The sequence below is a fragment of the Tenrec ecaudatus genome, chromosome 5, assembly GCF_050624435.1.
Source record: "Tenrec ecaudatus isolate mTenEca1 chromosome 5, mTenEca1.hap1, whole genome shotgun sequence".
Taxonomy (NCBI): Eukaryota; Metazoa; Chordata; class Mammalia; order Afrosoricida; family Tenrecidae; genus Tenrec; species Tenrec ecaudatus.
Genome location: NC_134534.1, coordinates 176223282 through 176295370, shown reverse-complemented (window position 1 = coordinate 176295370; position 72089 = coordinate 176223282).

The window sequence follows — 72089 nt, the reverse complement described above, 5'->3', positions numbered from 1 at the left end:
TAGAATTGATGGAGTAGCTAATAAGCCCTTGTTGAATATGGAGTTTGTTTAGGTGTCAAATAGACAACGAACACACAGTGATTTTACACACAAATTTACACATCTTTTGGCAATGTTGGGAAGCCTCTGGCTGCTGCTACTTATTCATTTAATTATTTGTGGGTGACCAGGTCAAGATTTCTTGACAGTGTCCTTGGACGCTAAATGGTTGGGATGCTTGAAATTCAGTAGTCACTGCAAAACCAGTGCACTCCAAGTATTAAAGACAATGTTCCAGAATCATAGTGTCTTAATTGAAATGTAATATCTTATAGTGGGACAGTCCATTAGAGTATCTAATTTAGGACTATGTCAATAGAGCATACGGTAATGATAACGATGATGAACATGTGTGCGATAATTCCGGTTTATAGAGCGCTCCAATATTTCCAATAATTAGCTCTCACAGCAGTGCTGTGGGGTAGGTATGATGAGTCACGTTTTACAGATGTAGAAAATGGGTCTACGGGAATCCAAGTACAGATGGAACATGGTCGGGAACAAGATGCAAAACTGACCATTGAACTCCAGGTATTTCATACTTTTCCATCATATGACTCTGATGCAAGTTTGACAACTTTTTTCTCTCCTTTGGATTTAGGAAAGCTGAATGTAACAGGAGCCAAAGATAGTGTAGTAGTTATGATTTTTCCATGTAACAAGTATTTTAAAATGTTCACTCCTCTGATTTTGAGGTCAGATCGGTGGCTCAAATCGTTGCCAATCAAAGTCAGCATAGCTACAGCTTTCCTATCGCTGCTTGCAAACTGCAGGAATGAGGACTGAAAGGAGAGAAGCCCAAGTTGATCAGGAGCAAATTTCCTGTAATAAAGTGTTTTGTAAATAAATCATGATGTCCAGGACCTCAGCATTTCCAATTGTCTTGTAAATGTAAGTAGCTCCCAAGTAATGAAGGGTGACCTATTGAGGCTGGCAGGTTAGATATCAAGTAATTAGATTTGTTTATGCCCTTATCTAGCACTGTGGTAACAATGGAAAAGTTGACCCCCATCTGGCCTAAGTCCGGTTTGCTTTTTGTCTGATCATTTGGTAAGTCAAGGTCCCAGAATTCTTAGCTAAGGTTCTTTAGAATGCATCCACCTCGCAGAAAGCATCTTTAGGTCATGGCATAGAAACCAAACTATTCCTTTTTGGCACTGTGGGCATGAGCTACGCAGAGAGGGCATGCACACGCAGAGATGTGGTGGTCGACATGAAGTTGTCTTGATGTCGGAGATAATAGGACAATTACATAGTGCTGCAAATATGAAAGCAAGTTAAAAATATTGCTACAAAATCACAGATATCTTTCTTAGGCAGAAATGACAAAATGTAAAATTATTATATTTCGACATAGTCTTCACCTAGGTCTACTAATACTTTTGAAAGCAGTGTTTCCATTTCTCTCCTTCCTGAAGAACCTACTGGGTTCTCGATTTACATCATGACAAAATGGCAGTTTGGCATCCTCCACAAATTCAAGTTGTGTAACATTTAGATGCCCTTTGCATCTGGGAATCTGAAAGGCCAAGATCATGACTGTAGGGTCGGTGGGGTGTTTCCCAACAAAAATCTAATAAGGGTGCAGGATAGCACAGAGGAAACATACAACTTTCCTCGAGTTCTTTAATGCTTCCCCACCCCACCCCCCAGCCCACTATCATGACCCCAATTCTACCTCACAAATCCCTCTGGCTGGAGCATGAACATGGGTATAGATAAGAGCTGAAAACACAGGGAATCCAGGACAGATAAAACCCTCAGGCGGGGGGTGAGGGAAGAAGGGGGAACTGATCATAATGAACTATATTTAACTCCCTCATAGGGGGACAAAAAATGAAAAATGGGTGGAGACAGTGGCAGGTGTATAACATGAAACAAATAGTAATTTATAAATTATCAAGAGTTCATGAGGGAGGGGCGGGGGGTGAGCGGATTCCAAGGGCTCAAGTAGAAAGTAAATGGTTTGAGAATGATGATGACAACATATGCACAAATGTGCTTGACACAATGGACAGGTGGATTGTGATAAGAGTTGTACGAGCCCCCCCCAAAATGATTTCATAAAAATCTAGCAAGACAGTGTGATGGGTAGGGATTATGTTCACTAGACACTCCTGGGTAAAGGGAAGGAAGGAGCCTAATTTATTATTTGGGTCAAAGCCTACTGACACTTCCTTGATATCTTAATCCTTTTCCTGCATAAGAGAGAGAGAGAGACTGAGCAGAGTTGACTCCTCTTTGGCCCGTTGACTTCTGCTGGAACTGGGGTTAGGGTCTGGTTCCTTGATTTCCTGCTGTGTCACTTGCCCATTGCAGGAGCCATCAGCGGACTATGGATGGCGGCTTCATTCAGCTGACTCTGGACTCCTATTTGGACCTCTGCATTCGCCAGCCTGCACCCTGCTAGCTCTGCTTCATCATGCTGCTTTCTGTTCACATCGCTTTCAAGAGTCAGGAGAAGCCTGATTTGAACCAGACTGGACTTACCTGCTTCTACAATGCCATGAGCCATTTCTTGATCTAAATCTCTTCCTATCTGCGACACATACAGTTGTCACTGGTTTTGTGTCTCAAGAGAAGTCAGTCTAACACAGGCAGTCTTTGATGCCCTCAAAGAATGAGCAGTAGGGATATTATTGTAATGGGGGAAAAAAAGATTTTTCCACACAATGTTCATGGCCTTTTTCTAATCAAGACCACTTTCAATTTTCTTACCTAAAGAGCAATTGTTAGCCCTAAGACAATAAAGGCAGGGGAAATTGCCATGAGTCTGAGGGGTGCCCCTAATGAAAGAAAGGCAACAAAGGGGAAGATCTTTACCATCGAAGGCAGAATGAATGTAAAATAAAGTACATTGAACATTCAGTGACATAAAGGAGGCTCGAGAAAAAAAATGACACAGCACACGCAGTCATAGAGGAGAACCAATTAGAAACATTGACATGGAAAATATGGTTAAGATACGAGGTCTTGTAGATGGTTGAATGGCAGAACATATATATCTGAAGAATAAATAAGTGAGGTGTAATTTTAGATCAAAGAATACTCAGAAAAGAAGGGATACGAAGCTACAAAGGACGAGAGATGTGTGCTAGAAAGTACACGCAGATGGTCCATATAAAAGAGACTCCGAAGAGAAGAAAACCACATGGAGGAGATACCTATTTGAAGACATACTGACAAATATTTCTCAAAATTAAAATTTGGGGTGGAGTCGAGGTGGGCTAGGATTTGAACTCAGTTAACTTAGCTCCAGCACCTACATAGTTAACAGCTCTCTGCTTTGAGACTCACTGGGAAATAATAAAAAAAAATTTTTAACTTGTGAATTGGATGAAAGTTTACAGAGCAGATCAGTTTTCCCGAATTCAACAATTCATATACATTTTGTTTCATCTCATAGATTGAAATCCCCACAATCACCTCCTTGGGACCAGCAGGCACTGATTAACAGCAGGTTTCTAGTCACTGCGTCTTTTGATCTTCTTAGCTGTCTGGGCTGATTTCTTTCCCAGGGATAGAGTGTCAAGGTGGGAATAAACTTCACAGATCCTAGAACTTCCCCTTAATTTGATGGGTGAGAAAATCAGCCTAGAAATGCTACCTCACTTATCCAACAAGTTCAAGAAGGAAGGTGATGTTTGAGGCAGAATTCCAACCTAGATAACCAGTACCCACATCTTAGTATCTTTTGAGAGACAAGTCTTTTTGATTCTTAGCTGGGGGAGTGAGGGTGGATGGTCCAAAGGAGGCATCTGGGCCGAGGGAACATTTTCTCATTCATTCAGTGCAACAAACACTACCAGTTGTCACTGGGTTTGTTCTGACTCATGTCACCCCTGTGCGTATCAGAGTAGAACTGTCTGGAAGTCAATTGTCAGGAGTTCATTTCGAAGCACTCTAGGAGGATTTGAACCTCCAAACTTTCAGTTAACAGGCCCGTGTATTAACCACTTAGGAGCTCTGTAGCACACATGACGTTCATATGCAGAGCCCTGCCAAAGGTAAGAGAGCAGCACTGTACAGACTGAACACTTCTGTGACTGGTCCTGGGTGACTCGGAGCTCACACTTCACCAAAGCTTGCCTCGGCTGCCAAATATCCCTCCCTTGCCTCACAATGAAGATTTATTTACTGATGGAAAAATGGCACTCAGAGTTATGGCTAGAAAATGAAGGTTTATTTTTTGGTGTTGAAATTACAGGGATCCTTTCGCCAGGTGAACCCCTGGTAAAGAACAGATGACAGCTGGTGCTCTACAGGGGACGAGAGCTGGAGTCCAATCCTTGAGTTTTCAGTTTCCTGAGTGATGGGTGGGAGTTCAAGGTCATAGAAGAGCAGTACTTTACTGTACCTTCACAGTAACCATCCGTAACTGAGAAAGCCTGTGAAGAACTCCAGGCAGAGCTCCCCAGCCACAAAGCACACGGGCATCTGATCATCTCCTTTCCAATCTCAAGGATCCCTGCTAATGATGAGACCTTGTGCTCAACTCTGAATTGTTGTTGTTACTAACTACCACCGACTTCATTCTTGACTCAACAGTCTCATGCAAAAGGGAAGGAAGCAGTTCCTCGTCCTGTGTCACGCCCAGGATCAGATCAGTTGTGGATTCGACCCCTGTGATCCATAGGGTTCAGCTGACTGATTTTTGGAAGTCGACCCTAGGCCTTTCTTCCTAGTCCATCGGCATCTAGAAACTCCATTGAAACTTGCTCAACATCACAGCAAAATGCAGCATCCACGGATGGTATTGGCTCTGCCCATGAGGACCACTGGCTGGGAATGCAACCCAGGTTTAAGATGGACTTTCTACCGATGAAACCTTCAACCCACCCCAAGCTTCCTAGATGGAGGCTCTGACTTCAAGTTATCTCTTTAACTCTTCTGGATAGACTAGAATTCTCTTGGCACCACTGGAAACCAACCACGCAGGGCTGTGCATAACAATGAAAACCGCCGATGGCACTGGGAACAATCTATATACATGGTGGTGTGCCACTTCGTTCAGCACAGAGAAATCAACGTTTGCTTTTTAAATGCCCACGAACTATTCCCATGATCTATTTCTCCGACTGCAAAACCCCACACGTTGTTCAGGAATTGTAAACAGCATGAGAATCAATCTGCTGCATGGCCATCTTAAACAGGCTCTTTAAATCCTAGTACTGATTTAATATAAAAGCATTCACTGTGCACCTGCCTCAGTGAAATGCAATTATTTCCCCTGTTGAGTGGTGTGTGATTCCCTTCCTCTGCTTGTGCCGGGTTGGCCGGCTTCCTGTATCCCCCCTCACACCCCCATGTTACTGAGCCTACACTTCTTTCTGGTAGCTTATGTTTCTCTTGTGAATTAGAGATGCCTCCCCGTGAGTTCATCTTCTGCTCCCTTCACTGGGTAGTGGCTGGAAATGTGATTTAGGCCAAAGATGAGTGGCTGCATGGTGTCTTTCTTCCCTTCCCACTGCGCTGAAGGTGGAGGAATCTCGTGAGCATTCTCCCGGGAAAAGACCCAGAGTCAGTTTTGCTATTGAAGCAGAATTCAGGACAGAATTATGAAGAAATCATGTATGCCTGCTGAATGAATATCATGCCTGGATTAGACTTCTCAGTTGTTTTCGTGGCTTCCCCTCCCCCTCTGTTTCAGATTCTTGATATGAAAAGGCAGAAAACAGGGGGGGAAATCCCTTTACTGGTGCTTACTTGACAGATTTTCTTTAAAAAAGCTCTCCTTTTCTTTCCTATTTTTTGGGGGGGAGGGCGTGAGGGGTGGTGGGCAAGATAAAGGGAAAACCTGTTACCATGGATTCTCGACAAAGGGAACATCGGAGTCTTGGGGCAGCAAGCGCCCCGGAGCTCCAGGCTTGCGCAGTGGGTGGTCCTCTAGCTTTTGCAGATTCAACACTGCAGGCATGCCTCTGCTCTCAAACCTTGCCCTCTGAGATCATTGGTTTGGAAACCATGTTTTTTAAGGTTTTGCCTTGTTTATTATATATGTATATTGGCAACTTAAAAAAATTTATTGGGGCTCATACAACTCTTATTACACTCCATCCATCTATCCACCCGTTGTGTCAAGCACATTTGCACACTGGCTGCCACCATCATTCACAAAGCATTTTCTTTCTACTTGAACCCTTGGTATCAGCTCCTCATTTTGGCCCCCTCTATCCCCCACTCTTCCTCCCTCACAACCCTTGATAATTTATAAATTATTATTATTTTTCCATGTCTTACACTGTCTGATGTCTCCCTTTACCCACTTTTCTGTTGACTGTCCCCCAGGGAGGGGGTTATATGTAGATCATTGTGTTCAGTTCCCCCACTTCAACCCAGTGCTCCAAGATGTGAATGCAACATACTGGCATGAAGCAGGGAACCAATAGAGAGGTCTGACAGGCCGGCCTCAATCCCAACTCCGTGGACAGCCCTCCTTCCCCACAGAAGAATTCACTTTAGAGGACAGCACTGAAGCTACAGCTCAGAGAGAGGGACATGTCTGATCAGAGTACACAGGAGAAAATGAAGGGGGAGGAAGAGAGAGAAAAGCATATTTTGGAAACTATTTAAATCCGATCAACTGGGATAAGCTTGGTGAAGAGAATGATTCACGTGTAAATCAAATAGGTAGGCTCAGCAGTCTCGGGAGGAAGCATGTGGTACCGTTAGATTCCCTCTCTTATCCAAAGGACCTTGGCTGCCTGCCACATATTTAGGAAGAACCTTTACCCTTGGTGCTGTTTGATGGGTGCTCTTGAAGGGATCCTTTGGCTCTGGGGCATTCTCGTTTCGCCCAGTCAGTGTGGCACTGCGCCTACGGGAACTAGTCGGTGCTCTGGGCACAGTGATGCTTCACTGCCTCTGCCTCTACTGCTGTGGTTTGGGGAGATGGCCTTGTTTGTTCGTGGACTGCCCGTGGGACAGTCTATGGCAGCCCATGACGGTGAGCCCTGCTCGGCTAAAGGATGGAGCGAAATGGAAGGAATTACAACTCAGAAAGTACAAGGAAAGTTCTACCAGAAGGGGCTACAGAAGCCCTGGATGATGTACACTAAGAACACACTTGGCTGCTAACGGAAAGGTTGGGGCTTCTGCTCACCCATAGGTGCCTGGGAAGAAAGACCCTTCTACTCTGTTTATAGAAAGTCAGTCATTGAAAACCTTGTGGAACTCAGTTCGACCCTGACATGCACATAATGATGCCTTGTTTTGGGAGTAGATTCAATAACAACTTCTCGAAGTGGTTACTCTCAGACTCCCAACCCAGATTAGCCCTTGTGGTCTCTTAGAGCTCACTTACCCTCCTGGCTGTGGGACTGCTGCTGGAGGGGCTGGCTGCTCATCAAGTCCAGTCCTCTATGGTCTGCATCCTAGGGTCCACCCTTGCCATCACTGAGAAATGTTTTGCCTCGAGTCCCACGGCCAAGTCCTCCTTTCCCATGCAGAACTGACCTCTTCTTTCAATATCAGCTTCCTTCTGAGAGGGAGACCTGCCCCTCTACTCAGTGGCCTCCAAAAGAATAATTGCATCCAAAATCATGGCTTGATATCAGTTCACGCTGAGCTATTTATTATTTGATGACATCATTTATGAGGCTTGATACACGAGCCCGGGCCAGGTACTTTTCACAATCTCTGTTGGGTCAGGAGGTAAGGAGCGGAATCATGGGTTCTGTCTATCTCCTGCCGCATCTCCAGTCTAGACATTCTCCAAACCACTGGCCAAAGCTCAAGCAACAGTGTCTTCTAAATTCATTAAGGAACAAAACAAAACCCCAAACTCACTGCCACTGACTCAAAGCCGCCTCATTGAGACCCACAGGCTAGAACGGTCCTTGTGAGTTTCCCAGACTGTAAATACTTACAGGAGTAGTAAGCCCTCTATTTCTTTCATGGAGCGGCTGGTGGTTTTGAACTCTGGACTTTGTGGGTCAAAGCCCAACACATAGACGCTAGTATCCTATTTTCTCTCCTTGAACTTCTGCCTGCAAAAAGACAAACTCCAAAGTCTCCCTGGTGTGGAGTCAATATTCCGACTCTGGGGTTTTTCAGAGATTACTAATCTTTATGAGAGTAGAAAACTTCATCTTTCCCTCCAGGAAGAGCTAGTGGTTTTGAACTGCAGGAAATTCTTAAATGCAAAATCAAATCTAATCATGTTCCATTTTTTTATCTAGCAAATTTTCTTCCCAATGCAAAACACTGTATCAGGCCAATGGCTGTTACCTTGAAGGAGGCAAGAACCATAATAAGTACTTCCTCTTAGATCTCTACAACTGAAAGGCCACTGAGGGATTACCCTAAAACAAAGGCCGCCAAAGCAGAAGGACATACCCGTCTGCAACCTTTCTAAAGACAGAGGCGGACATTTAGGTTAGTCCCGTTCCTCACCCTACCCCCCAGGTCTCTAACACAAATTCTCATACAAATTGCGATTGAGAGGTTAGTGTGGAATATATTCAATAAAGAAAAAACGGTCTGTGCAAGTGGGATTCATACCAGGGATGCAGGGATGGTTCAACATACGAAAGACCATTAGTATTATTCATCACATTGACATGAAAAAGTATAAGAATTACATGATTATATCAATAGACGCAGAAAAAGCATTCGACAACATCCAACACCAATTCCTGTTTAAGACACTGGCGAAGATAGGAATGGAAGGAAAGTTCCTCAAGACAATACAAGCTATATATGAAAAACCAACAGCCAAAGTCATAGTCAATGGAGAAAAGACTAACACAATCCCACTGAAAAAGGGGACCAGACAAGGATGCCCCTTGTCCCCACTCCTATTTAATATCGTGCTGGAGGTTTTAGCTAACAGCATAAGGCAAAGAAGTGACATCAAAGGTATACGTCTGGGGAAGGAAGAGGTGAAACTATTGTTATTTGCAGATGATATGATTCTATATATGGAAAATCTCAAAAGTTCCACAAGGGGAGTACTGGACGCAATAGAGGGGTTTGGCAGAGTGGCAGGATACAAGATCAACAAACAGAAGTCCATCGGACTGTTATACACATCAGATAAGACCACAGAAGAAGAGATCAAAAAGGTGGTACCCTTCACAATAGCCAGACACAAATTGAAATATCTAGGGATACACCTGACTAAAAAAACAAAAGATCTATATAGGGAAATCTATAGAACACTATTACAAGAAACCAAGAGAGACCTCAACAAATGGAAGGATATTCCATGCTCTTGGATTGGGAGACTTAATATAGTCAAGATGTCAGTTCTGCCAAAAGCACTATATAAGTTTAATGTCATCCCGATACAATTACCATCATCTTTCTTCAAAGAAATGGAAAAACTGATTACCAACTTCATATGGAGAGGGAAGAAGCCCAGAATTAGCAGAGAACTCCTCAAGAAGAAGGACACCGCGGGAGGGCTTGCTTTACCTGACTTTGGCACATACTATGCAGCCACAGTTCTCAAAACTGCATGGTATTGGTACAATGACAGATACTCAGACCAATGGAAGAGAACTGAAAACCCAGAAATAAAAGCATCAGCATACACACAGCTGATCTTTGATAAGGGCCCCAAATATATCAAATGGGAAGCCAATGCCCTCTTTAACAAGTGGTGCTGGAAAAAATGGATATCCACATGCAGAAAAATGAAGCAAGACCCTTATCTCACTCCATGCACAAGAATAAACTCAAGGTGGATCACAGACCTTGAAGTTAAACCCCAAACTATTGGGGCCATCAATGAGGGAATTGGGACCAACTTGAGAACTTTGGTGCAGGGAATACACAGGCTATCAGAAATAGGGAAGGACACAAACACAGAGGAGGCACAAATCGACAAATGGGATATACTGAAGATAAAACACATGTGTACATCTAAAGAATTCACCAAGAGAGTAATAAGAGATTCCACAGACTGGGAAAACATCTTTAGCAATGACACATCAGACAAAGGTCTTATTACTAAAATCTACAATACTCTGATAGCTTCCAAAAAGAAAAAAAACCAATAGCCCACTTGAAAGGTGGGCAAAGGACTTGAACCGAAATTTTACAGGGACAGAAATCCGAATGGCCAACAAACATATGAGAAAATGTTCCCGATCTTTAGCCATAAGAGAAATGCAAATTAAAACAACAATGAGGTACCACCTGACACCCTCAAAGGTAGCCCAATTCAAAAAATCAGAAAGCAACAAGTGTTGGAGGGGCTGTGGGGAGACAGGAACTCTCATCCACTGCTGGTGGGACTGTAAGTATGTACAGCCACTATGGAAATCAATCTGGCGATACCTAAAACAGATGGAAATAGAGTTACCATATGACCCAGCAATTCCCCTACTGGGCATATACCCAGAAGAGGCAAGGAACAAACCAAGACTAGACATCTGTGCTCCAATGTTCATTGCGGCACAGTTCACAATTGCAAGGAGTTGGAAGCAACCCAAATTTCCATCAACTGACGATTGGATTAAAAAACTGTGGTATATACCTACAATGGAGTACTACGCATCACTAAAAAGCAGTGATGAACGTATGAGGCACATAGCGGCATGGGAAGAACTGGAGGAAATCATGCTAAGCGAAGTAAGTCAGGCACAAAAGGACAATTACAACATGAGCCCGCTGAGGTAAGTATTTAAAAAAAATTTAAATTAAAAAAAATTCTTTAAAAAGTTTTTTTAATGCAAAAGTGGCATAGGGGAAAAAGCTACTGTATATAAACATTTTTGGGGTGAGGACTGTGTAGTATGGCAGAGACCAGATCAAAACCAGGGATGCACATGGTAGACAACAATGGAGGAGGTGGGGAAAGGAAAATAAAAGGATGAATATAAGGAAGAAAAGGGAAGTGGGGGCATGGGGTACTAACCCACCCAAGGGGAGGGTATTGTTTATATCTCCACAGGGAAAGTGGGCCCAGACTTCAACCCAGTGCCGTAAGGTGTGAATGCAATATCCCGGCGTGGATTAGGGCCCAGTACCAAAAATTAAGTGGATTCCTGCCCCTCCCCCGAAAATAATTTGTTTCAAAGGATGACATTGATTCTGCAGCTCCGGGAGATGGACATATCTGATCAGAGCACACGGGAGCAGATGAAGGGGCAGGAGGAGACAGTGGAACACAGCCTGGCCCACGAGGCGGTGAGGATGACGTTCCTGAGTAGAGCAGCCAGTCCACAGAGAGAACAACATGGCTGGCCCTACTATGAGACATGATGCCCCTCAGTGACTAAGGGCGATACAGGGGACAGTACCGGAGACACAGTATGGGAATTGCACCTGACCTGATCCCACCACACCGAGGCAAAGCACTGGGGGAGTGCAGTGGAACAGCAAGGGAATGGAGTGGCAAGGTCCCCAGGGAATGCTGAAAGTGGACTTTGGGGCCAGGGTGTGGTGCCCCAACAGACTGGACTGGAAAACGCTCCTAAGGGCCAGCAAACGATCCTTGAAAACGAACTACAAGCCTTTCTTTTGTGAAGTGTTTTGTTTTGTTCTTTGTCAGTGGTTTGTTTTTGTTGTTTTATTGTCTGGTTGTATACTGTTGCTTTGTTTTCCTCTCTCTTTTTTTCGTGCATGTTAGTGTCTCCACAGGTCTGTCTGAATAGGACAGGCTGGATGAACTATCTGTATGAAAAACAATAGGACAGGCAGTTCCGGGGGGACAGACAGATCCGGGTGGGGGAGGGGGAGGAAGGTTAGGAAGTGGTGTTAATAAACACAGGGACAAGGGAACAACATGGGACCCAAAATGGTAGTGAGGGGGGAGTGACAGGCCTGATGGGGAACGATCAAGGGTAAGGTTGCGTAGAGAAGAGGTATAGCTGTAGCCCAGGTGGGGACTGAGCATGGTGGTGGGGCAGGAGGAAAGTCAAGGGAGAGGGAGGAAGGAGCTGGGAGTCAAGGGGCATTTATGGAGGTCTAGACAAAGACGTGTACAGGCTAACATATATATGAGGATGGGGAAATAGATCTAATTGTCTACATTTATAGGTTTAATATTAAAGTGGCGGAAGGACCTTGGAACTCTACTCAAGCACTCCCTCAATGCATGAATACTTTCGTTTATTAAATTGGTACCCTATGATGCTCACTCTCCCGACACAACTGCTGAAGCCAAAGTGGGTGAACAAGTAAATGTGGTGAAGAAAGCTGATGGTGCCCGGCTATCAAAAGAGATAGTGGCTGGGGTCTTAAAGGCTTGAAGATAAACAAGCGGCCATCTAGCTCAGAAGCAACAAAGCCCACATGGAAGAACACACCAGCCTGAGTGAGCGAGTGATCCCAAAGGGATCAGTTATCAGGCATCAAAGAACAAAAAAATCATCATCTCATTGGCTGCACACCTCCATGACAGGATCGCTGAAGACAAATGGGTGCATAAGCAAATGTGGCGAAGAAAGCTGATGGTGCCCGGCTATCAAAAGAGATAGTGTCTGGGGTCTTAAAGGCTTGAAGGTGAACAAGCGGCCATCTAGCTCAGAAGCAATAAAGCCAACATGTAAGAAGCACACCAGCCAGTGCGATCACGAGGTGCCAAAGGGACCAGGTATAAGGCATCATGCAAAAAAAAAAAAAAAGGAACATGTGTGTATATATATATATATATATGTATATATATATATATATACATACCACATTGAATGAAGGGGGAAGTGAAGAGTGGAGACCCAAGGCCCAAGTGTCGGCCAATGGAGATCCCCTCATAGAGGGGTTTAGGAGAGGAGATGGGTCAGTCAGGGTGCGAGGTAGTACCGACGAAGTGTACAGCTTGCCCCCAGATCCTGGATGCTTCCTCCCCCCAACTACCATGATCTGAATTCTACCTTGCAGGGCTGGATAGGGCAGAGGTTGTACACTGGTACATATGAGGGCTGGAGGCACAGGGAATCCAGGGTGGATGATACCTTCAGGACCAAGGGTGTGAGGGGCGATGCTGGGAGAGTGTAGGGTGAGTGGGTTGGAAAGGGGGAACTGATTACAGGGATCCACATGTGACCTCCTCCCTGGGAAAGGGACGGCAGAGAAGGGGGGGAAGGGAGACTCCGGATAGAGCAAGATATGACAAAATAACGATGTATAAATTACAAAGGGCACACGAGGGAGGGGGGAGCGGGAAGGGAGGGGAAAAAAAAAGAGGACCTGATGCAAAGGGCTTAAGTGGAGAACAAATGCTTTGAGAATGATTGGGGCAGGGAATGTATGGATGTGCTTTATACAATTGATGTATATATATGTATGGATTGTGATAAGAGTTGTATGAGTCCCTAATAAAATGTAAAAAAAGAAAAGGGAAAAAAAAAGAAAGAAAGAAAAGAAAATGATTAGGGCAAAGAATGTACAGATGTGCCTTATACAATTGATGTATGTATATGTATGGACTGTGATAAGAGTTGTATGAGCCCCTAATAAAACGTTAAAAAAAAACAATGGTCTGTGTATGTTAAACTTTTTTCCCTACTTGATTTACTTAGGGAGTCTGAATTCAACCAAAAGCAATCAGGGTGAAGGGGTTAGTTGGTAGGGATGATGTATAGGGAGGAAAACCTAAATATTCCTGAATATCTTCTCTGCTTAGTGCTACACTAGGTAACTGATGCGTGATCATTTATTCTACCCCTTAACCTGTCTGCTGTCACAGGCAGCTGATAGACACGAGTAAAGCTGGAAACCTTGGAGAGTCAGCATCCTGGTCAAGGTTGCATAGCTGGAGTGTACAAGTGGAGCTTGGATTCAAGCCAGGCTGGTAAGATTCCGAATCTCTTGTTCTTCCCATTATCCCAATTTTAGGGCAGGGCGACATTTTCCCCAAGCCATGGACGTCTAAGAGACCCACTTCTACCTCAGATCTCTGCAGACACGTTCCTGGGCACTAAAACAAATTACCACCTTGTTCCTTGGCCATTCAAGACTTTACTGCAAGCTTCCTTCCTTCCTTCAGTAGAGTCTGTATTTTGAGGCCTTTTAACACAAACCACACTCCACAGCTGACTGCCTAACCCGTAGTTCTGCCGTGACTTGTTGTTTGACCCTTGAATCTGTGAATATGACCTTGTTTAGGGAAATAGGACCTTTAATCACACTGGTGAGGTCCTATCTGAGTAGAGTGGGTCTGAATGGTCCATAGTTGGTGTCGTATACATCAGCAGCACACAAAGCCACAGGGAAGGCACCATGTGAAGATACATCTGTTCGCAGCAAAGGAACGCCAGCAATGGCTGCCACAGAAATCCGAAGCTAGGAGAGAGGTCTGATAAAGTTCCACTTGAAGTCCCTCAGAATGCGTTGATAGGAGTCTTCCCCCACTTACGCATCATTTAAATTTTAGCCTTTATACTAATACGATCCTATTCTTACCACCTTTAGTGTGATTTGGTTTGCACTGCTTTCTGTCGGGTTTCCCAGCTGTGAAGCACAGGAGGAGTGGACGTATGACGACAATAACTGATACATGGAGTTGTAGGGAATACGGGGAGTGGCAGGGCGGTGTGTGATGGGGAGGGAAGGGGGATTTCCAGAGAGAATAGTGAGAGCGGGAGCGGGGAAGAAGCACTAGAACTGATCTTAATTTCCCAGCTCGCTGGAAGGCACTCTGACTATGGGAGTGTTGATAGGGAAGGAAGACAGATGTGGTGGTGATCGTTCAACTCCCCATCCATGAGATTGAACGACTGAACTGTTCGACTGGGTGATATGTGAATTAGGTGCCAATAAAATGGTTGGGAAAAATAAGAAGAAAGCCCCCAGAAGGAGTATGCACTGTTACTTCCTGGTCTTCTAGCCATTAGGCAGTAGCCCGCTGCTGTTTCCAGGCACCGACTTTGTGGCATTTTGTTAGGGCAGTCCTGGGAAAGTAAAACGCACCCCCTGCCCTCAGACAAAGCAGTAGTCCTGAAAAAAGACATAGGGATGTAACCTCGGATTATTCAGGCCGTGAAGAGAAGTGAAAAGATCAGAAGATTCACTCCCATGATTATTTGCCTTCATTTTTCACCTAATTCTCATCATCTTTTTGTAACTCTCTGTAATTGAGTATAGATTTTTAATTGCAGGAGAGTACATTTTTAAGCAGGAGAAAATAGCTGTGGTTAAAAGTAGGTGAGGGAAAAGATTTATGAGGCATTTGGGAAACATCCCTCAAAAGTCATCATCGGTTAGCCTTGGTATTGACGTGTTGAAAGTGATCCTCGTTACCTTTGTTTTATTTGGCATCTTTATGGAATATGTTTATTTATTAATGGATTTTTCTAAAGCAAATGTAAGCCATGCAGAAGGGCAATCTCCTAATCACTTAGCTCTAGGGCTTTGGAGCTTCAGGACTGGTCTTGACAGGCTGTTCAGAAGGTGGAGTTCCAGGAAAAAAAGACAGCATTCCGTTCCTTCAAATGCCGCATTACATGAATCATTCATTCAAAGGATCAAGGAGCAAAGATATTTCTGAGTTTGTTTGTGATCAAAATAATCCTCCTCAGCGTTCTTCCCAGAATTGTTCATCGTAATTTTCATTTTCTTCAAATAGCAGGTGCGGCCGAGACTGGGATGGAAGCAGAAGCCCTTGTCAAGGGAGTCTTTTCTGTGGCCGCCAGATCTTGTGAAGGGAGCCTGTGAGGCATCCGATCCGGCTGGTTCCTTCCTTGGGCCTTTCCGCCCCTTGCTTCTCTCACTCTCGGCAGGGCCTCGTAGGCACCACTGAGGCTTGTAATGAACACCTGAAGGAACAGATGGCTTCCCCAAACGAGGGGAGTCACTTAATCAGACTGCCCTGGCAGGGTGGGACACACCACCATTAAGTGCATCCAACCCTTGTTCTACTGGTTTGGAAACGGAGACTCTCAAAGGGTCACTGAGAGTGTTAAGGGTTATTGTGCTAATCTGGCTGATAAACAAATGTGGGATTAATTGAAAGGCAGAGAGAGAAATGGCTCGGTGAGTCTCATCTTTCTAGTTCTTGAGTCTCTTGTTCTCTGATAGTCGGAGCAGGGTGCAGCTGCCTTAGCCAGTTCCCTGCTTCATCTGGCAAGGCTCACTTCCTGTGAGACATCCATGAGGAGAAGCCATGTGTACTTGCCCTGATGCAGCCCTGGGTGCTGCAGAAGCCGCGTGGAGACCCCTTCCAGCACTGAGATGCTTACACCACCACTGGATTCAGGGACTTTCCACCCACTGGCCTGTGATCCTCCTGCATTCAGCATCATTGCATGTATTTTGTAAGTTTGAGGAGGACTGTGTAGATCAGTGTCAGACATATGGGCTTGGACTGGACTGCATTGGGATGCTTTATATAAAACTCTCTCTTATACATATGAGTTTCTGTGGATTTGTTTCTCTAGTTTACCCAGACTAACATAGTCACTGACCTGTCCATGGTCAGCTAGAAGCTACCAGAAGAATTGGGTCTGGGCATCTTCCTTAGTTCACACTGAGATGTCACAGAGTTCCTCTGATCTTAACTCTCTATCACTTGAAGCCTGCACTGGAAAGAGCAGAAACTGCATGAAAAAAACCCAGAAAGTCGAAGAAAGACAAAACCCCAAATGAAACCTATTGCCATTGTGTTGATTCTGTCTCATAGCAACGCTATACCACAGAGGAGAGTGGCTCCTTAAGGGGTATGAGACTGTAATTCCTTACAGGAGCAGACGGTCTGCTCTTTGTTCTGTGGAGCAGTGGTGGGTGGATTTGAACCACCCAGCCTTGCAGTGAGCAACCCAATGCTTAACCCATTTTGCCATAAGGACTCCACAGCAAGCTCACTGCAATTACACCGAGCCTGACAATCTGAGCCTGCGTTCGATCCTTTGTTCGGGATGCAGAGGGAACACCTTGTCCTCAGAAATCCCAGGAAAGGGAAGAAAACCAGTAAAAATACGTTTCAGAGAAAGTTAGTACTCAGTTTAATCCTATTACGGAATTCCGGGAGATTATGGAGAATATGGTTGTATGACCGCAAGTCCATTCCAACTCACAGTGGCTCCTGCAGGACAGAGTACAACCACCTCAGGGCATTTCCAACATGGTCAGATCTATGAAAGTCATATCTTCCTCTCCACAAAGTGGCTAGTGGGTTCAAACCACCAGCCTTTGGGTTAACGGCTTACCAGCAAGAGAAGAACCTCAAAGAGCTGAATTGACACAGTGGCCACAACAATGGTCTCAAACACAACCACTGTGCCGTTGGTGCCGGACCTCACATTCTATTGTATATGGGCTCAGTGCGAGCCAGAACCAACTGTGCCCCCTAATGACAACCACGATAAAAGATGAGAGAAAGTGAATGCATCTTCCCCTTCTGGGCAGTCACTGGCCAAGCGCTCTTCTTGGAGGGATTAACTCCCTGGACTCTCTGGTTCTCCCTGTCAGCTCATGGCCAGAGAAAACCTTCAGACCCAAATCTCCTAGGGGTGCTTGCACTTGGAAGTTGGCTCATCCAGAGGTGAGTTTTGAGGAGCTATGGGGAGGACATGGATGCTTGCTAGAGCAGACTGTATTTTTTAAACTGCGTTTGGTTTGTTGCAGTTTATGTTTATAAATAGTTTCTATAATGCTCAAATTTTTACATAAACAGATATGTGTGAGACTGCATAAATATGTTAGTAATTACAGGTGAATTCTTTAGAATCTAAGTTTATGAGTAGGAATAGAAGACATCTAATTTTTATTAATAGTCGTAAGTGACTTAAAAACAACACACACACACACAAACCCCATTGCTAAGTCCTTGAAGTTGATTCTGACTCCTATGTGCCCTATATAGGTTTCTGAGGCTGTAAGTCTTTATAGGACAGAGTCTGTTCTTTTTCCCAAGGAGCTACTGGGGGATTTGAACCTCCAACCTCGAGGCTATCAGGCTATGGAGATGATATTGAGGTCACATCAGACCAGCTATGGATCTCAAAGCTGATTTCCTTGAGACAGAGTGAGACATGCCTCCACACTCCATCCCGTGAGACCTTCCTCAGAGCAGCTACTGCTCCTACAGCACCGCTTCGAAGTGTGTACTAGTGATCATTCATTGCAAGGGCCACGCAGAACTCAGGGGAGTTGCTCATGATTATTGGGTGCATTAGGGATGCTAACAGGTTATAACTCAAGCAGGACATGTTAGGGATACAATTGATTACACAGAACAGTTTCTCCTCTTACCTGCCTTCAGGCAAGTCTGTCTGGCTCCTGGTTCTGTTGCTGCTGCGTGTCTGGTGTCACAGATCGTCTTCTGGATTGAGGAAGTTCAATATTCAGGGAGCTCAGCATCCAAAAGATGGGTTCCACGCCTGGCTCTTTCCTTTTGCTGGTATGAGACCCGCCTCCCTGCTTCTGAGATGCTTCCTCTTATACCCAGTAAGATTTCAATCATAATGAGCTCCGTTAAAAACGACTCACAGCAGAATCATATAATTGAATCAGTATCTTCCCTCACCTTCTTACCCAGACCAATCAGCACAACAAAGGTTGTTTGGTGGGAGTAGCACAGGCTATGGCATGAAAGAGTCATAGTAGGTCATTTACTGCATTGCATCGTCAAACACGTACCCAGCAGGACCACCGGGGATACCTATGTTAGGTGCATGGTACCTAATTATTTTGGTATTATACCCACAGCATACTTGTCACTATTGAATTGATTCTGATTCATACTCACCCTGTAGGAGGGAGTAAACTGGCCCCGTAGGGCTTCCAGTGCTGTGATTTTTACATGAATAGATTGCCCTACCTTTCTCTTGGAGCTACTAAGAGATTCCAACCACCAACCTCGCAGTTAGCAGCTGAGTCCTTAACCTTGCAGCACCTGAACTCATTTTAGGTCTGTGAGCCTATAAAACAGAGCAAGATATGCCCCACACCCAACCTGTTTTTCAAAAGGCTAGAGTCCAGTTGGCAATTGAACCACATGAATATTTTCCACAACAGGTATAAAGTGCTGGTTTGCCACACAGAGAACGTGTTCATTGTTCATTAGGTATGCATTGTGGTAGTGCTGCTGTCAGGAAATGGAAACTTTCATGTCTCAATTCTTAGCATGACACTGAAATTCTTCCATCCGGTGCCTCTCCTGCCTCTATCCCTGCCACCTCCTTCAAGGACTAGTCTTAGCACCATTGACAAGTCATATGTTGTCTTGTCCAAACTTAGGGTTTGTGGATGGCAGAGTGGAGCTCAGACTAAGCTCTTGGGAGTGCTGGATCCTGTGAATGCTCTGCTCCCCCCCCCACCACCACCACATGGAGAGGTTGACAAGGTCGCCGAGCCTCTTTCTATTGAGGTGGAAGAGAAATATTTTCAGTGGTTTGTTTATGACATTTCTCCTTTGACAGTGATGTAGAATGGTTCCCCCAAATATCTACCTCCGAGGCACCGGCATTTGAGACTATGTGAGCTCACCCAGCAAAAGGAATTGTGCAGATGTGATTAACTTCAGGGTCTTGAGGGAGCCTAACATAATCACAAGGGAGCCAGGAAGTTAGAGAGGGTCTAAAAGATGTGACCTTGCTGGCTTTGAGTCAAATAGGATGTAGCTGATTTCTGGAAGCTGCAAAGGGCAGGGGTGGGGGGGGCAGGGAGGCTAGGCAATAAATTCTTCCCTGGAGCCTCCAGAAGCAGCAGCTCATGGACCCATGGCAGGCTTCTGACTTCCAGAACTGGAAGAAAAGAACTAAGCCTCTGTGTCTGTGGCTATTTTTTACAGAAATAGCTGGAAAGAAACACAAATGGTATAGGATTTCTGATCTATGAAATGCGGAAGTTTGATGAGCTCATCTCGAAGATTGTTCCTGGTCAGCCAGCTACGTCCACTGGGTTGGGGTCCTTACCAGTGAACAGATAGGGTCTGTTAAAACCTCTGTTACTGGACATGTATGTAATGGACAAGCACTCAGGACAGAGGGCTGCAGGAATTACCTGGGAACAAACACTCCGTTTAGAATGCAGGGGCACTTTACTGGCAGCCTCTTAAAAGCACATGACTCATTCAGAAATACAACATTTGGTCGATGAATATGTCAGACTTTAAGGGAAATTTAATCAATGGACAACCACTATTTTATTTTCCTCCAAACCAGAATTTCATATTACATTTCATTCCATTACCCTTGATATAAAGTGGCAGTTGATAGCCAGCCATATTGACAGGGCCCCCTGGGCATCATCTAGCAGTCACCTTAAATCACTTATTTACTGCATGATTCATGGCTTGCAGATGGGGCAGGTAGTCAGTGAGTGCTTAAATATAAAGCTAAAAATAACGGAATGTGCAAAATCTTTTATTTCAGCTTTTTACCCCGCCTTAATTAATTAAGAGGCATTGGCTTGCTCTTCTGCATCTCCAACCATGACAAATTACTCATTCTTATTAATTCTTGCCACTGCAAAGGGGCATGCTGTTATTGTTGGGCCGATTCGTACTAATGGAGAACCCAGATGCGCAGAGCCGAGCTGCTCCACAGAGCTTTCAAAGCTGCAACGATTTCGAAGCAGATCTCTAGGCCTGTCTTCCAAGAGAGGGAGCCCCGGAGTAATGAGTTACATGTTGAGCTGCTCACTTCAAGGCCAGTGGTTCAAAACCACCAGCACTCTGAAGAATGGTACTGAGGCTTGTCTATTCCTGTAATGAATCTCAAAGATCCACGGGGAAATTCTGTCCTATGGTTCCCAAGAGTGGGAATTGACTTGATGGCCATCAGTTGCCAGAGCTCTTTGGTTTTCCCGAGACGACCCTTGGTTGGCTGGAACTGCCAAGCTTTCAGCTAGTTTTCAAATGCTTAGTAGTTTATACGATGCAGGGACATCGTAAAGGGCCATAGATGGGTTGTTCCTGGTTGTTGTTGGAAGTGGTGAATGGAGGGACAGTATTTGCTTTGGGAAACCACATGGCCCAGAGTCCATTGAAGAGCTTCATAGGTTAGAATTCACACCTGCTGTGACCACCGTCTTGCTTCTGATGTTCAGAATTACACAAATCATGACATTGTCACATGTTTCTTGATCACCTCTGGAGACGAGGCAGACCATCGGAGGTGTCGGAAGGAATGAATCAGGCCTTGCTCCAGAAGATGCACTGTCTCGGTAGGAAGGGCAGAAGTTCCAACTCAGAACTTTGCCTCTGAAGTTTCTGAATTCTTGTACCAACGATGACTGTTTTTCGGTCTAGGCATATTGGTGTTGGGCAGACTCACTAGGATTTAAGTTTCCTTGTGGCAGCACTCTGCACACAGATGCTTCACAGAGTAGGATTGGGGAATAGAAATATTAAGGGGACACCAAAAAAATCAAAGAAATAATATTTTGAAACTCTATTGGAAATTGGGTGAGGGTTGAGATATCAGATAATCATTTTTGCATTCAATAGTTTCAACAAATTACCAAACATCACAATGGCTTGCCCTGTTTCCTCCCACCCACTCCCCTCTCATATCTGTCTGCTTCACGGAAGTTAACATAGCCTCTAGTCTTCTGCTTTCCCATCCCATCTCAGCTCTGGTAACCATCAAAGCCTGTTTCTCTTACTATGAAAACCATTTCTTGATTTCTTCTTATGACAGTGGTCTTCTATGATATTTTTTCTTTTGTGTTTGAATAGCTTCACGAAGCATAATGTCCTCTTAAACCATCCATGTCATGAGGTGTTTCACATCACATCATTACTCTTTAATGAGGCACAGTATTCCCTTGTGTGCATGCATCAACATTTATTAATACCATTCTTTCACTGATGAGCATGTAGGTTGTTTCCTTGTCTTGCTATTGTGGATAGTGCTGCAATGAACATGGGTGTGCACGTATTTGTTTGTGCTCTGTTCTGGGTTTACGTAGGGTACACACTAAGGAGTGTTGTTGCTGAGTAACACAGTATTTCTGGTCCTGATTGCTTGAGGATGCACTGCATGGCTTTCCAAAGTGTTGTGCTATTCTACTGTCTTAACAGCAGTGTATGAGAGTTTCAATCTCTCTACACCTACCTCAGTATTTTTTGTTCTCTGTTCATTTGAACTTTGAGGTGATATCTCATCATTGTTTTGATTTGCATTTCTTGTATGGCTAGTGATCATCGTGCACATTTCCTAATATACTGGTTGCCTATTTGAATGTCGTAATTGATGAACTGATTGTTTATGTTCTCTGTCCATTTTTAATTGTTACTCATCTTTTTCTTGTAGAGGTGTTGAGGTTTTCTATGGATTTTAGAGATTAGTCCCTTGTCCAATATGTCATTGCCAAAATTATTTCCCTAGTCTTTGAGTTCTTTTTAGTCTTTTGGTGAGATTTTTTCAGGCACATATGTTTCTTATTTTTAGGAGGCTCCAATAATCTACTCTGTCTTCTGCTGTGTGCATGCTTTTCATTACCTTTTATAGTCTATTTATGCCATGTATTAAAATCATTGTCATTGAGTCAATTCTGAATCATAGCAATTTTATAGAACAGGGTTGAACTCTCACAGTGGGTTTCCCAAACTGTAACTCTTTATAAAATTGTTACATGTCTTTCTCTCTTCTCACCATGTGGTTAGCAGCCCAACACAACTTCACTACCAATATATCTCTATTTTATCATTGATAATCTTTATAGTTCTGAGGTTTACATTTGAAATCACTCTTGAGTGCATTTTTGTATGTAGAATGAAGTATGGGTCCTGATTTATTCTTCTGTAAATGGGAATTCCATTTTCCCAGCACCATTTGTAGAAGAGACTGTCTCTCCCCCATTTAATGTTTTGGCCCTTTGTAAAAAAATAGCTTTCTGTACGTGCATGGCTTTATTTCTGGGTTCTCTATTCTGCTCCATTGCCCAATGTTGTATCAGCTTCAGGTGCTTTCATTCTTGTAGCTATGTAGAACATTTTAAGATCAGGAAGTGAGAGGCCTTCCACTTTGTTCTTCTTCCTGAGTTGAGTTTTGCTTATTCTAGGTCTCTTTACATTCCATTTTAAGTTGGTGATTTGTTTTTTCCATCTCTTTAAAGAATGACACTGTGATCTGGATTAAAACTGCATTATATTAACAGCTCATTTTGCAGAATATTGACATTTTCACAATGCTAAGTCTTCTTATCCACGAGCACAGTGCATTGTTCCTTTTATGTGGGTCTCTTGTAGTAGTGTTTCCCTTTTCTTTATGCAAGTCTTCGTTTCTCTGACGAGGTTAATTCCTAAGCACTTCATCTTTTGGGTGGCTATTATAAATGGTTTTGATTTCCTTTTCAGAATTCTCTTTGTTAGTACACAGGAAGCCAATTAAAGTAAGTTGAACTGAGCCCTCTGTACTGCTCTGTGGATTCATTAGCTATTATGTTCCTTCTCGCTGTATATACCTATCCTTATCTATATATATTCATAAGTGAGAACCCTGCCTAACACAGTTGGAGGCCCAAACTTTCAATAACTCTCATTCTCAAAGACAGAACCACGCGTGCCAGATCAATACATGTCATAGAAAAAGCAAAGTGAAAATCAAAACGGTAAATATGTGGTAATCCACAGCCCCTCTTCACTTGGTATGAACAATGACAAATCAAATAAATAAATTAAAATTAAACGAGGACCCAAGCCAGCGCCACCAGCTGCTTTCTCTCTTTCCATCATCTGCATGTGCTCATAAAGGCCTCACTCTGGTGTGCATCGTAGGCGGGCCACCCAAGGTGACTGAGGCTGGGAGAGGTGACTTTTCTGGACAACAGAAGGGTTGTAGGGTATTAGGAATGGCGCCATTCCGATGGTGTCTTGTTACAGCTTATCCAACCAAACAAACAAAAGCCAAAAAGAAAACCAAAAGGAAGAAAGATGAGGAAGAAAAAAAAAATGCAAGTCCGTGCTAGAAACGCTAGTGTACTGAAAGGTTCCCTGGGCTCTGACTTGTGGATCTGCCACGAGTGGCCCCACGGGGCTCTTGACTGTGGGAGCACTGCAGCTCTAGAGCCGCTCTGCTGGCTTGAAAATAGCACGAAGCTGGCTTGGTTGAGCCGAGAGCCTCAAAGCTTATAAATGGGTGCACCCGGGGGCAGACTCAAAAGCAGCCCCAAGTCCAGGGTCACATCCAGGGCCTCAGCGCCCATGAATTGTATACCCCATTGGTCTGCCAGTTTAAGAAAGTAGCCCTAACCCTGCTTGAGCAGGCCCAGGACACTGGTAGTCTGCATCAACCCTATGCATTCTGAATATGGTTTCTCAGGCACTGCTAAGCATATGAATGTGGCTCCTTTGGGTAGCAGGGAGCTGTGGGTCACCGGACAAGGGTCAGGCCCCGCTAAGCCAGCCTTCTGTGCTGCTGAGGTGCAGCCCACTTCAATTTTTTTTTTTTCCAGAGATCAGGGCCCTGGGATTTTTTCTGTGTCAGTTTTCTCACATCTTTGTTGAAGTACATGTAGTATGTCTGTGTGGTAGGTCTGTCTAGGTTACCATCTTTGGATGAATGCTATTTAGAAAATAAAAATTAAAGATAAACAAGTTTCCTAGTTTTTAATCCAAGGCAGTATCTGAGCCTGTACTCACACAACATTGCCTCCCTCAGGTCTGCTCTTTACACTCAGTTATCTGCTTCCCTTCCCTTGGTTCATTTCACTTATGTTAGAATACAAGGGAAAAGACACTTTGTTGAATTTTTTTCTTTTTGGAATTCAGAAGGCTCATTTAACACAAGTATGAAACCTTATTAACGTCTCACTTCAGTAATTCTTTGCCAAGTACTTTATACTTCTCTGCCAACTACGTGTTTAATTAGAATACCTTGATTTCTCAGACTCACTTAAACACTTCTGGAGGGGGTCTCTGCTTCAGTCTGATGTCATTTGACCCTATTAATGTGCCTTCATCTTTGGTGTTTTGTTCTCTTTAAATACCAAATGAGGGTTCCTAGACTCTTTCTGTTCCTGTTCTCCCTCTGTAGCTTCCTCTAGGGTTAGATTCTGGATCTCTCAGGATGCTTATTCCTCATTACGAGGGGAAGGCATATGTGCAGCAGGATTATGAAGTTGTAAATTCCTGGGACTTGTCAACCTCATCAATACACTGAAAACTAGAGAAAACACCTTAATTCTGGGATATAGTAAGATTCCTAAAGACTGACATTAAGCCCTCTTCAGTGGCAGATTAGCTGGGCTATTTTGCCAGGTAGCACTGAGAGACCAAGATAGTAAGCACATTCTAGGATTAGGAGCAGGGAAGGCTCAGTGGTGGAATTCTTTCCTTCAGTGTCAGACACCTGGGTTTGATTCTTGACCAATGCCCTTCATGTGAAGACATCACCCATCTGTCAATGGGGACTTGTGGGTCGCTATAATTATTGAACATGTTTCCAGGGAACTTCCAGGCTAATGGACTAGCAAGAAAAGCCAGCAGATCTACCTATATCATATTTACCAATGGAAAAAACCCTACAGGTCATCATTGTCTGATCTGAAAAAGATCATGGAAAAGATGCGGACTGGGTAGCATTTCATTCTTTGGTGCATGATGTTGACTTGAGTTTGGAATCCATTCCTAGACAGTCGATGACAAGACCATGCTTGTAAAGACAACTCTTTACCCAGTTAACTATTTTTCTCTGTGGCTACAAAAGGAGATCATGACATCTGGCTTGTGGACCATTTAGGATGTCTTCCTCATCTCTTTTGATCTCAGTCTGGACCTCTGCTTTTCACTTAAGGTCCCTGCACTAAATTCACTTGGCAACCATCTACTTCAGTAGCAGGGGATATATTTTTATGGGGTTTTAAACAAATATTATTTCCTCTCTGAAACACAAATATGAGGGGACTTCAAGAATTAATGGATAAATTGAATGAAAAGATAATGGACAAATTCAATGAACTCTTTGAAACCCTTTCATATTGACTAGACAGCTGGGTTAGTCCTGGCTGACTAGAGAAACAAATCCAGAGAGACTCGTATGTGTATAAGAAAGAGCTTTAAAAGGGAACAACACGTGACCTAAAATCAATGGCAAGGAGGATGTAGGAGGCCTTGTGGGGCTTGATCAAGGGCAATGTAACCGAGGGAAATTACTGAAACCCAAATGACGGCTGAATATGATAGTAGGACAAAAGGAAATAGAGGAAATAACTAAGAGGCAAAGGGCATTTATAGAGGTGTAAATATAGGCATGTACATATGTAAATATACTTATATATGATGATGGGGAAATAGATCTATGTACATACATTTATAGGTTGAGTATTAAGGAAGCAGATGGACATCGGGCCTCTACTCAAGCACTCCTTCAACATAAGAACACTTTGTTCTAATAATCGGCATTCTGAGATGCTCACCTTCCCAACACAATCACTGAAGACAAAATGGGTGCATAAGCAAATGTGGGGAAGAAAGCTGATGGTGCCCAGCCAGCAAAATATATAGTGTCTGGGGTCTTAAAGCCTTGAAGAAAACCAAGCAGCCATCTAGCTCAGGAGCAACAAAGTCCACATGGAAAAAGCACACCAACCTGTGTAATCACAAGGTGTTGATGGAATCAGGTATCAGGCATCAAAGATCCAGAACAAAAATTTTTATCATTGTGAATGAGGAGGAGTGCAGAGTGGAGACCTGAAGCCCATCTGTACATTATTGGACATCCCCTAACAGAAGGGTCACAAGGAAGAGATGAGCTAGTCAGGGTGCAGTATAGCATCAATGAAACATGCAACTTTCCTCTAGTTCTTTAATGCTTCTCCCCCGCACCCCCCCCACTATCATGACCCCAATTCTACTTTACAAATCTGGCTAATCCAGAGCATGTACATGGGCACAGATAAGAGCTGGAAACACAGGGAATCCAGGACAGATAAATCCCTCAGGACCAATACTGAGAGTAGCCATACCATGAGTGGGAGGAGAGAGGGGGAACCAATCACAGGATGTACATATAACATTCTCCCAGGGGGGTGGACAACAGAAAAGTGGGTGAAGGGAGACATCAATCAATGTAGGACATGAAAAAAATTATAAATTTTAAAGGGTTCATGAAGGAGGGTGGGGAAGAGAGGGGGGAAATGAGTAGCTGATACCAGGGACTCAAGTAGAAAGAAAATGTTTTGAAAATGATGATGGCAACAAATGTAAAAATGTGCTTGACACAATGGATGTATGTATGGAGTGTGAGAAGAGTTGGATGAGCCCCCAATAAAATGATTTATTTTAAAAAGAGCTTTATATAACAATAATTATACATTAAGAAAACATCCCAGCCTTGTCCATATCAAGTCCATTAGACAAATATTAGCCCGTATGTCAGATACTAATCTATAAAGTCCTCTTCAGACTCATGAAACACATGCAATGACACCAAATGCAGGATGATCACAGGTCAGTGGGTGGGAAGTCTTGTGGATCAAGTGGTGTTGTAAGCATCTCAGCGCTGGCACATGACTCAAGGCTGTAGAGTGGCTCCATGGGTCTTGTCAGCAAGTATGTCTCACAGGGAGTAAGCATGTGTCCTGCCTCCTGCGAGCTACTTATCTCCTTAGAGCTTCCAAATGAGTTCATCAAACTACGACCTGATTGACACACTAGATTCCACCCCTTCACAGTGAATCCTCTCAAATTGACAACAGATTCTGTAACTACCACAACTGTGTCCTTGATGGCACTGAGAGGAGAGGCTGTTCCCTGCAGGGGGCTATTTTATGTGCTCCATCTTTCTTATATGCCATGTATACTGAGACCCTACTGATACTGACTTTATAGCTTCAAGGACAGTAATGGCGTCCCTGGTTGATGAAAATGCTTAAGCACATGGCTACTTGTGAACCCACCGAAAGGTGCCTTGAAAGTCAGGCTTGGTACATGCTTCAGGATGGTCTCAGCCTTGGGAATCTGATGGTGCAGCTCTGCTCAGCCCACTGAGGTTATCACCAGTCAGAAAGGACTGGATGGCAGCGGGACATGCTAAGGTGCACGAAAGAGCGCAGTACTTGACATCTTGTGATAGCTTACTACATCGTAGTTAAAAATAAAGAAAAAAAAAGTCGTTATTTTGCTTATGTCTAAGGTTAAATGATATGATCAAGATTTGGGCAAATGGGCTCTTCTTTTCACAGCCAGAAGACTAACATCCAGCAGGAAGTAGACAACAGCGGCAAGAACGTTTGACTTGGAATCGGGATTGTTAACTGCTAATTGCAGCTCTGCGACCAGGTGACAAAACAAATCATTTAACTTTTCGAGGCCTCAGTTTCCTCACGTGTCAAATAAGAGGCCTGGACAAATGATGGGGTGAGCCCTTCCAGCTCGGTGTTGGTGACATTTTGATCACTGTGTTCCTGGATGAAGGCACACACAGGGAGCAATTGCTTCCTCTGTAAGCCAGCAAATTGCAACGAAAGTGCCCGTGATTCCCTTTGTAAAGGTCAGTGCTGCCAACGAGCACCATTCTTACGCACTCAATAAATGGTGCAATATCCTGGAACCAGCTGCCTCTCCAGAGTGGTGTTTAAGTCATCCAATTGGGAAAACAGAGGCCAAGAAATAATCACAAAATGGTTCTCGAAGACATGAGACCCACAGAAATAGAAGCCAGGCACTTTATCGACCTGAAAGCGGTTGTCCTCCAATTTATGCCTAAAATGACTCTCTTTACTTTTTAATCCTTGCCCCACCCCCTTAAAAAGCCAGAGAAAGAGCAACGGAATAGATTTGTTGAGAAATCAAAGAATGAGATGTGCTATTGGCGAGAAAAGGAAAAGACAAAGGGAAAACACTAAATGGGGGTGGCAGAATGACGGCATCCCTCCAGCAGCCAACACACTGTGACCCAATTTGCAAGCTCTCACAGGTTTGCCGGGAAGACCCTTGTGCTGTCTCTTCTGATTAGTTTCCCTGGAAGCAGCAGTGGCTGGGAGGGATTGGCTCGGTAGTCCCTCAATAGTTATATTACACAACAGCTGTGGAAAATTATTAAACTAACCCAGAGACAAATGGCTTGGGAGGGAAAAGAGCGAGCAACATTGGAAACCTCAATCAGAGTATATCATGGTGGTTTTGTTCTCCCTAGATTAAGATCCTGGCTCCTGAATGAAAATCTAAGTGGCAGCTCAACTTTTAATGTTATTCATTCTCCCCACCCCCTCCCCATTCCTTACATTTTTTGTGGCTATTTAAAACATAAGGTACATCACCCCATTTTATTTCATTACTGTTCTCTTAAAGGTGGGCAGGCTTAAGCCACCCCCCTTTATTCATTACACCACACACACACCTTCATGTATATAATTATACGTACTCACCCCCACACACAGTCATATGCACACCGAGCACAGTGCCGGCAGGTTGATGTTAACTCAAAGCAAGCTTATATAAGTTTCTGAGACTTTGGGCATCTTTATGGAGACAGAAGGTCTCATCTTTGTCCTGTGGAGTGGCTGATGGGCTCGATCCACCAGCCCTGCAGCTAGCAGTCCACCACCAGTGCTCCTTCTCCAGTGAAGGAGAGGGCTTCAAAACTTGTGGAAACAATGATCTTTTTTAAAAAATCATTTTATTGGAGGCTCTTACAGCTCTTCTAACATTCCATACATCAAGTGTATCAAGCATATTTGCACATATGTTGCCATCATCATTTCCAAAACATATTCTACTTGAGCCCTTGGTATAAGCTCCTTTCCCACCCTCCTGCCACCTTGATCAATTATATATTGTTGTTATGTCATATCTTATACTGTTGGTTGTCTCCCTTCAGCCACATTTCTCTCATGTTCCCCCTGGGGGAGGGGTATAAAAGCAAGATCATTTGATCCCATTTTCACGAAGTTTTTGAAGCTCTCTTGTAGGTGGGCATGTGCACACAGACACATATTTAATAAATTACCGAATTTAGGGCTACTTTCTCTCCCTCACCTATGAGCTCTTCATGCACTGAAGGTCTTTAAAAAGGGCCAGCGATGGGGACTTTCCACATTTCTTTCCGTTTCTGCTTCCAGCCCCCTGTGCTTGAGAGGAGAGATTGAGATGAGTGAGGAGGCGGGGTTAGGGGAAATGGGCAAGCGTCTTGGAAGTGGCTGCTGTTAGTGGCGTTCTCGCCTACATGGGGACTGCCCCCATGCAGAAGCCTTGGCAGGGCGACTCTCCTGAAGGGGCCCCCATGGGTGCTTGATGGGGTGCTATGCTAGCCTCTCCAGCAAAGCTTCCTAATCACGAGAAACCTCATGGGGTTGCCTCTGACTGCACCCCCAGCTCCTGCTCCCATTGGTACACCCAGAGCCTTCGCCTGCTGGGAGCGCTCACCAGGATGCCGGCTTCTTGTGGAAGGAAACCCACTGGGGAGGGGCCTCCTTCTGCCCTGCTCTTAGCTCACACACCTGTGCCAAGTCAGGGGAGCAGACCGCATGGTTGCTGACTCAGTCCCCCCTGGTGGTTACCATTATGCGTGTGCGATCCAGCCGAGGAAGGTCCCCGGTAGTGTCATGGGAGAGATGCTCCGCTGTTTACTGTCAGGCCAGTGCTTCAAACCCAGCAGTTACGCAAAAGGCTGAAAGCAGAAACTGTTTCCATCGTGAGTGCAGATCTTGGAGACCCATCCAGGGTTGTGAGACCTAAGTCAGAATCGACTCAGTGCTAGTGGGTTCGAGGGGATCCAACCGAAGAGCATTTGCATAGGAACCCTTGGGCTCACGCACTAATGCGGCGGATGTGGAGGCAACCCTCTGGCGGGCTTTTGGAAGGGGATTCAGGAGGGGAGAGCCATCGTGGGCTGTGAAGGAGGCTCCACAGCAAGGAATGTTGAGATGCTTCAAAGAACAGCGCGTGCTCCCAGGCAGGGAGGACACAGGACCGCACTTCTTTAGATTCAAGGACACAAGTTCGAGTTCTACTACCACCACATGACCTTGGAAGAGGGCCCTGTGTGCCAGAAGTGAACCCAGCCCGCCTTCTGGGGCCCTAAACAAGAACCTAGTCACACTGTGCCTGGATTTCCAACCTACAGAACAGTAGGGCGTGTTAGTGGTAATTTGGTGCAGAGCAAGAGAAAAATAAATCCAATATCCTTTTATCATTGATGGGAGGGAGGGAAGGAAGGTGGGGGGAAAGGAAAGAGAGAGAACCGCCATCCAGCTCTCTGCCTCTATGTAAACAACTCCTAATTCCAGTTGGTTTTCTGCAAACACAAATGCCAGGCGAGTGGTAGAGGTGGAGTGTGTTAGCTGGCATTGAGCTTGCTCCTGATTCACGGTGACTCCTTGCACCACCACGGAACACTAACAGGTCCTGAGCCATCCACGTGCTTGATTACAGAACTCATCATTGTGATGCTCATGGCCTTCTTGGTCTGCGTTTCAGAAGTAGATCACCAGGACTTTCTTCCTAGTCTGCCTTAGTCTGCAAGCTCTATGGGAAGCTATTCACATCCATAGCAGCACACAGGTCTCACTGAGAGACAGCAGATGGTAGGATGTAAGGTGCGTTGCATGGGACTAGAAGCTGGGTCTCCTAGCTGGAAGGTGAGAATTCTACCACTGAATGGACCACCCCCTCAAGATGATAGTAACAAGGTCAAATAGCCCTGGAAACATGTCCCGTTTATACTAAGGTCAGCTCTCTTTAGAATATAGGAGCACCTTAGTCTCTACTAGTTTCAACTTGGACTTTTAACTGCAATTCCCCCAAACAGGAAAAATTCAGTTCGACATTCTGTTACCTATGAATAAAGGAGGTGTAACCGTGATGTTGAACAAGAGTGGCTTCTGGGATGTAATTATAAGCAATTTTATTTTTGTCTCCCCTTGTGCCTTTGTTTAGTGGAGCTAATTATTTTCTGGCTCCTGGATGACCATGACTTTTGTGGTCACCTTCAGGTAATAGAAGGCCTCCACTCATTAATTAAAATGTCTAGCTCGGTATAATAGTCACAACTTTTAACTGCATTCAAGGTTACAACTCCACCTCTTTTCCCACTGACTAAGTAACTGTACAGCGACGATGTTCAGAGGAGCAGGGGCAGTGGTTGACTTTTTAGGCTTTCTTCAACTTGTGCTTTTATCCGCTCTCACACTCCTCAGGGTAAAGCTTCCTCTGTGGGTTTCTCAGAGGAACCGGTGGTCTGAGCAAACTGTGGACCTTGAGATTAGCAGCCTGGCACTAACACATACATCACCCAAGGTCCACTACATCAAATTAGTTACCAATAGCATAGGTCTTATATTCACAATAATTATTGAATTTGCCTTCTTTTCTCCATGACAATTGTTCCTTCCCTACCCCCACCATGTAGAGTACAATGAGTACCAATATTAATGTTTGCGTGTATTCTGCTGCCTTTCCCTCTGTTGATAGATAAAATAAATATGTGAATACTTTAATAGTCTAGGTCTATTCCCCTTGATCTCTAATCCCTTTTCCTACTTAATGATATATTATGAAAATCCTTTGAAGTTGTTTCCTCCACAATATTTTCCAAATATTATGGCAGATGAAGACTTTGGGTTTTTGTCGTGTGTGATTCATCCAGAGCCCTCAGAATCCCTTTTCCTTCTGTTCTTGCTAATGGTTCCTAAAAGCCCATGGAAAAAGAGGAAAATGAAACTGTGACTAACACATGACATATCCTGTCTCTGGTGAGCGAAATGCCAACAGAAAGTGCAGTGGAGTGTGAGGTAGAGCCGGACATGGCTGGTCTTAGAATGGTGCTTCCGTAATAGCTGTAATCCTATAAAGAGCAGAAAGATGATGTAGGAGGCAGCCCTCGATGCAGAGACTAGACAGGTTGACAAGGGGTATCACCAGGTGAGGAAGAGTGGGACTTCGATGAGGACCCTTCACCTGTCACCTCTCCTTGACTTTCGGAGGGGCGTTTGGTGATTGGTTGGCCCGCCATTCCAGTCTGAGGGTTTTCTTGGGACCTGGGACATTATGGATTGAATTGTGTACTCTTGGCCCCAAATGTGTTGAAATCCCAATTCTCAGTGTGTGTGAATGTGATCTTGTTTGGAAAGAGTCTTCAAAAATGTTGTTAGTTCTGTTCATATGTGGTCCTAGTGGAGTGTGGTGAGTCTCAACCCCGTGTGAGCAGTGTCTTTCGAAATGAAGAGACAGACTCAGGGATTGGACAGTTATGTGCACAGAGATTGGAGTCACACATCTGTATGTCAAGCAACTCCAGAGATAGCCAGAAACCACCAGAAGCTAGGAAGAAGTAACATTATAGCACCAGAACTAGAAGACAGATGCTATCTATTGATAAAAGTAGCCCAGTGGCATTGTGGGTTGCAAGGTCAGCATTTCAAAAGAAAGAAGGGGTTTTCTACTCCTCTGAAGTTATCCTCTAGAAACCCATGGGGGCATTTCTATCCTGTCCTATAGGGCCATTATGAGTTGGAATTGACTCGATGGGGGGGAGAGAGAGAGAGAAACTGACACCCTGGGACAGTTGGTCACCCTACTTGGTGAGTACTGCCCTGTGTTGAACTTTTCCTAAATAATAGTTGACTCCAGAAGCTTAAAAGCCACCACTCAGTACTGTAGGAACACGGAGAGGAGCTACATCTTCCAGCCAGAATCCTTTTTTTACGTGTGAGAGAAATACACGCCTCTCATGTTTAGACCTCTGTCATTTGAGAGCCTCCATCATAAGCAATCAAACTTAATTCTAAGTGACGCAACTGTACCAAAGCAATGGTCATTAAAGCCAGTTACATATACCCACCAGTTTTATCCTTAATTACTGTGATGCACAGTAAGGAAGCATGCATCCCCAAGTACTACTGTAAGCTTGATTTGATTACAGCACTAAACTTAGCATATAGATCTACTTGGCTTCCCCCCCCCCAGTCGTTTGCTGATTGTCTGATATGGCCATTCACTGATGACTTAGAACACGAACAAGGGTATGTACACCTCTGGCATGCCAATGGAGGCCGAGCACCAGGCCCTGCTCTGGAATTTGGACAGAGTAGAACCTCTTTTGAGCTGTATTTGAGGGATACCATTAGCACATACCTCATGGCCAAGGGCATTACATTGTTCAGCCTCCACAGTGTATGCCATTTTTTTTCTAGAGACATGATGTGACTTTTGGTATGTCTGCATCTGTGAAATAATAAGCCAATCTTTACATCAAGATTTTTCTGCATTACAAAGGCTTGGGGAGGGTTTCAAACATTATTATTCTGGTGCTGGTCTGCCTTGCTTCTTTCTCCTAAATAATCTTCTTTAGGCATTCAAAGGGTCTAGCCATCCCAAGACAGGACTCTAGCTAATTTGCTGAGAGCTTCGGAACATACCCCAAGCCTGCTTAGGACATCAGCAGGGCAGTTAAATCATTTTAAGTGGGGGGAATTAGGCTAATGTTTTCTGCTAGGAAAAAACTGTGAATCTTGGTATTTCTCATAAGATGTTTAATGGAAATGAATTATGCTACAGATATATAAAAGAAAAAATAAATCCATCCTATTTTACTAGGAGCTTGACACTTTTATTTAGACAATTTATATTTCTGAATGCCTCCTTCATACATTTCAAATGTGACTTTGTTTTCTTAATAGTCTAGGATGCCTTAAAAACATCTGGGTGAAAGTGGGAATTGAAATTACTTTGAAGTCAGAGAGAAAGAGAAGAGAAAGGATTTATCGGAAGATAGATGCACCAAAGAGCATAGCAAAGGTTTCTCTGCCCCCATCCCTGCAAAGTGGGGGAGGTTCTGATATCCCTGAGATAATATTAATAGAAAATAGTTCTTTATTTTTAGATAGTTTTATTAGGGGCTCATACAACTCTTATCCCAATCCATACACACATCAATTGTGTAAAGCACATTTGTACATTCATTGCCCTCATCATTCTCAAAACATTTGCTCTCCACTTTAGCCCCTGGCATCAGCTCCTCATTTTTCCCCCTCCCTTCCCATTGTTCCCTCCCTCATAAACCCTTGATGATTTAGAAATTATTATTTTGTCATTTCTTGTCCTGTCCGACGTCTCCCTTCACCCACTTTTCTGTTGTACGTCCCCCAGGGAGGAGGTCACATGTAGATCCTTGTAATCGGTTCCTTCTTTCCAACCCACCCTCTCTCTATGCTCCCAGTATCGCCACTCACACCACTGGTCCTGAAGGGATCATCCCCCCTGGATTCCCTGTGTTTCCAGTTCTTATCTTTACCAGTGTACATCCTCTGGTCTAGCCAGACTTGCAAGGGAGAATTCAGATCATGATAGTCAGGGGAAGGGGTTGGGGAATCATTTAGGAACTAGAGGAAAGCTGTATTTTTCACCATTGCTATATTGCACCCTGACTGGCTCATCTCCTCCCCGAAACCCCTCTGCCAGGGGATCTCCAGGGGCCTACAAATGGGCTTTGGGTCTCCACTCCGCACTTCCCCACTCATTCACTATGGTAAAATGTTTTGTTCTGATTATGCCTGATCCCTGATCCCTTTGACACCTCGTGATCGCACAGTCTGTTGTGCTTCTACCATGTGGGCTTTGTTGCTCCTGAGCTAGATGGCCCCTTGTTTACCTTCAAGCCTTTAAGACCCCAGACACTTTATCTTTTGATAGCTAGGCACCATCCACTTTCTTCGCCACATTTGTTTATGCACCCATTTGTCTTCAGCGATCATATCATGGAGGTGAGCACACAATGATAAGATTTTTCTTTCTTTGATGCCTGATAGCTGATCCCTTCACACAGGCTGGTGTAAAAAAAAAAATGTGTAGCGGGGGCACAGGGCACTAACCCACCAAAGGGGAGGGTATTATTTATAGCTCCACAGGAAAAGAGGGACCAGATTTCAACCCAGTGCTCCAAGATGTGAATGCAACATGCCGGCATGGAGTAGGGAACCAAGGGAGAGGTCTGCGGGGTATGACCCAATCCCAACTACTAAGTGGACACCTGCCCCTCCCCACAGAAGAATTTATTTCAAAAGACGGCATTGAATCTGCAGCTCCGGGAGAGGGTCATATCTAATTGGACCACACGGGAGCAGATGAAGGGGGAGGAGGAGAGAGTGGAGCATATCCTGGTCCACCAGGCCTTGAGGATGATGATCCCAATTAGAGCAGCCAGTCCACAGAGAAAATGGTTCTTTTGTGAAAGACTTTGGCGCTATGACCTCTTTCTCTAGGATAGTGTCAGGAAAAACCTCAGTGGGTGGTGTATGTTGTGACACAGGTGTACATATGGTGCATGTGTTTATATTTTCAGAAGACTTATGGGAACTCACATGCTGGGCCATTAATCACAAGGTCAACAGTTTGAAACCACCAGCTGCTTTGTGGAAGAAAGAGGGGGATTTCTACTCCTATAAAGAGTTATAGTCTCAGAAACCCACAGGGGCAGTTCTACCTTGTCCTATAGTGTCGCTATGTTGACATCGACTCAATGGAAGTAAGTGTTTGGGTTTTTTGAATATAGACTCAATAATGAATGCTATATGCTCGCATGCCATATGAACTGATGAGCTGAGGTTATTTGCTAGGGACAAGGTGGAGGGTTTCCAGCTAAGAAGATCAAAGCATCCATGAGCTAGAGTCTGAGTGATTTTCAAATCAGGACCAGAGGAAGGGTCGTGATGCTGAGAGGGACTTAATTTTTAAGTAATAGGTTTGTCCATCCTCATTCACTCCTAGGTCCTATTGAAAGTCAAATGGCTTAGACAACAAGTTCACGTGTTTATTTGTGTCCAACTGTGGACAAACTATGTGCTGTGGGAACCTTGGTCAGGGTCCCGTCTGGCTGCAGACAACCTGCAAAGGGTTAAAGCAACAAGTTGATGCCACTAAACACAGAGAAACCCTGTCCTGGCTACATGACTAGCTCTGTGCTGCTCACTCATACCCCTTTCTGAATCCCATGATCCTGAAATGAGAGCCCATACACTCCAAAGGACTGATGTCAAGTCCCCTAACATGATGCATTCTGGGACTGGCATAATCATTTCTCCTCTCTAAAAAGAAACCTGATCATTGACTTCTTCACTTTGCAAACCACTAGCAGGGGGGGGCCAGGATCCCTGGCCTTTCAAGGAGGTTAAAATCAGATGCTCATGCCCAGTGTCTGAACGGTTAGGAAGTTGGAAGCATGGATGGGAACCCAGTCCTGCTGCATCACAGACTTTGAAATGGCTTGGGGCCTCGGTGGGCTCATCTTCCAATCCATGATTTACAAAGACCGCGAGGTGCTCACTGAGTCCCTTGTCATTGTGAATCAGTGTCATGTTCTCCTTCCACGCCAAGGGACATTCTTTTCCTTCTTACCATCTAGCAGGGGAAGGATGGGGCCTGCGAGGTTTCAATCTTACTCTCTCAGAGGACAACCCAGGATGACAATGAGTTCATGCTGCCTGCCAGGGCCTAGTCTTAGCGTTTGCTTCCTGATTGTGATTTGTGAACCTGAATGCCTGTGACCCCATGGTACTTTGTCTGCCCGGATGTCTCTCCTTGGCTAATTTAGAATGTAGAGTTTTCCGTTACGCGAGATTTCAGTGTCCACTGCTCTTTCCTCGCCCTCTCAAAGGTGATGCACATGGGGCAGGCAAGCAGGTGTCAGCACTGGAACCTGTTTGCACAGTTCCTCCGTTTATCCTAAGAAGACTAGAACATGTGCAACATCTTCCACCCTCCCCCCGAGCTGCCCCCCCCCACCCGACAACATGCCCACCCACAGGAGATCTATTAGAAAAAGGAAAGATCCCATCACCCTTAGAAAGATCGGAAAGTGCTTTGCTTGTGGTTCTTCATTTCCTGCGACTTTGAGAAAGTTTGACCTAGCTTTTTTTTAGAATATTTTGTTGGAAGGAGAGAAGGCAGTGCTTTCTCATCACTAAGCACCACGAATCAGGAAACGTGCCTGTGGGTGTTTGTTGTATAAGCAACGCAGCCATGAAGAGCAAGAACGAGAACCCTGACCTTTTCTATCCCTTCATAAACCAGACAGAAATGCCACTGCAGTGTCTTAACACATTAATCGAAGGGAAGAGACAGCAGCCAGGCCCCGGAACCTTGGCCTTCACGAGCAGCGGGCAAACGCGAGCATATTAGTTGTTTTATGAGAATGGTCGACCTTCTTTTGTATCAGGAAGTTGGAGGCAAAATATATATGTAACTGCAACTTCAGCTGTCCATGCCGGAGTCTCTTCTCCCGCAGAATTTCAAAGGGTGACCTGGTCAGTGGCGCTGTGCTTATACTTTAGAAGGTTGCCTGCCTTGCTTTGGAGTGTAGGGAGTCAGACTAGGGAGCCACTTCTAGACTTAGAAATCTGCGGCCTGTTTTCTGACCTCACAGATGAAGGAAGCGAGAGGTTCATTGCTTTGCCCAATGACACCCCATTGAACAAGTTCCAAGGGCTGGTACTACAATTCACTGGTCTTAATATGCAGACCCTGGGGAGCCCAGATAATGATTTTCCCACAGTGGTGCCTCTTCTCTGACATGGGCAGGAAACTTGCACTTTGAGACAGTAAGCATTCTTTGGTTTGAGATCCATTCCATAAATATTTATTGAGTGGTCATCAGATGCTATCTGGTAACTAGTAGAAATAAGACCTTAGAGTCAGATGTCAAAGCTCACAAGAGCCAAGGACTTTCCTTCATAGCCCTAAGCCAGCACCCTGATTGTGAACTTTCCGCTTCCAAAATTATTAGAAAATCCACGTCTGCTTAGTAATGTCATTCGAAAAGATCAAAGGTCCTTAGGGACAAAACTTGTCTCCCCTCCCTTAACACAGTCACCTTCATTTGCGTATTCATTTGTTCATCCAACAGACATTGACTGAGCATGCACTATGAGCGAAACTCTGAAACGGGAGCTGGGAAAACCAAGATTCCAAAAAAGTTATTCTCTGCTTCCGAGAACTCATAATCAAATCATTTCAGCAGCACATGCAGCCTCAGAGCCGTGTGTCATGGATTCTGGAACAACAAACAAGTGTTTCAAGGCAGTTCACGTATGGCATGGTGATTTGGGAATGGTCTCTGGAAGGGTGGCCTGATTTAATTCCTCACAAGGAATACTCACTGTGGACTCGATGGAGGCGTAGGCCCCGAGTGCAGATGTATGACGACTGTGAAGTAGAAAGAAAGAACTGTGTGAGCATGTGCCCAGCGTTGGCTGGCTAGAGAGGCACATAGGAATGGTTGGCGAAAATGCATTCTACATGGATCCCAGACAGATTGTTGCTGAAGAAAGTTCTTCCTTCGCCATGTTTCCATGATGGCTGTGGAAGCTGTGGAGAAATGTTCCCCGGATCTCATATCTTCCACTTGGGAGTGATATGTTGCTTTTGCTAGCATTTTCTGGCTCAAAGCAAGTGACATGATCATGTCTAACTTCACAGAGGACAGACGTGCAGTCCTCCTATCGGAGCCGAAGAAGAAATGCATGGCTATCCTCAGCCCAGCAACTGAACTGCTTCTTAGTTATTACCAGAAAAGAGCATTGTCCGAAGCATGCTGCGGAAAGATGAGCTTTGTGGGCTGGGTGGCATGACGCAGCGATTGCAGTCATGGACTCACGCATCCCAATCATGGCACAGGGTCAGGCAACGCTTCGATATGCTGCACCAGGGCTTGCCATGAGTCTGATCATAGCAATTAGATTTATTAAAAGTAACTCCCAAGCAAAGCTGTTATATTTCGTAGGTGGTGCCTAAATGCCGTAAATGACTCCCCCACGGAAAGGGGCCTTGGTTTGTTCCGTTGGCACTATGAGGGTGCTGTAGGAAGTTCGTAGGAAAATGGAATGAAAAGATAATGAAATTTTCCCCTGAAAAACGTTGAAGCCCTCCCTTGTATTTTTAAGCAATTTATTTTGCAGGACACATGAGCAAGGTGTTATAATCAGAATTAAATAGTCGTTAGGTGGACAGTTGGCCTGAAGTGATCATTTTGTTGTCCCTATTTTTTAAAACCATGCTCATGTTATTCTAGAACAGTGGGGTCACGTTTCCCCCTTTTTACGGCATCTATAAAAATACATCCATGAATCTTCAGGCTCATGTGGAACAGGAGATGGGTGTACACTGGCAACTATTGCCAGGAAGGCCAGATTATGACCCAATATTTATGAAAAACTCAGCTGATCCAAGCGAGTCTAGTCCATCGTTTGCTTCAGTTACTCCAAAATTCACAACTCTAGTCAAACAGGATCAAGCTGGAAGCTGAGGGCTTAAATTACATTACAAAGATTCCCTGAAGAATTTCTTTTTCAGAAGAGCATTTTGGTGTAATGTCATAAGCCTACATTGAGGCTACCTTTAAAAAATATTGTGATAAGAGTTGTATGAGCCCCTAATAAAAGGATTAAAAAATTCCCAGGGCCCCTCAGTTCTTCAGAATTGAGCTCAATGGCTTAGAAGAGTGGAACTCATGTTGATATATATATGTATATATAATATATATTGTATATATTATACATATATATTGTAAGAAAAAGCCCGGTGTAACCAATCTGCTATGTAACCAAACAAGCTCTTCTGCTTATACACAAGAGCCCTGTGTAACCAATCTGTTGCCCTACTTAGAAGGAACCGTCCCACTTCCTGGGGAGAAAGTTGTACTTCCCCCAAGCAGTGGTTTGCTTTTAATCTCATAAAAATTCACGACCATTGAGTGATTCCAACTCACAGCGTTCCTATCTAGGGCTCCTGAAACTAAATCTTTACAGGGGCAGCCAGCCTCATCTCTCTCGCTCAAAGTAGCTGGTGGGTTTGAACTGCCGACCTTGCAGTGAGCAGCCCAACGCACAGAGCCACCAGGGCCCCCTTTTAAACTCAAGGACATTGGGAGTTACCCGTGGTAACTAGCTGCTGGAAACCATCGCATCTTTGTTGGGACCCAACAGTAGCAGGTAACAAGTTCACCATGGAAGTTCATTGCTGTCACCCTGGTGCCATTCATGTCCTTATCCTTGCCTCCCTTCTTTTGCTTTTCCCTCTCGTAATTTCTATGAGCCTTTATTTGATATTTCCCCTTATATCCCTTGTAATGTGGGACACAAATGTGTAATAGAAGGGAATAAATCTTTGTGTGTGTGTGTGTTTTTTACAGCTGAAATCTTTATTTCTGGAATCCTTATTCTTGCTGATGGTGAAATTTTTAAAAAGCCCAAAACCTTGATTAAAGCTGATTCAAGCCTCTTGTAGTTCAAAATGATTTTCTCTGACAGAAATTTTATATTTCAAAGTACATAGAGATTTACCCAATGGATATTTATTAGATCGTAACAGGCTTGGCTTTTTCTCTCATCTCTTCTCAAAAGGTGTCTAGTACCAGGAAGAACCCTGAAGGGAAAGTTGCGGTAGATTTTACGTGTGTGTGTGTGTGTGTGTGTGTGTGTGTGTGTGTGTGTGTGTGTAGATGATGGACTTATGTTTTGTAACCATCACCACTATCCATTTCCAAAAATGTTCACCTCCCTTAATTGAAGCTCAGTGCTCACAAAGCAATGGTTTCTCCTTTCCACCTTTTCTTACCACCCCTGGGGAACATGTTTCTGCAAAAGACATTGTGCTTGCTCAGGCAGACCCTCAATAAAATAGATGGACACAGTTGCTATGACAACGGAGCCAAACACACCAATTGTTCAGGGTGGTGCAGGACCAGTGTCTCCTTGCATTGTCAAGAGAGTCTCTAGGAGTTGGCATCACCTTGACGGCACCTAACAACTGGAACAGCGCCTGCTCTGGAAAGCACTAACAAACTGTGGATTCCAAAGGTTTGCCTATTCCAGGTGCTTCATTTAAGTAGGATCATCCTGTATTTGTCCTTTTGGGACTTATTTAACTCAGCATCCTATTTTCTAGGCTTACCCATGTTGTGTAGCACCTATCAAGATTTCATTTCTCTTTAAGGCACGTAGTAACATTCCATTGTGTGGATGTAGCACCTTTTGTTTGTCCATTCTTATGCCGATGGGCATTTAGGTTGTTCTGGCAACTGGGAACAGTGCTGTGAGGAATACTGGTTTTTGGTTCTCTGTGTTCCTCCTTTCAATTCTTTGGGGCCTATTCCTAGACGTGAAATGCCTGCATAATCTGGTAATCCGATATTTAACCTTTTGAGGTAACGCTGTCCAACTGTTCCCCACAGCAGCTGCACCATGTTGCCTTTCTAGCAATGACAAAATGGAGGCTCTGATTTCTCTGCGCCTTCACATGTTGCTTGCTGCTTTGTTTTTCCGGGTTCTATCCTAGCTATTTTATTGCACTGTATTGTATTTGCATGTAAATAATCCAGGAGGGAGTTGGCTATCTGACATAAGGTTCAGTAGGTCCTACAGAGGCACCGATACCCTGATTGTTCAGCTGATTTGAGCAGACTGCAGTGCGGGGGCTCCGGCAGATGAAAGAGACCATCGTCATTGGAGTGTCACAGTTCATCCTTAAGGGCATCAGAGGCTCTTTCGTTTCCATGTGGCCCACTTTCCCCCTAACCTACCTACTCAGCCCTTAGTTTTAGGGTCGTTGATACTAACTGCAAAGCTGGTCTATGAGAGGCACTGCTCCGCCCGCCCCCCCTCTGATTAATATATATTCACCCATCAGGACAGCCTTTCTTCATTTCCCCGGGAGACTTCCCTGAGAGCATGGGATGCATTGTAGACTAGTGGAGAATGGGGCTGCACACACCAGGATATGTCTGGACCACAGGCATTGGTGAAGTGCTGGTGGAGGGAGCCAGGGACCAGAATTGGATCCTGTGATGGTGAACTGATTTTGGGGGTTGCTCAGGTCACTATGACTTGGAATTTACTCAATGGCAATGCACGGAGTTTTCTTTTCCTTTGTGTGTGTGTGTGTGTGTGTGTGTGTGAAATAGGAATAATCTTTGGCAAAAAGGTGTGTGTGTCTCCCGAGACACAGAGAAAAGGGAATGAGATGTGTGGCGATGGCACTGTGTGGATGCCAAATCTTGGGTACGGTGAGCGTTGGACAATTTCTTGAATGACTGGTATCTGCTTTTTGATTTTCAGCAGCAGTCTGAGCAGGGCTCCGGAGCAAAATAAACGCAAGGAGCTCCTTGGGAGCAAGACTGAATCCCTCTGGTGTTTTTGGAAAGTTGTTTCCATCAAGTCACAGCAAGTACCATGTCTGGAGCCATCAGACGACACGACATTCTGTAAGGGACTTGCTCATTAGTTAGTGAGCGTGTCAAAATGGCAGCTGCCTCCAGGGCTCCCGGGGGAGCACATATTCGCCAGAGTGCCTCCATGAGAAACACGAGCAAAAGATAAATTTGCTACTTATTTTCAGGGCAGTCACAGAGAACACATATTCTGTGTACTCCCTCTCCTGCTGAAGCTACCGGGTACAGAGGAAATACCTTTAATAAATAAGCAGAACATCAGGGCATCCTCGCCAGGGAGACTGCTATGGACTGGATCACACCCAAAGCACAGACTCTTCTTCCTCTTTCTACCCCAGCTAATGACTTCGGTCCTCATGCACAGGATTAATACAAATTCCAATGTTTCCATTTTGAGGCAAACACCCCTGAGCCTGAATTTTCCACAATCTCTTGGTTGTTGTTTTTTTGACACATGGCCTTTGATTCTCAATGTCACCAGAGTTGCTGTTGATGGCATGTCCTCTGCAGGGTGACAAGAATGCGCTCTGTTTTGGAACAATGACCCAGTGCCCCCAAGTTCCTGCATAAATTTCCCTGGATCTTCAAGGTACCTTTCTTCAAGATAGACTTGCCTGCACTTGGGCTGTCCCGTTGTAATTCTTCCTGTGTGACTCACTAGTCTGACATCTTCAGGGCTGAGTTTAACACCTTCTCTTGGCACACCTGGACCCTCCTTGTCATGACCTCCTCCAGGAAGCTAACTTCAGAGTGTCACTTTCTAAGATGTTAAATGTAATGTCTCAGGTTCCGAGGAGAGTGCATCAATACGTAGCATATAGTCATTATTTCCTGGGAAGTCTATTGAGTCAATGGGGTTGCCGGGGATGGGAGATGGTCAGGGGTGCTAAGAGGAGCCCAGGACAGAGTGATCTGAGGGAGAACAACCCTCAAAGAAGTACAGGAGACTGAAGTGGGGTTTGGAGAGAAGGAGGGGGGAAAGTAAGATGATATGGGATCTCTGAAGGAAGTATGAGGAGGAGCAGGAATTCAGTGGTAGGATTCTCCCCTTCTGTGCATTCAGGTTTGATTCTCAGCCAATTGGACCACGGGTGTAGCTACCACAATCCCGACTCATGTGTTCTTAGGACATTGAACAGTAGTGCATCCAGACTCAGATGGACTAGGAAGACAGGTCTGGAGCTCGACTTCCGAACATCAGCCAGCTAAAACTCCACGAATCTCAGTGGTCTGATGTGCAATCAGGGATGGTGAAGAGTGGGGCAGCATTTTGTGCACCTGTGTGCCAGGTCACTGTGAGTTAGGGTTTCAGGTCTTGACTAGATCACTTAGCTGGAGGTGTCTGGGATTCAACTCAGGTCTCCTGATGCTATAACCTTATATATTTTTTATTGGGCGGTATTTTCTGAGGGAAGGATTAAAATAATCTTCCATGCACTTACAGCTACTTTCTGAAACAGGTAGGAGCACAGAAAGATGAAGCAGCTCATCCTAGACCATGACCAGTTCAGGACTAAATCAACTCCAAGCACTGGCTTCTGGCCAGGGATCAGTTCTCCTGCTTCCCATGATGATTCCATGCTGAATATTGCCATCCCTCCAATGAGAGTGTATCTTACAGCAACCCACATTCTCTCCATAGCTGCAGAACTTCTGGGAAGGCCTCATGAGTCTGACGTCAGGGAGTAATTTCCCTGTGGGTGCAGCTGACTCAGTGGCTTGTTCTGTTTGTGACATCTGGATTCCTGCTACACTTCTGTGTCTGACAGGCACTAAATTTTAGGTTACTTCATTTCTGACAAAGAAGATAGGTATGTTGGGGAAAAATAAATAAGGGCGGTATGTTAAGGGCTTGGGAGATATTGATAGACGATCGTTACATTTAAGGGAAAAAGTCACAGGCGTGATCAAAGATCTGGGAGGACAGAGTCATGAGGAAAAAGCATAAAACTAGGTAGGATCATGACAACAAAGAATACAAATCAAAACAAGCTGGCACTTGACTAAGTTTTTCTTGTCCAGGAGAGGGAACACGTATGGTCCTCTCTGAGGCTAAATGCCTATGTATTTGGATCTAGACTTGGAGGCCTAAACAATAATGAAATGCTATTTAGGTTGAACAATAAGAAGATTTACCTGAAATCCCTATGGGGATAGATTGATCTAGTGAGCTGGTCTTAACATGCTAAATGGGCTTATACACTCAGATAAGGCCATTCATATCACAACAAATTGGTCTAACATGCCATTGTATGTAAATATCACATTTCACAACACAATAAAACAAATTTGTATTAACATGCAACATACCACACATACTCGAGTATAAGTCAACCCGAGTATCAGCTGAGCCACCTAATTTTACCACAAAGACTGCACTAAAAATGTGCTGAAAAACTCAGCTTATATATGAGTATATACAGTGTTTATATATATAGATATATATGAATATTATTCATTCATAAAAGGAATCAAATTTTATTATGTGCTACAAAGTGAATGAAAATATCATGATATCCGTATGTGGAATCCAAGCAGACACATAAAGATAAATAATGTATAACTGCACTTGTATTAGACATCTAGCTAGGCAAATTCATAAAGACTGACATTATATTGATAGTTACCAGGAAGTTGAGGGAAGGGAAATAGGGAACTGCTACTTACTAAATACTGAGTCTCTGCTAGAAATGATGAAACATTTTAGAGAAAAATGGTGGTGATGGGCACCCAATATGGTGGATGTAGTCAATGTAGCTGAACTTGGCAATTCAAAATGGTTAAAATAGCAAAATGTATAGTATAAAGATTTTACCACAGTATAAATTTTTTTAAAATTCTTGTGTTTCATTTCCTTTATCTTTCCATCACAATGAGTAGTAAACTATTCAATGTGGTTTTAGCAAGACACCAACTATTTAGGAATATTTCCTCTTTTAACAGTTACCTCTCTACTTCCACACCACCCACTTTATCCCTGTGCAAAGAAAAACACACAAGCCTTAATCCAGAAAAATAATTTGGAAAGGAAGATTATCTTGATTTGATTCACATTGATTTCCCTGAAGGTAAATCCCAGCTTCTGAGATTTCTGTTTACTGAAATAGTATGACAAACAAAACAGACTGTAGAACATTTACAATTACCCAAGACAGCAAATGTTCACATACTCTTAAAATGATAGATTTATGATTTTATGAACAGGTAATTTATTTACTAAGAAAAACTCATTTTGAGTTTTTTTAGATCACTTTCCTCCAGGAACTAAAACTCATTCCAATTATTTTGTAAATTTAAAAGGAATACTTTTGCATTTAGAAAAAGAAGAACATAGTTCAGTGTTTTTATTAGTACTTATCCTGTTAGTACTCACTCCCCCCACAATCTGTTTAAAGTAGGATTTAGTGCTAGATAGAATTACCATTAGTATGGGACCCAATAATGGATTGAGTCAAAATGCAAATGTGATTAAATGATTTAGCAACAATATACTTTTAGAGCTTTAGGTTTAAAACAAGAGACACCAAATTTGACAAGTCAGAGGAAATGGAATAGATGATGTTGGAGAGACTTAGCACCTCACTTTTGAAAATGGGTGGGAATCAGGAGAATCTGAGTCACTTGAATCACAGCCAAGGTCAACCCCTGACACAAGCTAGGTAGTGCTGTCTGAGCACTGCTGTCTCTAATACTGGCCTCTTGGAACCCCACTAAAACTATAGCAGTGAACACTGAACCTTGCTATCCTTGCCCTCTAGCACATGCCAGAGTCAATGTCACCTGAATTCCCTCTGGATCGCTGACGGGACTAGGTTACTTGCTTATATCCTGAGACTAGAAGGCAGTGGGAAGAGTGGGTCTGTCTTTTCCAGCTTCAAGAGCGAAGGAACCAGGGAATCTGAAGATGGCATCCAGGTGGAATCACCTGCCTGGTGCTCCCATTGTTAGATCGGAAAATTATGAGGTAAGGTAGCCAGTAATGGGAGCCCTAGCACTGGAAATAGAATCCCAGTGTACTAGGGTTTGTGGTTCAATCCTGCCCTTATAACTTTTGCCTACAGAGTGATTTCAGGCCTTGCTGCTATGCTCTAAGTTCACCAGGTCTGTCCACAGGCTCTCCACATCCTTTGCCAGGCCCAGTGGGATGGCATTTGCCACCCCTTTCTACACCCAAGATCTGAGACCCACCAGCATGTAGTAATTTCCAAATGTGGTTATAATCCCTGGCCAGCAGAGAGTCTCTGAAATCTAGCCACCAGAGTTCACTCCGGCACTCCCCTCTTTTCTCCCCTTTCTGGTCCTGCATTTGTGGGCATTAGATCTCCCCTCCATGCCCAGGAACAGAGTAACCAGATCAGCCATCTCCTCGCCCCTTCTCCCCAACTCCATGCAGCCTGCCAGCATGGGTAATGATAGATAATTAGACACTAATTTACTACAATCAGAAAGCCCCTGGGCTATTTGCCCTTGGAAGATCCCAGACCCCTAGAGCACAGTCTACAGAGCAGCCCAGGAGTGAGCCAGGAGGATAGCTGGGAGAAACTCAGCCCCAGTGAGCTCCAAACCCACTCAGCTGATCCCCCTTTCCTGGGGGACAGCACAGCACAGCTGCAATGCCAGGACACCCTACAGGCCCATAAAAAAATAACAAAAACAAAAGCAACCCCCTCAAAAAACCCTAAAAGAAAAAAAGAAAACCAAAAATCAGAAAATGTTGTCACTCCAAGGCTGCGTTCCTTTTCATAACTTTAAATCCAAGCCACTACATTTCTGGTTCATTAATAAGGCTTTAACATAAAAAAGCAGGAAAGCCACCAGGAGCGTAAGTCCAAGACCTCAGCCAAAAACAGGTTTTACCAGTTTGGCATAGACAAAGAGTCTTTGAAAGAATGCTCAAAGATGACACTAGTTAGTCATCAAATCAAACCTTCCACATAGGACCGCAGGCTGCTGAGTAGGACATTGCTATACGCCACCCCACCTGCCCTGGGCTACTTAGGTAGGTGACAAGAATAGACCCCAACTCCCCACCCCCACATGGCCACCTCCACATCCCCATCCCCTCTCTACAAGACCACAAAGCAGTAAAACATCATACCACCAAACATTGTCCCTATATAATACTCAAGGACAACAAGGGACCCTGCTGGATTTACTGTACTCCTCCTTTACCCCAACCACAATAACCTCTGGAACCTGTCCCCTTCACGTCAGTTAAAGGAGGTTGTATGTTACTGAGCTCCACCAACACGCCACACAGACAACAACCCACGTCAGCAGCCACTACATGAAAGCAAGAGAAACAAAGCACAATTTCTGAGAAGGACCTGAACCTAGCAATGTACATAGACGAAGCAGACTGTGTTAGTCTGGGTACATTAGAGAAACAAATCTATAGAAATTCATGTGTATAAGAGAGAGTTTTATATAAAAGGTAAATGCACATCAAGAAAACATCCCAACCCAGTGCTGCCTGGGCCCAAAAGTCCAACATTAGCCCATATGTTCGAAACCAATCCACAAAGTCCTCTTCCATCTCAAAAACCACACGCAATGATGCTGACTGCAGGAGGAAAGCGGAATCAGTGAATGTGTAAGCATTTCAGTGCTGGCAGGGGTCTTCACACAGCTGCTCCACTACCCAGGGCTGCATCGGGGAAGGTCCATGTGGTTTCTCCTCAGGGATGTCTTGCCAGCTGAATCAGGAAGTCAGCTAAGGCAGCTGCACCTTGGACCGACCATCAGAAAGCAAGAGACCCAAGAACTAGAAAGGAGAGGTTCACCAAGCCATTTATATCTCTGCTCTTCACATGTGTTTATTGGCCAATTTGGCAAAAATAAACTTTAACTATCTCACAGACTGAACCATCACAGAAAAAAATCTTCACTATGTTGCTTAGCATTATACAGGATATGAGGGAATCAATACAGAAAAAGGATGAAGAAATACAGAGGATAGAGTCTGATTATTGAAGGGAAGTATAAGAGTTAAGGGAAAGTGCAACAGAAGCAAAGCAAACTGTAAAAGATCTCATCAACAGACTGGAAGAGACAGGGAATCATATCAGTGACCTCAAAAATAGCCCATCAGACTTCTACAAAAGTGAAAGACAATCAAACAAGGTAATCAAAGAAACTGAAGAAAATCTAAGAACAGTGAGCCATACGATGAAGAGAAACAATATTTAAATAATTGGGATACCAGAGCAAGACACAATGATAAAAATCAACAGTCCAGATAGCAAGGGAATTCATGGAATAAAACTTCCCCAGTTTAATAAGGGAGAATCAGACAACCATTCAGGAAGTAGCGAGGGCAAAAATTAGACTGAACCCCAAGAAGAACACATTAAGGCATATAGTAGTCAAATTATCCAACTTTTAGGAAAAAGGAGAAAATCATAAGAGCAGCCAGAGGGGAAAAAATGCAGTCACCTGTACGGGTAATCAGATAAGAATATGCCCAGACTTATCAGCAGATACCACAAAGAAAAGACAATGGAGTAGGATATTCCAAAAGTTGAAGGAGAGTGATGGTAATTCAAGAAGCCTCAATCCCATCAAACTCTCCATAAAAATAGATAAGAGAGGTAAGTGTTTTCCACATCAAGAAAAATTTAGAGAATATGTTAAAAACAAAACAAACAGAAAACCACAGCACTACAAAAATTGCTCTCCAACTCACTTTTGTCAGAAGACTGATATTCACAGATCACAAACATGACACCACTGCACAGTATAACACGATCCAGAAGTCAGAGCACTGAATGCAATGCCCAAGACATCTTTGGACCAATGGTGAAAGAAGGTAAGAATGAATCCCCCCCACAAATACATAAAATATTGCTAAGGAGAAGGTAGGAAAATGTCTATCTTAAAAGGTTTGAAAAGATAGCAAAGAATCCATAGATGGTTGTAATAACTCTGGATGTCAATGGTCTGAAGGCCCCCATCAAAAGACAAAGGCTAGCAGACTGGCTTAGGAAACTAAACCCAGGAATCTGTTGTCTGCAAGAGACACATCTCAAGCTCACAGACAAAAACAGGTTGAGGGTCAAAGGTTGGCAGAAGGTATATTATATTAAGGGCAATGTAAAAAAATGATTTGCAATTCTTATCTCTAACAAAATGGATTTCAAGGTGTAGGACATTACAAGAGATAAGTATGGACATTATATACTGCTTAAGGTATCAGTAGACCAACAACCAGTGGACATAATAAACATATATATGCTCAATAAGAGATCTACAAAGTACCTCAATCATATCCTCAAAAGATGAAAAAAAAATCAAAGGATCAACAATTATAGTAGGGTATTTCAATACACCACTCTTTGAGAAGGACAGATCAGCAGGAAAGCAGCTCAATGAAGAGGCTACAGAATGAAACTCTACAATTAGATAACGTGAGCTGATAGACATATTCAGAGCTCTCTACCCAACAAGAAGAAAAATGCACATTCTTTCAATTTCACATGGCACGTATTTGAAAATAGACCACATGCTGGGACACAAGTCAAGTTTGAGCTAATTCAACATACAGAGGTCACCCAGAATTCCTTCTCTGACCACTGTGCCATAAAGCTGGAAATCAACAAAAGAAAGATAAAAAACAAGGGCAAATACTTGGGTGATGAGTAACTTAGTTCTTCAAAAGGAGTGGGCATTGGCCCAAATTAGAGACAAAATTAGGAAGTTTCTAGAAATCAATGAGAACAAGAATACAGCATACCAAAGTCCGTGGGATACAGCAAAGGCAGTTATCAGAGGATGCTTAAGAATGATAAATACACATGACGAAGGAAAAGAGACTTAAGGTGGATACCCTATCACCAACTTTCAGCACTTGGAACACAGTCAACAGAATAACCTTTCTAATAGCAAAAGAAAATATAAAAATTATAAAAATCAGTGTGGAGATAAGTGAATGGCAAAACAATGGAGAAAATAAACTCCGTAAAAAGCTTATTATTTGAAAGGATTAATAGAATCGACAAACTGTTGGCCTACCTAGCAAAAGATAGGAAGGAGCAGACATTAATATCCAGGTTGAGGGAAATACAGGGGAAATTACAATGGACTCAAATGAAATTAAAAACCTAATTACAAATTACTACGAAGGATTGTCTTCCAAGGAATACAACAACTTGGAAGACATGGACAAATATCTGGAAAAACAAACCCTTCCCAGCTTATCTCATATAGATGGCAAGAACTTGGACAGACCCATAGCAAAAGAAGAAATAGATAAGGTTATCAAGGAACCATCAACTGAAAAAACTCCCTGGCCCTAATAGATTCACAGTAGAATTCTACTAAGCATTCAGGGATGAGCTGACACCAATTGTACACAGGCTCCTCCAGAATATAGAAAAGGATGGTAAACTCCCAAACATATTCTACGAAGCTAGTATAACACTGACACCAAAACCAGGCAAAGATCTCACAAGAATAGAGAACTACAGGCCGATGTGTCTAATGAACATAGATACAAAAATCCTTAACAAAATCGTGGCCAATAGAAAACAAAAAACAGATATATATAGATATATCTATATATAAGTTTATATATGTGTGTATACACACACACACACACATATATATATACACTTATCATGACCAAGTGGGATTTATACCAGGAATGGAGGGATGGCTCAACATCTGAAAATCCATCAACATTATCCACCACATTGAGAAGGAAAAGGACAAGAACCACATGATAATATTAATAGATGCAGGAAAGGCATCTGGCAACATTCAACACATATCCCCAAGGAAGACTCTCAAGAAGATAGGACTGAAAGTAAATTGCCTCAATATAATTAAAGCTATGTATGAAAATCCAACAGCCAGTGTTTCAATTAATGGAGAAAACCCCAAAAAATTCCCACTGAAAAAGGGAACCAGACCAGGATGCCCCTTGTCTCCACTTTTATTCAACATCATCCTGGAGGTTTTACCTAATAATATAAGGCAATGGAAGGCTATCAAAGGTATAAGTCAGGGAAAGAAGAAGTGAAGCTATATTTATTTGCAAATGATACGATTTCATATATTGAGAACACCAAAGTCTCCACAATAGGAGTGTTGGACGCGACAGAGGACTATGGTAGAGTGACAGGATAAAACGCAGCAAGCAGAAGTCAATTGGATTGCTATATACAACAGATAGGTTTATAGAAAAAGAAATAAAGAAGATAGTAGGCTTTACAATAGCCAAGCATAAATTGAAATATCTAGGGATATACCTAACCAACCCCCCCCGCCCCCAAATCTGTATGAAGGAAACTATGGAACAGTATTACAAGAAACCAAAAGAGACCTTCACAAAAGGAAAAAAAACCTCAAGCTTGTGGTTCAGTAGACACAATCTTGTAAAGATGTCAATCCCACCCAAGGCACCATCTAGATTCAATGCAATCCTGATACAAATACCAGCATAATTTTTTCAAAGAAATGGAAAAACTGACTATCAAAACTTCATATGGCAGGGGAAGAAGCCCAGAATTGGCAAACAACTCCTGAAGAAGAAGAATAACGTGGGTGGGCTTGCATTACGTGACTTTAAAACTTATTATACAGCCACAGTTGTCAAAACAGCATGGCACTGGTATAATGACTGACACTCAGACTAATTGATAAGAACAGAATATCCATAAATAAAAACAGCACAATACAGACAACTGATCTTTGAAAAGCCTCCCCACCCCCAATATTAAATGGGAAGCAGATTCCCTTTTTAACACATGTGCTGAAAAAACTGGATATCAACCTGCAGAAGAACGAAGAAAGTCCCTTACCTCACCCCATATGCAAGGACAAATTCAAGGTGGATCACAGACCTTGAGGTAAAACCAAAAACTATCAGGATCGTCAATTTAAAAAATTGGGACAAAGCTAAGAACCTTACTGCAGGGAATACATGGGCTATCAGTAATTATTAGGATATACACTCAAAGGAAGATAAAATAGATGTGTGGTACATACTAAAGATAAAACACTTGTGTGTTTTGAAAGACTTCGTCAAGAGAGTATTGAGAGAGCCCACAGACTGGGAAAAGATAATTAGTAATGACTTTAAAAAAACCATTTTATTGGGGGCTTGTAAAACTCTTATCACAATTCATATATACCTCCATTGTGTCAAGCATATGTGTTTTAGTAAGGACTAACCAGACAAAAGTCTTATTATGAAAATCTACAGAAACCTGCAACCTAACCACAAGAATAAAATGAATATCTCACTGAGGAGGTGGGCAAAAGACTAGAACAGAAATTTCGCAGAGGAAATCTGAATGGCCAATAACCACATGAGAAAATGTTTCTGGTCATTAGCCATCTGGGAAATGCAAATCAAAAAGTCATGAGATACTACCTAACACCCACAAAAATAACCCATTTCAAAAAAAACCAAACAAACCAGAAAGCAGCAAATGTTGGAAAGGGTGTGGTGAGATAGGAACTCTCCTTCACTGCTGTTGGTCTTATAGATATGTGTTGCCACTGTAGAAAGCAACTTAGCGATCCCTAAAAAGACAGAAATTGAGTTACCTTGGATCCACTCTTGGATAGTGTAAGATCCAAATATATATATAAAGGGTTTCTGGGGGTATGGTGGTGGAGGGAGGGCATAAAGGAGAACTGATATTACAGAGTTCAAAAAGAAAGAGAATGTTTTAAAACTGATGATGACAGCTATTGTGCAATTATGCTTGATCTAATTGAATTATGGATTGTTATAATATCTGTAAGAACTCCCAATAAAATGACTAAAAAAAAAAAAGAGTCAAGGGTCAAGGTAACTAATTCTAAATGTAGGAAATGTCCAAACTCAAAAAATCCACTTGCCTTTAAGTTAATTCCAACTCATGGTGGCCCCACAAGTCTCAAAGCAGAATGGTGCTTTATAAGGTCTTCAATGGCTATTATTTTTAAAGTCGATCACCAAAAAGAGTAGGTATTCGTCTGAGATGTGTCTGGGTGTAGTCATTCAGTTAATACATTCTCAAACACACAAATCTCAGACTCATTACCCTCAACTCATGGTCATGATTCATTGCATAAAATCATATCCATTCGCTTTGATCTCTCCTTTCGAGGCTGTGACATTTGAAAGCTCATCTCCACACCTCTCTTCTGAGATATGTCTTCGTAGATTGAAACCACCCATCTTTTAGTCTTCTAATGCTTAACTGTTTGTGCCAATGATTACAACTTACTGTTTTGCAGTTTTGCAAAATGTGTAGTTTCGCACACATTTTCTTCTTTGTAGCATTATATTGTAGCCATTTTTATTATTATCATTTTAAACACAATAAAAATTCTTGGGACTTGGATGTCACAATATTGGCAGGGTTCCTTAACTAGCAATTGGTGGAGCTGGAGTTTCAATCCATGTGCTCACACACAAGGGTGAAGATTGCTTCTAGGGGTCCAATTCATATATTCAAGGGTTTGTCTCACGCAAAATGTGTTTACACGTGTCTCTGCAATCAGTAGATGGCTTCAGGCAAGTTTGAATAGTAATATACTTAGTTTCATTAGGCTACCTGAAAAAAAGATACCATGTTACTTAGTGTTGCTATAACAAATATCAGAAGTGGATGACTTTAACACTATTCTGACAGTTTAGGAGGCTAGAAGTCCAAATTCAGAGTGATGGTTCCAGGGCCAGTCTTTCTGTCTCTGTGGACTTAGCTCCAACATCCGTGAGTCTGGTGATCCTTGGAGATCTCCATGTGTCTCAAGATCAGTCTTCCCTGAACCTTGCAGATTCCCAACCCAGGGCCCTGTGTCCAAATGATGCACTCTATTCCTGGCTCTTTTCTCTTGCTGGCATTGTCTCTCTCTCTTTCTCTCTCTCTCCTTCCCTCTCTCTCTGCTCACTTCTCTCTCCTTTTTTCTCCTGTAAGATAAAAGGTGTTTCAGGGCAGACCCCAGGGAAATTCCCCTTCCATTGAACCAGGCCTGTGAAGGAATTAAGGGGTTCATGCGCATTTAATCCTTTTAATGGTTTATTATGCCAAATCAAATAATGGAGACACACCACACAACTGCTACAGTATATCATGATGTAAGTACCAAGCCACAGAGACTTGTGATCCAGTCAAACTGACTCATATTTGGTGGGTGGGTGGGCTATTTGAGCCATAAAAGATATTAAACAAATCTCGCACAAAATTTCGTTAGCTCAAAATGCTGACCTTTCTAGTCTTTTAAGAAAGATCAAAGCTAATGAAGGTTACTTTATGCAATGAATTTTGAGTTTACCAGTATGTTCCAGAGAGTCAGCTCCAACAAAAACTGGTGTCTGAGGGGATTTTCTGGACCAGTAAAATTATCAAGAACAAGAGGCCAGCTCACCAGAGGGATATCCTTCGCTAATTTTTCTGAAGGACACGAGTCAATAATAGAGGCTTATTAGAATGCAGCTTTAAGGAGATGGAAACGGCCTTGATGAGAAAATGGTGAGGACATTTGCACCAAGGAGTGTTTTTGCATCATTATAAAGCCCCTGCTCATTTTCTGCAGGTAGAAAGGACTGCCCCTGGGTATTTCACTGGGACACCCTACTCTGTCTACCCTGCAGCCTTGGTTTTGTCCTTCCAGACTTCTTTTATTCCTCAAGCTCAACACTTCAAAGGGACACAGTTGGAGTCCCTCCAGGACGACCAAACTCCATGTTCCCATGGGATAAATTAGACCGCGGAATTCTTCGGGACAGGTTAGAGAGATGGAAACACGACCCTCATATGTACATAGACCTACGTGGAGGAGATGCTGAGAAACAATAGCTTCACATTGGAATTTTTTTCTGATATTATAGCAATCTTTTTAAAAATCATTTTATTGGGGGCTTGTACAATTCTTATCACAATCCATCCACCAATCCAGTGTGTCAAGCACATCTGCCCATTTGTTACCATCATCATTCTCAAAACATTTGCTTTCTGCTTCAGCCCTTGATATAAGCTCCTCATTTCCCCCCTTGCTCCCCGCTACCCCCTCCCCCATGAACCCTTGATAATTTATAAATTATTATTTCGCCATATCTTACACTGTCCAACGTCTCTTCTTCACCCACTTTTCTGTTGTCCATCCCTCAGGGAGGAGGTTATATATAGATCCTTGGCAATTGGTTTCCCCTTTCTACCCCACCTTCCCTCCACCATTCAGGTATTGCTACCCTCACCACTGGTCCTGGATTCCCTGTGTTTCCAGTTTCTATCTGTACCAATGTACATCCTCTGGTCTAGCCAGATTTTTAAGGTAGAATTGGGATCATGATAGTGAGGAGGGGGTGGGGAGGAAGCATTAAGAACTAGAGGAAAGTTATGTTTCATCATTGCCTCCCTCATTGTCTCGTCTCCTCCCCGCAAACCTTCTGTAAGGGCTGTCCAGTTGTCTACAGATGGGCTTTGAGTCTCTACTCTGCACTCACCTTCATTTAGAATGATGTGATTTTTTGTTCTTTGATGCCTGATACCTGATCCTTTTGACACTTCATACTCACTCAGGCTGTTGTGCTTATTCCATGTGGGCCACTAAGCTAGATGGCCATTTGTTTATCTTCTAGCCTTTAAGACCCCAGATGCTATATCTTTTGATAGCCGGCACCATCAGCCTTTACCACATTTGCTTATGCACACATTTGTCTTCAGTGATCATATTGGGAAGGTGTGCATCATGGAATGCCAATTTAATAGAACAGAGTGTTCTTACATTGACTAAGTACTTGAGTAGAGGTCCAATGTCCATCTGCTGCCTTAATACTAAACCGATAAATATATGCACGTATGACATGTTCCAGGATCACTATTGTAACTTTTTGGTCACCTGCTCAATTAAAATCCCCTTGTTATCAATCTTATCATTTACAAATGGGCTCAGTGATGCTCTCATTTTGTAATTTGTCTGTGGTCTAGTAGATTCATTTCACTGTTTTTGGTGTCAATTATGATTTCACATCTTATGTGGTTTGCACTGGGACTTTTGAATTAAAAGAGAAATTTAGATCCTGTTGTGGTTAAATAATTGAGAGTCCCAAGACAGGGCCATTAAAGAAAAAAAGACTCTATTGGTGTATAACTGAGGCATAATAAATTGCAAGTGTGTTAAGTGTAAAATCTGATGGATTTTGACATATGTACATTCTCGTGCAGCCAACAGCAGAGCCAAGATAATGAACATTACCAGCAACCACCTAAGTTTCCTGGTGTCTCTTGTTTGTTCAACAATCATTTGTCCATCCCTTATTGTGTTTTATTTTGTTTATAATCCCTCCCATTTCCAGGTGACCACTGATCTGGTTCATTTTTTTGATAAGTCTGTATTTTCTAGAATTTATTTATATGAATCGCACAACATGTAATCTTTTTTGCCCAACTTTCCCTCAGTATAATTATTTTGATATGTATTCATGCTGCCACATAGATCAGTAGTTCATTATTTTTGTTGTTGCTATTGTTGAGTGGTATTTAAATAGTCCATCATTTGTTCATTCATTCACTTTTTGATATTAGTCTCAGAAATCCACAGGGATAATTCTACCTTACCCTATAGAATTTCTATGTGTTGAAATAAACTCAAAGGCAGTTATTTATTTTTTAGTTTGATGTTTTCAGATTTGGATTAAAAAATTAAAAAAAAAAACAAAGCTACTGTGAGCACTGGTCTCCAAATCTTTCCATTGTTATATAGTCAGTAGAATGACTAGGTTGCATGGTTAAATATATGATTAACTATGTAAGGAACTACTGAATTGCTTTCTGAAGTGGTTGTACCATTGTATAGCCCCACTAACTGTGAATGAGTGTTCCAGTTCCTTCACAATTTAGCTAAGAGATGGTAGACCAATCTCTTAAATTTTAGACATTTCTAGTGGCTTCAACAATGCCTTCAATCATCATCATGATTCTGAGAATGGTGCAGAACTGGGCGGTGTTTTGTTGTGTTGCATACAGGGCCATTATGATTGAGAATCACATCACTGACACCTATCAACAACAAGTGGGTGGTAGTAATACCTCGTTATGGCTTTACTTTCCATTTTCTTAATGACTAATGAGTGTCTTTAAATGCAATCCCTATGTCCTCTTTGGTGAATATCTTTTGCTCATTTAAAAAGTGGGTTGGTATGAAGATGACTCAACCTTGCTTGCTGAAAGTGAGGAGGACTTGGAGCACTTGTTTATGAAGATCAAGGACCACAGCTTTCAGAATGGATTACAACTCAGTGTAAAGAAGATCCAAATCCTCACAATTGGACCAATATCTTGATAAATGGAGAAGAGATTAAAGTTGTCGACGATTTCATCTTGCTTGGATTCATAATCAGTGCTCATGGAAGCAACAATCAGCAGATCAAAAGATGAGTTGCATTAGGTAAATCTGCTGCACAGATCTCTTTAGAGTGTTAAAAAGAAAGGGGGTGATTTTGAGGAGTATGGTGCTTCTGAATCAAGCCATGGTACTTTTGATTGCCTCATAGTCTTGTGAAAGTTGGACACTGAACAAGGAAGGCTGAAGAAGAATCGATACGTTTGAACTGTGAGATTGGCAAAGAATATCGAAAGCACCACAGACTGCCAAAAAACCAAACAGATCTGCCTTGGAAGAAGTAAAACAAGAGTGCGCATTAGAGGCTAGAATGAAGAGACTGACTTATATACATGGGCAGGTTGCCAGGAGAGACCAGTCCCTGGAGGAGGCCATCATTGAGGAAGGTCTTCAATGAGATGGAGTGCCCTGGTGGCCGCCACAATGGGCTCCAGCATAGGAGCGATTATGCAGATGGCATAAGATCAGGCAGGGTTTTGTTTTGTAGCTCAGAGTCGTTAGGGGTCAGAATTGGCTTGATGGTACCCAACAGCAGCAGCAGCAACAACAATCTTATTACTAACTTATAAGAATTATGTATATTTTCTAGACGCAAGCCTTTCACAATGTGTTTAAAGGCTATAGTTTGCAGATATTTTCTCCCAGTATATGGCTTGCTTTAAAATTTTTGTATTAATAAGTCAGGGATTTTTATTCTGAGTTTTTCCCTCTCAGAACATGTTCTTATTGTCTTAAATCTTATTGCCAGTTTCCTGTCCAGAATATAACGTATTCCTTTTTATAACATATAATTTATGCCCCTTTCTCTACTTTTTGCTGCTGCTTATGCTGGACCATGTCTCAGTATTTAACTGTGGTCCTTCTTCTGATTCGGTGCCCAAACTTCTTGCTGCCCTGTGTCCATCAATAAGAACTGAGATCATACTTGGGCAAGCCTTGAAGCTTTAGTGGAATAATTGCATTCTTCCGGGCCCTTGGCACATTCAAAGGCTTTCCCGGTATCTGGGGATAAAACCAAGCACCGACAACTTTATGGTGCTGATGAAGAATCCAGTGTGACGCTTCTTTATACTTCCAATGGCGACAAAAGAGAACTAAGTAGTTTATTCCAGAAACTGGGACGGCTGACTCTGCATGGTGATTCCACGGCAGAGGATAATGGTTGAGGGAATGAGAGGTACAGAGGAAAGTAACGCTAGGTTTAAATGCTATAACAGACAGTCTCACATTTAGAAGCCCTACTAATGCATTGTGGGTGCTCTGGTGGTACTGTCAGGTAAGGGACTGCTAACCTCAAAGTTGGTGGTTCAAACTCACCAGTCACTCCTCAGGAGAAAGTCGAGTCAATCTGATCCCATAAGATTTACAGCCTCGGAAACCTTATATAGGGTGGCTATGCGTTCGAATCAACTTAATGGCAGGGGGTTTAGTTTGCTTTTACTATTCGGTTTGGGTAACTTTTCAAGATAGCTGGCAGTGACACTCAACATGAACTAATTCCTAGCAATCTGGGGATTTTTCACTCCTGCGTGGAGTATACCTATCCTGGTGTGTATAGTTGTCCTGTGCCCACAAGTTGGTTCCAGGCTATAGCAACCTTCTCCACAAGGGAAGGAAACCCTCCCAGTCCTGCCCCATCCTCACAAGTGTTTTTCTGCATGAGCTCGACGCAGCCACTGTGTAAATCTATCTTTCCAAAGGTTTTTTTTAACCACGCTTTACTGCATATATGTAAATTTCTATGATCACATTCTTAGTAGAATTGCCCTTTAGAATGCACATACTGATTAAGAGGACATTGCTTGTATGATTAAAGAAACTGAACCTACTTGCTATCTTGTATCCAATATTTAGGTGTCCTGATGTGAGATCTGGAATCTCATATGGTAAAGCAACATGTGCGTTTCTTCGTGAGTGCACTTGTAGGGAGCCCTGGTGACACAGGGGCTATGGATTAGGCTGCTGACTGCCAGATCAGCAGCAGCTCAAACCCACCAGGTTCTCTGAGGGAGGAAGACGAAGCTTGCAGCTCCCGCAAAGATTTAAAACCTCAGAAACCTTGCGGAGGGGTTCTGCACTGTCCCTCTCAGTATGGGATCACCATACCTATGAACTTCGCAGAATTCAGTTCAAGGTCTTGTTCTCCCCCCTGCCCAGTTGTTGAAATGTTCGTTTTAAACGTAGCAGTCTCCTATTCAGGATTGGCTCCGTGGTCCATTGTCTCAGCCCTGAGAAAATGCCAGGAGCAGCAAGAAGAAAGGCCAAGTCCTTCTTTGTTGCCCCCCCACACCTCCTCCCAGCTTAGCCTGGCACTCACCACTCCTGGAAGGCAGCAAGCCCCTCCTGGCAGGGACAAGTCCCTCATTGTTTCTGAGAGGGCCTGCAGCAGGGGACAGTCATCGGTGGCCTTTCCTCTAGTCAGGGCTTGACATCCTCCCACTTGGCTGTCTTTTCCTACAGAATTAAATAGCCCATTGTTCTCGCCAGCTGGATCCTGATCACCAAAGCATCATGGAACAAACATATATTCTACTACGAATTTCTCATGTAGGGAAAACAAAACACTCCAAGCAACCCCATATAGAGTATCATGAAAATCAAGTGTAGTTACAATTTGAAAGGACGCCCTCTGTGCTTTACATTCTCAACCATCTTTGAGAGATGTCTATTACATGAGTCCAATTAAGCTCCAGGGATTGTTGTTGTTGTTCTCTTTCCATCTTCTTGAAATTAGCTGGCAACTGTCACAACTGAGGCTGGCATTTTATGATGGAGTCCAGGTTCTAAGACGAGTGTTCCTAGCACTTGAGTAGCTGAACAGAGAGAAGTGTAAGGAACAAGCTAGTGTTTGGGCTTCCTGAAGGGAGAGAGATTTAACATGAGAGGGTGTGAATCGTGAGGAAGGCTGGTAATAAAACGGAGAGTCTGCAGGCAGGAGTCTTGGAAGATTTTGAAGGTAAATTCCAATTAGAGGATAAAAGCAAAGGAAACCAATTGCTGAAATAAGGCCGGGCGATGCTATTTGCAGCTGGGACCATGATGAGAATGCAGAGGTGATAATAAAACACAAGTGGGAAGCGGAAAGTTTAAGGAACGGAATGAATAGAGAGGTCAGGTAGAATATTTTACATTATGTTTAATGAGCTTCAGACAGAACCATCCCCAAAGCAGAACTGAAATGTCCTGAAGAAAGAAAGAAAGAAACAACCAAGCAACCTTAATACACCTCCTTCCTATGGCGAGGTGGGGGATGGAGATGAGAGGACTCAGGAAGGGGCTGTGCTGAGGAGACATCAAAGGGCAAGCATTGTGAAGGTGGGGGGTGGAATGTTTTCGCTTTGCCTTGCCCTCTCCCCACCTGGATTTGTTCTTGGCTGCTCTGCCTTGATTGTTCGTCCTTAAGTGCCTCCAGTCAGTGGGAGCAACTGCCTTTCTGACTCTCGCCTCCTGTACAGATGTGTAGCTGGCAGAGCAGAGCAGAGATGGACCACCTCACATGCCACTGATCGATCCTGACCGATACGCAGCATTTGGTCCTGACTCATTTGATCCTGACTCATAGGCAGCAGCAGATGCCACTTAAATGTTAAAATGAATGGGCTTCGTGTCCCGAGGAAGACTGTAAGCACTGTGAGGGCAGGGACGAGAAGCTCTTCATCTTTGCGTCACTCCTTTTGTTGCTGCTGCCTAAGGTAGTCCTGACTCCTGGTGACATCACGGATCACAGAAGGACATCTCGCCTGGTCCTTGGTCATCTTCACGACGGAGGCTATGTTACGGCTCATGGTGGTGGTTCTTGTGTCTGTTCATCTCAGTGAATCTTTCCCTCATTTGGGCTGACCTTCAGCTTTACCAAACAGGATAGCCTTTTCTATGAAGTAGTCTTTGCCGATGATGGGCTTTGTGTTAGTCCAGGTAGACTAGAGAAACAAATTCATAGATACTCATATGTATGTAAGAGAGGGTTTCATATCCAAGAGTAATCGTATATTAAGAAAACATCCTAGCCCATTCCAGATCAAGTCCATAAGTTCGATATTAGCCCATATGTCCAATACCAGTGTATAAATTCATCTGCAGACTCATGCAACACATACAATGATGCCAAATGCAGGAAGACCACAGGTCAGTAGGTAGAAAGTCTTTTGGATCCAGTGGTGGGAAAGCATCTCAGGGCTGACATGGGTCTCCACTTGGCTCCTCCAGCTTCAAGGCCCTGGCTGCCATCAGCAGAGCTCCATCTGGCTTGTCAACAGGAATGTGCAGGAGAAACAGTGTGTGCCCTTGCCCCCAGGGAGGAAGAGAGGAGTTCCCAGAATCCTCAGGAGAAAGTCATGCCCACACAGAGGCATGATTGACTATTACCTAATTGACAGGCTAGATTTCACCCCTTTGCTCAAGTTGACAAGAGATTATGTAACTGCCACAGATCTTGTTATTAAAAACTAAAACAATCACGTACATGTGGGATGGATAAATCTATTTCATAGGTGTTGAGCCTTCTGAAAGCTTTCAGGAAGAAGACTAACCAGATGTAAAGGTCACCTCATGAAATTCTGCGGGTCTCAGAAGAATCCTGGATGGTTTGGTGTGTCCAGAGGCTTGGGTGCAATCAATAAACTTCTGAGCTGTCACTGTCTGATACAGTGGTTGCATATGAGGTGATATTTTATTTCTAAAGACAGAGAGGGGACAGGAAACTTCATCTTCACCCTTTTCATATTGTACACGCGCTGTGGTGATTTAGTTCAAACAGAAACAAGCCCTCCCCCCTTTGTGAGAGTTGTAGAATGTTCTTCAATTTTGCATCTGTGTCAATGTAGGTGTAATTTAAAAATGAAGTAACTCCTTCTAAATCCCCCAAGAAAACCAAACCAAACCACTAAAACATATATTTTAGAGTTTCTCTAAAACACCTGTTAAAACAAAGATATTAGTCTAGTAATAAATATTGATCAAAGTTTATTTAATATACCACTTCAAATAGAGAGCCAAAAATGTTCCTCAAATGAACAGAATGTTGTCACATTCTTACACCCTATTTAAGCAACATAACTGTGGGAAAGGGCTGGAACAAGAGTGACAAACAATTTGCATTCAGGAAGGATTTCCCACAGCAATGTCTTGCAGAAGAATAAAAATCATTACCAATTTATCCTGGGGCCCAGCTTTGGTCTGATGACCTCTGGAGTCTCTGTTTCTTAGAACGGACTGCACAGAAATGAGTTTAAAAGACCCCAATGCCTATGGCAACATGTTCTTCACTGATTTATCTCCACCTCTTCTGGGTTCCATTGTGGCTTTAGGATACCTGTGCTTTCAAGGCACAAGGTCCAAAGAAAAAGCTGGGGGAAAAGGCTTGAGTGGGTCACATCCACTTCATGGACCCTAGAAGTCTGGATTTTAGTAGAACTAAAATGGTTTTTCACATTCACACAGAGTCTACTAAGCCAGCAGAATGAAAGTCTATGTCACTGCTATGTGAGGACTCAAGATGACCTGAATCTGTCCTCTGTCCTACCATTCTGTAGCTTTGTCACGTGTGAGTCCCTCATCTCCCTACCTACATCGAAAGTATATATGTTATGGAGCTATCAGGAAAAGGAATTGAGCTTATGCTCTATGTGTGCCATGTAGCATATGCTCAGTAAACATGAAGGTGCTTCAGAAAGTTCAGAGATTTTAACTCCATTTTCCATGAACTCGTTGAAGTCCCTTTTTATGCCAAATTACTTTGGAGATCTATGAACAAACTTAGTGATGCTCCTACTGACAAGGTTGTGGTTTTCATGACTCGTTTTATAGAAACAGAAGATTTAACAAATTCTAAGATCAGCCCCAAAAGGTGCATGATAAATGGAGGGGGTTGAGAGGCAAAGTGCAGGGAGGAATATGCAGCCCGATGAAATGTTTGGTAAAGTCTAATGTCCATAATTCTTGGAAACAGGAAGAAGTACCTGTAAATCTCATTATCACGAGTCTGAACCAACTTTTAAGTTCCCAGGAAGATTCTAATAGGGAATAGTTAGTTTTTCAGTTAACTGACCCCATGTGAACCTCGCCAGGAAGTTTGTAACAGTCTTCTAGCTAGATCAGGTCAGAAGGTCATTATCTTCCTTTTTAGAGAACAGGAAGGTTAATGTGGGAACTGGTCAGGAGAGCATGTGGTCATTGCTATTTTGAATTGTTCTGTGAAGGAGGAAGAGCATAATTGAATCACGTTAATGATGGTGCAAGTTTCAGATGTCAAACCCAGGGAGAATAGTCAGAAAATAAGAGAAAGAGGTCAGAAGGGGAAATGGAAGAACAAATGGATTAAATGCTTGTGGTTTTACTCAGTCTATGTTGTTCATGAAGATCTGCCTTTCCCTTTGGACTCTTGTGAGCACTCTTTTCAATTTTCCCCCTACAGTATTTAATAGGATTGAACTGTATCCCCCCTCAAAATAAGTTATGAATCCTTATCCCTATATTTGTAGATGTAACCTCATTTGGGAATAAGGAGCTTTGTTATGCTGATGAAGTGCTTTAAGCCTATCTCTCTTTGAGTCCAGGTCAGATCAGACACAGAAGGCAGGAATCACCGCGGGGAGGAGTCCATGTTACAGGAAGATCGCCAGGAACTGAGGAACGCAACAGAATCAGGTTGGATCCATTAGATCCAGAAGCTGAATTCGGGGACTGCTAGCTTGTTAAACTGTGAGAAACTAAATTTTGATTGGTTAGAGCCATCCACTGGCTATAGTAGCAATTAGAAACTTAAAAGCGGTTTTCATACAAATTTGGGGTTGGGCCGTGTCTAAAACAATGAGTCCAAGGATACCACTACCACCACCAGTACTTCATAAACACCATCTCAGTAAGTGTGCACAGCAACCTCGCAAGTAAGAGTTGGAAATTTGAATTAAAAGATGAAGAAACTGAGGCTCAGAGGGCAGGGGTAAGTTGGCTACAGCCACACAGTTTGTCAGCTGAACTTTCTACTCAGAGAGATCACAGTACAATGACCAGAATTTTCCTTCTATTGATTCCCAGGCTTGAAAGGAAGAAAAATAAACTATTTCAAAGGAAATAATGTGTCCCCGAAGTCTCTACGCATTTGTTTGATGGCACCCACTCCGAAACCTTGGCTTGTTCACCTAGCTCTGCAATCCCACTGAGCTGGGGGCTATCTTCCTGAACGCAGCATCACCAGAGAACATCTCCGACGCCCCTGCCTACAACGCAATGGAAAGGATTGTCCAAACAGAACCTTAAAATGGTTTGTGGCACAATAAATACAACAGTGATGTTCATTAGGAGGAAGAAGTGAGAGAGTTTTAACACTAGAACTTTTGAGGGGAAGACCTAGCAAGGCAGCTTAACTAGCTCCCTCGGGAAGTTGTTCAATCTGTTCTTAGCTGCAGCCCAGTCCGTTATGTTGAGGTTTCAGAGCTATGTGTGTATGCGCCATATTGAATAAGCTCAATCGAGTCACTTGCAGAAAGGTGGTCCAATCTACAAATGGGACACTTTCTGATGGGTCTGCTACCGACATGGCCTTCATTTAGTCTAGATAGGCAGAGGCTACCCATAGCAAATTCAAGTTTCCAGTCTCTTCTCTATCTTACTTCTGTATTGAATGTATTCCCTTTCAAGCACATAGGGCTCAAAGCTGAGAAGGAAGGGGGAAAGGAAGGAGAGAGAGGCCTTTTCTGTTCTCCATGTGTGTTTTATCAACGCAGCCTCAGCTGGCGATCCCGTGGGAGACACATTTCAAGACAGGCAGAATGATGTCCTTCCTGCCACAACATAATTTTCCTGCTGCCAAGGGGAAAACGACATATTGTACCCAAAACAACAACCAGGAGAGAACAGACAATAATCACTCCCCAAGGGCACCTGCTTCAACTTCCCTCCCAAAGGGCTGTAGAACATATCTTGAAGTTCCTATTAGTTCTGTCTTTTCAAAGGCACCAAACGGATCCCCGTCCTCACTTATTGGAGCCATTGGCCTGCTTTCTGCAGACAAGGGCTCCATTTTTCTTTAACAAAAAAATTGCACCACGAGTCTCAAGACACGGGAGCACTAATTAGATTGCATGTGAGCGCAGATGAACCCTACCGGAAAAGAGAAATCTGCAGAGGGGTCTCTCTGGATCCTTCGCCCAAGATGTTCTTGTTCAGTGGGAAAATCCTGTGAGCTTCATGTGTGAAAACTGCATCGTTTGATGGAACACAGTTCGACACGACTTTTACCTAGAATCTTATAGGCAGAACATCTAATTTTCCAGCAGCACCTGGATTACAAGCAATAGTAGCCTTGAGAAAGCTTTTCTGCCATTTCCCTCAGGCTCAGACTGTGCCAATCCAACCGCTCGAGTAGTTGCCCCGTGAAAACGGAAATTTCCTGTTTGTTTAAATGAAAAATTAAAAATAAAAAGAATTGCCAACTGACTTCATAAGGGATTTCTGCTCACGGTGGCCCAGAGTGACCCTTCCTTCTCATACTTCCCTCGGTGAGAACCTAGGCGAGTAAATAAAAATGGTATTCTGCAAAAGCGTGTTGTTGTAGGTGTCAAGCCAGTGCCACTGCGTAGCACAACAGAACGAAACATAGCCTGGTCCTGTGTCATCGACACTTGTTGTGATGTGGGGGCCCCTTAGAGCCATGGGGGCATAGTGGCAAGCCACACGTCCAGCAGTTCAAAACCACCAGCCACTCTGCAGGAGAATGAGGTTCTCTACTCCTGGAAAGAGTTACAGTCCCAGAAACCCCTGGGGGAAGTTCCCATCTATCCTACAGGGTCGCCATGAGTCGGCATTGACTCGATGGCAGTGAGTTTGAACTCACTGTGCCAATCCATCTGACTGACAGCCTTCTTTTGGGCTGAACTTCTACTTCACCAAGCTTGATGTCTATTTCAGGGACTGGTCTCTTCTGATGACACGTTCCAAGTAAGTGAGAGCAAGTCTCACTTCACCATCCTTGCTTCGAAGGAACATCCTGGCTGTACTAATCCTGAGACATTTTTTTTCTCCCAGCAGTTTTTGTTACCTTCAGTATTCTTGTCCAATACCATAATCAACTATATCAACTCTTTTTCTAGCTTTCTTATCCAACCTTTATATTCATATAAGGCCATGAAAATACCATGGCATGGATCAGGCAAGCCTCACTAGATGTTTCTAGGTTTCCAAAGCATGGAGACCTTTATGAGATCAGCAATCTAAAAGAGGGGACGCTATCGTTCCTCAGCATAGCCCCCATCTCGGCCTGCACACCAGGGAAGCAATGTTTCTGGCTCCCTAACCTTGCCTGAAGGATTCTGCTTTTTTGCTTTACACAAAGGCAAAATGGCAATGCTGCACCTGCAGGGACTCCGACTGTGTGCCTTGAAAGTGTTTGGTCTTGAGAACAAGAGTTGGTTGGGAGGGGGCAAGAACAAAGCTTGATGCTTCCCAATGAAATGTAGGAGGGCCCCTGACACCCTTCAAGGATGAGCAGGGGCCTTGTCTTGATGGAAAACAATTCCTTGGCACAACTTTCCTGGCCTTTTCCTCACCAGTGCAGTTTTCTATTTAAACAAACAAGCAACAAAGACATGTTTCCCTAACAATCCCCCTTGATTGTCTTGTGTCACCTAAGAAAAGTCTATCAAGACAATCCCTTTGGAGCTCCAGAAAAGAGCTGTCATCACCTTCTCAGCCAACGGCTCTGTCTTGAATATAAATGTCCCAGTGGATCCCCTTGGAAGACGCTACTGTGACAGACTACTCCTTTGAAGACACCAAGAGACAAGGGGTTCCAGTGCCTTACTGAGAGGACCTGTCTGCAGCCATTCGTGGACTGGACGGCCACAATCAAACATTTTGTTTGGAATAAATCATGCGCATATCAACTGGAGCCCTAGCAGCAGTACCTTTTGACCTCCCCTTGCATCTGGCGGGACTCATGAAGTTGTGGGTACACCCAGAGTTCAGCAGCCCTGCCAGAGAGTTCTGCTAAAACTGGTGGCAGCTGACACAATTTTGGTCACAAAGTGAATAGAAAATAGTTTCCTGAAGACACACACCCTCCTCAAAAGGAAGAAGAAGAAGACGATGACAATCTCTGTTTGGCAGAAAAAGGAAATGTGTGTAAACATCTGCGTGTCAACGGAGAGCTCTCTTTATTTTTGCATTGTCAACCGTGCCCTCCCCGACTGGAATGGCTCCTGCTTTTGAAAAGGAAGCTCTCCTGAGGCTGACCAGTTTTTTCCTTAAAGCTTTGAGCCCAGAAAATAAGAATCTACCTAATTTCTAAACCTGCCAAGAACTGAGATTTCCCGATGTCCCTTGGTAACCCATTGCAGTGTTTAATCACCCTCACTGTCAGGAAGTGATTCTGTGTTGCAATTGGTGCCTGTTTTATCTTGACATGTATTCGGGGGCACTAGAGGACATCTCCTGGATCTCCTGGGTGTCATGGGTCTTCAGAAACTTCAAGACTCAGAGTCAATCATTTTCTTTCTCCACTGAGAACAGAAGTCTTCTCTCCTGAATGCTTGTCACACTCTACTTGTCTCTTTTCAGCCCCGAATAGGCTCTCTCCTAATGGGAAGATCAGCCTGGGCTCTCCCCCTGTTGCCATTTTCAAATTCACTTTTCCAGGCCAGAAACAGGTGAGTGAGCTCGGGTCACAAGGAACGTTCTTGAACCAGCTCCTAAAAATAGTACTGGGGGAAACAAACAAAGAAAAAAAAAAACACAACCAAAACCGTTTCTCCATTTCATGTTTCTCTGGGAAATCAATTAAGAATTTCTCCCACAGAACTGTATGGGAAAAACAGAAGGCCCGAATCATCTATTTTCTGGTCTAAATATGGTTGGGTTTTGAAAGGTGACCAGAGTAGTGGTAGAAATAAGCAATTTTTTTAGGACATCTGTAGCTTTGTAGACAGCTCTGGTTCTATGAATATGAAACACATCATTTATGACTCTGAAATCCTAAGCGTTAATAGAAAGGGGTTTCCACACAAAATGATGAGCGACAACCGACAGAAAGAAGGAGACAAACAAGCTTCCAGTGAGTCCTGTAAAAGCGATGATTTGTGCGAGCCAGTCCTCACCGAGAAGGCCAAGAGTTAAACATCCAATGTGTAGCTCCTCTGCGGATGGGCCTGGTCCTGTACCCAGTTTTGAAATACGTCAGTGTGCTCCTGACTGGCAGTGAAAATTCCATGAATTTTGGCTCTCCATCGGCTGAATAACTGCTTGGCATTAGTTTTTAGTGTGTGAAATGGAAACGGTTGCCAGGCTGAATCCACCTTTTAGGCATCAATTTAGGCCTCGTAGTGAGAGAGTCGCACTCTAGAAAGGAACCAGGGAGAACATTGCAGATTTTCTAGGCATATTAAGAAAAGGAAATTCCAGCTCACCCAGTGAAATCCTTTTGCAAGAAAAGGAAATGGCCTGGGCTGGTGGCTTTTTCTGATAAACGACTTGAAAAGTCAGGGGGTGGGACAGAAGGAAGGACCACAGCTGAGGGCAACAGTGTGAGTGGGAGCGTGGCTCAGAATGCGCTTCTGTGTTCGTTCTGGAGGTTTCAGTTACATAAAAGAGCACTACACATGGTTCACTTAGTGTGACCGCTTTCCAAAGAATAAATGTTGGTTACATTTTTAGAGCATTTGATTCCATGGATTAGGAAACTTAAGATGTTATCTCATTAGCTTTTATGAGTGGGGTCTGATTGGGCAGAGGGCTGGTTGGGCAGGTTAATGTCTTTTGCAAATGGATAATACTGGGACGAATTCCAGCGCCGTCTCTCAGGTCGCAAATAACGGAGTGGTGGCATGATTAATTCACGCCCAGATGGGCGTCAGGGGAGCACTGTCCTCTCCTTTCCCTGAAACATGCTATCCAGAGGTCTTCCACGGACTCAAGGCTGCCCCTGGTTTCCGGGCATTTAAAAGGGTCTTCTGGTATCTGTAGTTTCCACTGCCAGGTGGTGAAGGTATTCATCCAAGACGACAAAATCGTAGAAGATAAGGACTGAGCCAGTCTTGGAGATAGCTTAGTACACTTTTGCTCTTTCTATAGAAACCTCTGCAAGGTTAAACACACTCGCTGGCACAGAGTTGATTCGGACTCATAGAGACCCTGTAGGGTAGGGTGGAATTGCCCCTGCGGGTTGCTGAGGCTGTAAGTCTTTACGGAATTGTAAGCCTTATTTGTCTCCCAAGAGTGATTGGTGGTTTTGAACTGTTGACCTTGCTGTTAACAGCCCAATGTGTATCGACTACGCTACCAGGGCTCTACAAGGTTAAATAACTTTTAAACCTTTTACAACCCAACCAAACCAAAAAATCCAGGCAAGTGTATTTAAGGGCAAAACAGCGTTCACAATCCAGTCTTCTGGTTTTACCAGTGCACCTACTGAAGCAGCTGTGAAGACTTTTATTTGTGGTATAAATAAATATCAAATTCAGCGTCTGCCTAGACCGGGAAGAATGATTCTTTTCATATTAGCCACTTTCTGGGTGTGTCTTTTGAGACTTATTTTGGATTATACACCAGGTACCACGTGTTTCTGCTGGTAAATAAAAAGTCACTTCTAAGTTGTCTTTGGGGGCAGATTTTATGTACTAGCATAAAACATAATAAAATTCCAAATCACCCCCTCCCACAACAAAGGCATTCCATTCTTCCTGCATAGGCAATGGCTTGCAAAGAGCATGTACCATGTGAGAAAGTAATTACTGCCTTGTCCAAGGAATGGAGCCGATTCCATCCACATGTCCAGGCTTTTGCAGATAACAAGAGCGAACAGCCAGGGTGTAATAAGACTTTTGCAGTTTCTTTACCTTTTGCAAATTCATTCTTTTCTAATGATTAGGTATGGGGGGTGGGGAAGTGAGTTAAGTACTGCTTGACAGTTTGCTCAATAGAAAGCTCTGTAATATCACTTCTCCTAGTCTTCTTTGATATAGAACCAGTCATCTGTATCGACGGCTTCCTTTGCTCTTTAATAAGTTGTAAATTGAGCAACATAATTCTTCCCATGTCCAGGACTAGTGAGCCAAAATAACGTGCTCTGAAATTGCTGGCTCTATGTTATAACTTGTCTGTCATCACTTTCTTTCATTACAATCTTGTGGTTGGTTTTTGTAGACTTTGAGGACCTATTCCTAGTGATTCACTAAATTTGGGTGTCGGCTACATGTAACTCTGAGCTTGTGTTAGACCAGACTGGCACATTCCATAGCTCTCTCCACATGACCCCTGAACATGGAAAAGGATCATTTGGGGTTTTTTCCAAGGCTCCTTCTGTAAGACTTCTCTTTTGCCGTTGATAAGATTGAACACATCTTTCAACTTTTGTCTATTTTGCAGTTGTTTTCTCAAGTTTTGTTGTTCTCTCTCCCTTTATTTGTGACTCTGAAATAAATGAATATCCACTAAGTTCATACAGCTCAGCAAAAGAAAGGTTTTCTCTCTGGAATATCTGAGAGGCCACCAATATCCAAGAGGTCACTTCCGACTGGAATATCTGAGAGGAGGCCACCAAGTCACTTCCGACTCGCACTGTTGTTGTTAGGTGCCATCCAGTCAGTTCCAACAGACCTAGCAGGAAACAGAAGGAAACACCGCCCAGTCCTGCGCCATGCTCACAAACGGCGCTTGAGCCATTGTTACAGCCACGGTGTCAGTCCATCTCTTGAGGACTTCCTCTTGTGACACCCCTGCCCCATCCAT